Source organism: Anabrus simplex, chromosome 1 (assembly GCF_040414725.1).
Source record: "Anabrus simplex isolate iqAnaSimp1 chromosome 1, ASM4041472v1, whole genome shotgun sequence".
In the NCBI taxonomy this organism is placed as follows: domain Eukaryota; kingdom Metazoa; phylum Arthropoda; class Insecta; order Orthoptera; family Tettigoniidae; genus Anabrus; species Anabrus simplex.
Genome location: NC_090265.1, coordinates 729,715,579 through 729,787,667, shown reverse-complemented (window position 1 = coordinate 729,787,667; position 72,089 = coordinate 729,715,579). Strand labels below are relative to the sequence as shown.

Below are 72,089 nucleotides of genomic sequence, written 5' to 3'. Positions count from 1 at the left end.
CCGCCTGGCTTCAAGAGGGTAAAGTGGGTCACTACTGGGACTTCAAGAAAGCAAATAATTTCCTTAATGAAATTCAATTCTATGATGAAAAGTTTGATTCTTGTCTGTTGTTAATGCTAGGAGGATTATCGGCCCAATATTTTTCATGGCGACTGTGAATTCAGAGAGGCATGTCACACAAATTTTGAGAGTGTGATAAGGAGCAAAGTTAAGCTTGGTTTCTGCAATATTCTGCAAGACCTCGCACAGCAGTTAATTCTATAACTGCAGTAAGTAAAATGTTTGAAGACAGCTGAAGTTGGTGCCCCAAAGCCCTATCTTACACCGAACATGTTAAAAGAACTAAAAATTAGTGGTCGACTTGAGATTCAAAGGAATTCTCCAACAGAGCTCCAGTGTGTTTTTCAGAACAATTTTAAGCTGACAAAAGAGTAGAATTATGAAAATGTTGCCAACTTGGGGTGGGGAGACTTGGGACGAAGGTGACAAGCTGCTCGACTGAGTGGTATGTTGATAAACTTAACCATATTAGGTATTTGTATATGTTGTGAGCTGTCAGTGAGGAGATGGCATGGAATGACATTAGTAGACGAATAAGTTTGAGCAGTGTTTTTAAAAGTAGGAAAGACCGGGCGAGTTGGCCGTGCGGTTAGAGGCGCGCGGCTGTGAGCTTGCATCTGGGAAATAGTGGGTTTGAATCCCACTGTCGGCATCCCTGAAGATGGTTTTCCGTGTTTTCCCATTTTCACACCAGGGAAATGCTGGGTCTGTACCTTAATTAAGGTCACAGCCGCTTCCTTCGAAATCCTAGGAATTTTCTATCCCATCGTCGCCATAAGACCTATCTATGTTGGTGCGACGTAAAACCAATAGCAAAAAAAAAAATGTAGAGATCAGAATATGAAGGTAAAGTTGGAATTCAAGAGGGTAAATTGAGACAAATATTTGTTTATTGGAAGAGGAGTTTGGGATTAGGATAATTTATCAAGGGAGATGTTCAATAAATTTCCAAATTCTTGAAATTATTTAAGAAAAGACTAGGTAAACAACAAATAGGGAAGCTGCCACCTGGGCGGCTACTGTAAATACAGATCAGTGGTGATTGATTGATGAACCATACTGTAATTAGGGTCTTACCAGTGACTTACATGAGTAGTGAGAATTTAAGGGAATGAAAACAAATCTGGGGTCATTCCAATGTTCATTTTCAGCAGGAAAACTGTTAACGGTGTTTCTGGTGCATTACTGGCTCCCCTGTGCCCCTCCCTGCTATGGTGAGTTTGGCATTGGGGTTGCCTACCCCAGGAGGCCGTGGTCTGTACCCTTTGATGGGCAAACAGTGGTCTCCACTGTATGTACAAGACATACATCTTGGTAGATGTGTTAGTTACCAACTGATGAGCCCAAATCGGCACACTGGGGCAAAATGCTGGCAACCAAGAATAAGGTAGCTGGGAAATTTATAATTTCCAATAATGGACCATTTATATTGGAATTATGTCGAAGCTCTGTTAAACTGACAGCTGTTCGTTTTGACGCACAATGCAGGAAGCACACTGGATTTTGTGCTACGATCCTGAAGACTGTGCACATGCACAAGCAGATGACGTCATGGTTTATGCACAGATATCCAGGTAAGTGAGGAGCACGGTAAGGTATGTGCCTTTCTGTGTACCACCCTCTAACCACAGAGAATATTACAGATGGTCAGAAGGGTCCGCCACCTCCCCTATTACTGTTAGCCGTCACCTCCCAGAAGTTACTATTGCATTACCATGCCAGAAGATTTCGCTTGTAATTCTGAACAGGTTGGACAGGTGTTTGTAGTCGTGGGAAGAAATTTGTTTTCCATTGTGGGTGGAGAATCTTTTCAAATTTAAATTAATTTGAGTATCAGTAAACGTGGTCACATAACTTTTATGCTTGTTGTCATACCTAGATGAACTTTGTGCTATGTAGAAACCAAGAATAGTCCTTTAATATTCATTACAAACAGCATTGTAGCAAAGTTGCTGTGAATTTAACTTTCACGAAGCAGCGTAGCTTCAGTTAACAGTGACCACGGCTTTACCGCGTCTTTTCAGCTCTGTATTCGGGAGGCGATGTACTGGTCCTCACCGCCGACTGTCCTGAGAATGGTTTTCCGTGGTTTCCATTTTCCTCACTAAGACGAATACTGGGACACTTACTTTTATAGGTCACTGCTACTCACCTTCACCACAACATATCTCCTGGCTTGACAGAAGACATCACCCTCCAGGAGACTTGCCTTACCCCACCAGGGTAGTAGTAATTTTAGTTTTGATGTACACTCACAGATTAGTCTCAGATAAAATAGATCCTCAATTACAGGGGTTCTACCATATTATGAGTGGAGAAGAAACTGTACAAAGTAAGTGAAATGATTTAATATGTTATTTTTTACTGATTTGTGTTATACTTTGGTACATTTGAGATGTGAACAGAAATATTGTGAACCTCCTGAAAATTTCGTCACAAACCTCCACTGCTGTTCTGCAACCAATCATAGCTGGGGCACCATCCAACCCAATGCTGGACATTTTTTCCCCAGTTCAAATCCATACTTTCAATTGAATCATTGAGCCAAAAAAAATATCATCAGCAGTTGTAGAATCGTACATTGGAAGTAAATCTAGAAGTTTTTCAATGATATTTAACTCTGAATCGACGTCACAATTTTAAAAAAACATCGAGGCAACAGCTAATACAAGGTGTGTTTTTTAAGTAAGGGCCGTTTGAAAATAACAACACAACGAAAGACGATTTTCAAACACCACATTTATTTGCAGATTCTGCATACTTTACTCTATTTTTCAACATAACCGCCAAGTTTGTTTGAATACTTATCATACCTTACAACTAAGTTTTGAATACCTTCTTCATAGAAACTTGCCGCCTGCTCCGATAACCAACAATTTTGTAAAAAATTGATCTGGACACGTCAGGAAAAGTATTTGAGAGAGCTATTATTCTGAAGCGTCTGTCTTCGCGAATCTTCGCTTCAACTGAAGCCATCAAATCATCTGTGATCAGGGGTAGGTGACCGGAGCGCACCTCATCATGGATGTTGTCACGGCCATATTTGAAGTCTCGTACCCACTTATGCACTTTGCCTTCACTCATAGTATTAGCACCGTACATTTTGCAAATCTGTTGGTGAATGTCTGCAGCAGACAGATTCCTTGCCGACAAGAACCGTATCACTGACCAAACCTCGCACGGGATGGGCGAGTCGATAATCTTGAACATTTGAGCAAGCACAGAACAGAACTGTTAGCAACAGAGCTGCAACTGAGCGCCGTTGTTTCTGAGGCATGTCGGCACACATCACACGCGCTCGTTAGGATGCGTGCACGAACTAGTAGCGTCTACAACAAAACAGCCCTTACTTAAAAAACACACGTCATATGCCTGTGCTTTCATCCAGTGCTACCAAAAAATAAACAAATGTTTTCCCTAGTTGACACGATTCGTCTTCTTTATTGCTGGCCTGTTCTCTTATATGCCACACTATCATTATTTGAGATAAAAGGACAGTTTCAAATTTGTATGCTTCACTTGGACACATAATGGTTTAGAACAGCCAGAGGAGTTTGACAAGGAAGTGCACTTTCACCAGTGCTCTTTAATATAGTGATGGACAACATTATGAGGAAAGTTCGCCAAGGGTCAACAGCAAATGATATGAAAGTCATAGCATATGCAGATGATGTGATGATATGGGAAGAAAATGAACAAAAATTGGAAGAGCAACTAATAACTGGCAGAAGGCAATTGAAGAAGCATGCATGGAAATAAGTTTAACAAAAAGTGAGGTAGTGAAAATCAGTATAGAAAACAGAAATATGAAGGTGTCATGGAAAAATTCTTAAATAACTAGATGCTTTTAAATACTTAACTGGTAAAGGAAACATCAAGGTAGAAATTTCGGAGAGGATAGAAAATGGCTCAACATTTTAGTACTGTGTATTGACTTATTGTAATTAGAAATTGGAAAGTACCTACCAACACAAAATTAATGATATATAAATCACATTATTTGCCAATATTGACGTATTGATCAGAATATTGGAGTAGATTACAAGCAACAGAGATGCGCTTTCTGCAAGGGATCTTGGGTAAAACGAGGAGGAACAACATAAGAAATGAAACGATAGGAAAGATGCTACAGATCAACCCCGTAAAAGAAACTATGGAGAGAAATAGGCTGAAATGGTTCGGCCACGTCAAAAGAATGGGACAAGAAAGATTACCAAGAAGAGCTCTGGAATGGACAGAATCTGGAAGAAGACCAATTGGAAGACCACGAACAAGATTGAGGGATCAGATGGAAGATGACATAAATCAGAGAGGACTACAATGGGAGACAGTGATGAGCGATAGGCTGTGGGTAAAAAGAGAAGATTGGAAAAGTTTATGTGAACAACCTGCATAAGCAGAAATGTATCAGGAAGCTGAACAAGAAGAAATTGGACAGAAAATGGTAGCATTAGTGATAGCTGATAGGCAATGCTATCGCTCGGGTCTCTTGAGAGTAATGTCACAGATCTCGAGACTCTTGCGAGAATCTCAAGACCGATTCTCCTGTGCTGCAATCTGTCCAACATCCCAGTAACTATGTGAATAAGCTTGATAGTACACCATCAGCAGTTATTGCATGAAATGACTTTCTCTTATGGAAACGTGTGTGCCGATAAATTTTGACAAACACCTGGAAAAGTACTGCATGTTTAACTATGAACCCCTTAATGCCATTAACAAAAGTGAAAACAGAATATCAGTATCTTAAACTGTTCACAACTTATTTGAGGTGGACTTCTTAGCTGAATAACTCTTAAGTTATAATTTGTTAATAACTGTAGATAGAATGTACACCTACCTGGATAACTCTCTATTGTTGTCGACAAGATAGCTTCTTGTGATGCAGACCGGGCCAGATGTGTTCTGTTATGATTCCCCTTCAGTGATATTGTGTGTTTTTTAAGTGCCGGATCATTCCAGAAGTATTTCTGCTGACGTATTTTATTTCTTTTGAACAAACACCCCAGAAGACTGTGCTGTGTGGCATCTCTTCAATAAAATCCCCACGTCCATGACTTAAGATGCATTTTGGAGATCATCTTAAAGTTGTCACGTACAATTAGACACAATTACACATTGCACCGTCATATACTGAAGTACCTAATTATGATGCGAATACTCTGTAACAGTGTAAAGAATTATTTCCTTTGTCACCATAATGTTGGTAGACACAAGCAGTGGTCATATGATGAATGTGGGGTCTGATAACGCTTTACACCTACACTAGCTATCAGTTTCTGTACTTAGCCTACTCATTAGTGTACTTACCGCTGTGCACAGAATGCGTATCTTTTATAATTATGTTATACTGTGCCAATAACAGACCTCAGTAGAAATGAACAGCCTAGTTGCTTGTTGACACATATTTACAGAATGGAGAAGGCCTGGCACGAACAACATTCAGCTCCGTCTTCCTGTAGCCTACAACACGCTGCTTATCGCACAATGCGGGGACAACACTCTCGATATCTCTTGACATTTTTAGTGAGAAACAGGTGGTTGCGCTAGTCTCGAGAAATCTCAGACTGCCCATCACTAAGTAGTGCATGGTTTTTATGACATCCCCATTGGTCAATGGCCATAGTAACTGACTTTCTGGTGCTGTCACTTGCTTTGCCTTCTTCCTCTTCCTACCAGTAGTCATTTAAAGACAGATATTTTACACATAGATTTTATATTCTTTGTCCAGATCTTCTCCTCTTTCTCTACAGGGTCGGGTATGTGGTGACATGAATCTGTCGTGGTGGGTTTTTATGACTGGATGCCCTTCCTGACATCAACCTCACTAGAGGAGTTAAGGAGGTGAAAGGAATGATGTGATATATGATAATAGGAAGGGAGAGGGTGAAACCCTGGACTGCATCATATGACCTCACTCCATATGAGCACTTCAGAGAAGTTTGAAATTGAATCCAGGCTTTTGGCACGCAATCTAGTAATTATAAATTGTATACCACCACCTCCCTTACCCTGCCGGCCAACATTCTGATGGTGAATTTTTTTTCAACCAACAGGACTCAAACTGGCTAACCACAGTGTCAGACCATTTAGATTTCAACATCTTAACAATCATGGCCACCAGGCAGGCTATGCATAGATTTTATATAAGGTGCAAAATATAATAAAATCTTGAAAATATAAACCTATATATTAAAAAAATTGATGAAAACTAAAGTCAGTCATTCCAGTCAATCTATTCGGTTGATTTACTTCATTTTTGTTTTAACTGAAAGGTATTCATGCACAGATTTGTCATCAGGTACTATAAATCACTTAACTTCCGCCTTCTTCAAATTAGTTTTTTCAATTTTTTGTCTCTTTGAAGCAATCATATCTTTGGTTCTAATTGAGTTATGGAGTTTTTTTTTGGCGTAAGAACACTCAGTGGATTAAGCTCTTTCATTTCAGCTCTTAACTATTCACAATGGTTGATTTTAAGGAAAGTTATGAGTGCACATTCAATTTGACATCTCATTTCTTCAACATTTTTGTCTCATTGAAGCAAGCATATCTTTCGTTCTAACTGAGGTACGCAGTTTATTTTGGTCTAAAAACACTCAGTGGATCAAGCGCTTTCTTTTGAGATAATAACTACTTCAATTGGTAGATTCTGAGAAAAGGTATGAGTACATTTGTCTCCATGATGAAGATCTTTGAAGGACTTTTTAACAATTCAGCACGTAGTGTTGTTCCAAGGAACATTTAATTAAATTTCTTTGTGTGATGTACTTTCAAGTGTTTTTTTGACATAATATTACATCCTATTACCACAGCAGATCATGTGCTTTATTTCATTAACTCGAAACTTTGCAAATACATCGGTGAGGATAGAAACGAACAGCACCATACTTTGTACATTGCAGGCGGCGCCAGCGGGGAAACTGCTAGTTTTCTTTAACTTTCTTTTCCCTTCAGGACCAATGTAATGTTTATAATCAGCCTTGGGTCATGAGTTTTGGTGCCTCTTGAATTTAAATTGTTTGTGTGAGGAAAACACCAGGTAACAACATAGACACTTCAGTCCAGTCAGGGTATCCATGAATAGGAAATCAATTCCCATTGAGGATTAAACAATATTTTTTATTTTTAAATTTTCTTTAGATGCTATTGTATTTTGAAATCATTGGCATAGTAATGAATGTACAGTGTGAGAAACCAATAGACCCGACATCTGAATGAACCTGGAGAGGTTCAGTGAAGTAGTGGCGGGACAGGTGACTGCAAAGCACAGTTTCATCCATGGAGTAGGATGGGAGTGGACTGCTCTACGTATGCAGAGGGGCAGAAGCGCTGTGGTGGTGACTGTCTGCTACAGGTCAGAACCAGAAACAGTTAACATGTATTTTGTGCTTGAACAGACTGAAAACTGAGTTGACACTGGGAAGAATGGACTCCTTCTTCACAAATTATTTTCACATGAAAACAATGTCTCAACTAATTATTTTTCATAATTGCATTCTCAGTTTTTTCAAAACTTCAAGTATTTACAATAATTGCATATGTTTTTATTTTCAAAATTATATACACATATATTATAAAAGTTTGTAACATAATTTAAAACGGCAATAATTTAATAATGTTTAATCATCTGTACTTTCCAAACAATTATTAATCTTCTGAAGTTACATGAGATATCTTAGAACAGCTTTTTGTAAGAATGTGACTGGAGTGGATGAGGAATACTGTATTTGCAAAATATTAGTTCATCATTGTGGATCTTTTTTTGTTAATTATTATCTATAAATGTGACTTTATGAAAACTACACATTTTCCAATCGTGACCCATTGCGCACAAAGGGACTCAAAGTTGGTAATATAAATTTTACAGCAGAGCTGAACAAAAGTGTCTGGGGTGTAAAAACTGCATGTGTATGTTTTGACTTCTTGTACTACTTATGGGTCTTCTTAACAAACTAAGTTACACAGCAGTTCGAGTCTTCACCACTCGATGTCTGAACACTTTATATAACTGGTAAGAAAATTAGTAAAAGCTGTAATTGTGTTTTTCTGGCAGTACAGTTTTCTTAATTGCAACCAATATTTAATATCTTTTGAAGTATTGCAACTAGAAGCAAGAACTGTTTTAATGTTGAAAACATTTCTTAGCAGACAAAGTAGGGAGCCCCATAGTACGAAAAAAGTAAAATTAAGCAATTTCCTCAATTGTGCCAAAAGTTGAAGGGCTAAAGGGCCCGGAAAGATTTCAAATTGTGAGTTTTTGGTAGTTCTATCAAACTAAAAAAAAAAAAAAAGAAATTAAAAATTACTACCGGCCTAAGTGCAGTTCTGGAAAAACAGCCAAAAATCGCTTGTTTCTTTACTAGTTTTATTTCTGATTCAAATCCTAGCCAAATGAACTTATTTAGATAATTATTTCTGTAATGTGTTTTTTGGTTCAATACCCTCAGGTGTTTTCTGATTTTTTTTTAATGATGTCCACACCGAATGTAGTTATTAGGGCTTAAGTGAAACCCTGCATTGACTCACATAAGTGCTCATAGTGGTAGAAAAAGGCAAAATGCTAATCTAATCGACTGAATAATGATGATTAAGAAAAGGATTGTAATTCTTAGAAATAATTAAAGAATATATTCTCATACTTTATTTATATTTTATTTACCTAAAATGTGTAGCTGAAATCCCTAGCCTGTTTTCAACATTGAGTTGCTTGCCTGAAGAGTGGTGTGGATTTTAAAAAATGCTTAGTATCTCTCCCAATTTTAGAACCACGAAAATGTCAAAAATGAAAAATCCACGCCACAATTATATTTTTGCTATAACGTAGAAGTACACTGCTTAGTTAAAAGAGAAGTTAAAATTAGAACCATGGCTGAGTTATTACTAATCCAGGTCTTTTTTTTTTCCCCCATTGATTTTTTTTTTTTTTTTTTTTGAAAGTCATTAACAGTCATAAGTAATTTCACGTTTTAGAGGAGAAGCACCCTCCCTCAAAAAATCTTGTTTTTGATATTGTTATTCTTCTGTACAGAATTTCTTGAACAACTTTTATTTTTAATAACATCAGCAATCAAAATTTGTGATAGGTTATTATTGATCTCATTAATTATTTTACACTTCATGCTTGACTCCTGCTGGTTGTAAGAAATAGGGGGTGTTCCACAATAAGCCAGTTCTGTATCAGGCAAATAAATAAATGGTTCCTAACGTGCACTTGCACATAAATTAACTGAACTGATACAGAAATACAGTTGAAGCAGGCTTATTGTGTTTGATGAAGACCAATTATTTGAAAAGTACCAAACAATTCAGTAACAATATTCCAAAGCATCCTGGGTGCAGCTGCGTGCAGTAGAGATGGACGGATTTTACCTTAAAGTGTTCTGTTATTAATAATAAAATAGTTATTGCATCTAAAAATATTACAAATATATTCTATAGCCTATTTACATTGTCTTTTTCTCTTACAGTTTCCATAAAATCTGATGAAAGGAAGTTTTCTTAAATATAAAGTTATCACAAACTCTGGCAACATCAGGAGCATCACAGTTCCTCTTCTTTTGTACTTCTCTTTCAACGTAAACACTAGTTCCCTTTATTTGTGTATAGAAAGTCACATTTTCTGCACTGTTTACCTGCTATTTAAATAATGCAAAGGAGACGGTAACATGGAGCATAATATCGGGTGTAAGATGATTAGGCACTCGAGAAGAAAAAATCAATTTGCTTCACAACAGGATGAGGCTTTGCTATTTTCTTGCAGATGCCTCCCTCAAAATAGACAATCAAGTAAATGAAAAGTTGTTGAAGTTCCACTACATCAAATGATCCCTACACAGAGATGCCAACTACTGTGGATTGATTACAAGTAAATAAATCTTTTGTAGACCATATTGGACATCAGATTATGAACATTAAAATAATAATAATAATAATAATAATTTACTCCACCTTTCCAATACTTATCTTTCCTTATATTTAGGATATAAACATTACAACTAGTGTTGTAAGTTGGGACATGTTTCGCTTAACTGTTGTAAGCATCATCAGCCGAAATAAACCTTAGCCTAAAGTTAGGTCAGGGCCCCAAACTTACAGGTAGTGTCCTTAAAATATATGGCACCCTAAGATTCGACATTTACATTATAGAAAATCAAATAGCCTTAAAACTAGTGTGAAAACATATAACAATATTCGTCATGGCTAAGAGAAAAAACACACAATCGTGTTGACAGAGATTATAAACATAGAGTACAACATAGAGCTGGTAGTGAAGTAATTAAAATCATATAGGATATCATTGCTATCAGTCAGTCAATAAGAATGATCATATATTCAATATGTATGTATTATTTATATTTATATAGATATTTATGTGTATGTTTATTTATATTTATGTATGAACATTCTTTTTGACTGACTGATAGCAATGATATCCTATATGATTTTAATTATTTCACTACCAGCTCTATGTTGTACTCTATGTTTATAACCTCTGTCAACATGATTGTGTGTTTTTTTCTCTTAGCCATGACAAATATTGTTATGTTTTCACACTAGTTTTAAGCCTATTTGATTTTCTATAATGTAAATGTGCGTCAACATGTACCAAATGTACGTAACAAGACCTAATAGGTTGAAAGTCGATTTTGATTACAATGTGGTCGTGAAAATTCAATATTCATTGACTTGGCCCTCAATGGGTGACTTAAACGCACTCTACAGCGTGATGGTAGTAGTGCCAGACCTGTAGCTTAGATCCTTTCCAACAGAACAAAGATGACCTAGGCCACCATAGCTCAATTGGTACAGCAACCGACGCAAAATCGGGAGGTTGTGGGTTTGGATTCCACTGGTGTCTGGTTGGCCATTTTTGTTCTGTACTTAACATCTCTTCAACACGTACTAAATGTACATAACACAACCTAATAGATTGAAAGTCTATTTCAATTAAAATCTTGCTTGTTCATTTGCAGTTATTTCATGGCAACATTAACATTTTGTGACTTCATATGAAATTTGCAATTTTTTGCAAATTTATTTTCAAGTTGAAATTGAAAAGTTGTTGTATAAACTTGATTTAAATATTAATCAACTGACTTGATTGCAATTCACAAAACTGGCAGCTACAAAGTATTCATTTACTCATTGATATATGGGCTTCCAAATTGAAAATTCACGTTTGCGTGGTGGAAATAAAACTGCAGATGCCATGGCTATGATTATGATATCAGTTCTCACAACAAACTACAAGGTGAAAGTCTGACATAGAAGTAAATGATAGGGTGACCTACTCAAAGGTTGAATGAAAGGAGGATAATCACAACAAATCGAAATGTAAGTGCAATCCCAATCCCTTGATTACTACCCAGTGTAGACCATGAAATATATTGGAGTGACAACCAAGCAGGGCACATGGTACGGTACTTCTTTCATGGTTACAATCTGACAGGTTTGGTGATTTGGCAGAAATTAATATAATGTTTCTTTTATTTATGAGGGCAAGTCAATAAGTATCTGCAATTTTGCTCTAATTGTCTTTAGGTTGGTTCTATAGTGTTGTGTGCTAACCAGCCACTAGATGGCACTGTTGTCTACGTCTATGGTAGGTTTCAGTGTTATCAGATCAGTACAGCTTGCGCTGTTGCGACGTAAAGATGGCCGCACCACTCTCTGTTTGCACCAAGGAAAAACAGTGTTTAGTAATCCGTTTTTTGTGGTCTGAGGGTGTACCAGGAGTGGAAATTCATAGAACAGTCACTCATCTGTTATTCAGGATCATATCACACACTTGATCAATATTGGCATCAGTTACAGCTGCAGTAGGACGCCCGGATCTTTCCTCATCCTTCACGCTCATGCGACTCCTTTTGAACTGTTCAATCGATTGGTAAACACTTTGCTGTGGCAAAACATTGTCCCTGTATTGTGCTGAAAGTCTTCTATGAATTTCCACTCTTGGTACATCCTCAGACCACAAAAACAGATTACAGAACACTGTTCTTCCCTGGTGCAAACAGAGAGTGGCACAGCCATCTTTATGTTGCAACAGTGCAAGCTGTACTGATCTGATAACGCTGAAACCTACCACAGACATACATAACGATGCTATCTAACGGCTGGTGAGCACACAACGCCATAGAGCCAACCTAAAGACAATCAGAGCAAAACTGCAGATACTTATTGACTTGCTTATGGATATTCCAAATAACTGGCCAAATCCTGTCAAGACTTCCCATCAGCTCCATGTTACTCCTACTCCACCATGCCACTTGCTCTTCTAGGCCATCTGACCTGAGAACAACAACAAGAAGTGAATGGCACCTCAGGCATTCGAGCTGTCTTTTTCTGCCTCCTTTTGTTCATCCTCTTTGTCTTCCTCCTTAACTTCCTCTGCTGCTTCAGCAGGCTCCTCTCCTCCCCCTTCTTCAGCTGGCGCGTCAGCTGGAGATTCCTCCTCGTTCGGAGTTTCAGCTTCTGCTTCAGCTTCCTCAGGTTTTGCCTGCAACATCAACATCATGAACTGAAAATAGTAATTGACCGTGTTATGCTCAGTCTCCCATCAGTTCTTTACGGTGTGTTCTTAATCCGCGAGTAGTTGGTTGTTTTGTATTGTGAGTTTACTTCTTATTGACTGAGTTGATAACTGTCATGAGTAAGGCGATTCACATTTGAAGGGTAAGCATCTCCTCCTCTAGTTGAAAGAAAGATTCGTATGAGTTTTTGCGCCCTGTGTGAGAGGTTCTCTCATCATGCGACCAAAGGCATTGGTGTTATGTTGAAATCGAGAGGGGAAACTTTATCATGTTGTAGGCATTAGTATTTCACTAAAGTCGAACGCAAATCGTTTTCCATTTGCGGTTACTGATAAATGAGTCTTCAAAAATTATGAGTCGAGGAAGAATGCTGGGTAATAAGTGTTGTTTCAAACTCCATCTAACGCAAATGTTAGAGAGAAGACCTTGTGCTTTATTCTTGCATTTGTATTGCGACTATCCGAAAGTTCTATATTAATAACAATGTTGTTAGTTTTACATCTTAATAACTACTTTTTATGATTTTCGTAGATGCCGAGTTGCTGAAAATTTGTCCCACAGGAGTTTTTTTTTACATGACAGTAAATCTACAGCCGACGTATCTGAGCACCTTCAAATAGCACCGGACTGAGCCAGGATCACACCTGCCAACTTGGGCTCAGAGAGCCAGTGCCTTAACCGTCTGAGCCCTTCCGCCCGGCACTCCTGTGATCGCTCCCATATCCTATTTGCGCATGCTTGATCCCCTGCGAGTGCCTTGACTACAACTACTTTATTTACATCCCTCGTATTTTCTGAACTGGCCTTGTAGTGGTGTAAATAGACAGTGGTAATTCATAAGAAATAAACTGAAGTATACCTTGTATATTTGTGGGAATGGGATGATGATGGTATGGGTGCCTAAGGTAGCGTAGTGACTGCCACATGTACCATTATGCTAATGTTCTATTTGCAAACTCACCTCTTCAGCCTCTGCTTCAGCAGGTGCTTCATCCTCTGCTATCTCCTCTTTTGCCTCCTCACCTTCTTCAGCTGCGGCAGTGCCTTCATCTGGTGCAGCATCTGCAAAGAACAATTCCTCCCAGGTTACAATGTTTAAAATGTTAAGAAAAACTGTTATTATATTTACCATTGGAAAAAATCAAATTATGTCTTTTAATAAAATGTGTGTGATGCAATATTGCCTAGCAACCGTGCAGGCTGTGGTGTGAAGTAATGATGGATGGGCATGACATACAGCTCTCAAGGTACTGTTGCTAGGTAACATCGTGTCACACATTTTGTTACATGACACTGTTTTGTTACACAAATTTTCACATGGCCCCCAGCTGTAAGACATACATAGGCCTATTTATGTCAATATGAATTTTGTCAAAGCATTAATACTTGCAGATCAACAAGTGTATGTCTACAGCCGTTAGCCAGTGACTCTTGTCTGTCTTGTTTGCACCAAGCTCGATACCTGCAGTCGCTTAAGTGCGGCCAGTATCGAGTATTCAGGAGATAGTGGGTTCGAACCCTGCTGTTGGCAGCCCTGAAGAGGGTTTTCCGTGGTTTCCCATTTCCACACCAGTCAAATGCTGGGGCTGTACCTTAATTAAGGCCATGGCCGCTTCGTTCCACCTCCTAGGTCTTTCCTATCCCATTATTGCCATAAGACCTATCTGGGTCGGTGCGATATAAAGCCACTAGCAAAATAAATAAAAAAGTGTTGTATATTCTTTTCATAGATCTTTTCCTTCTCACTGTCCACTTCTTTGGCCTGAGTTGCTGATTGCTCAAAGTGAATGTTTGGATGAATGATTTCTGCTGTATTTGTTTCTTTATTGATGGAAATAATGTTGATACATCTATTGCTACCCACACAATGAACCTCTTTGTGATCTTTTTTTTAACGCTTTCTTGTTCAAGGAGGCAGCAGTTATTGAGTGAACTATATTATGTCGCTTTATACACAGCATCTCACCATTGGTGCAGTTTCTCTGCAGGTGAGCCAATTTTCCATACTCACTGCAGTGGTTTGTGCTCAAAAACCGACTAGGCTGGTACAACCATAGCTGTCATTTTAATAAAATTCTGTTATTCAGATGTTAAATTTCTCAATGATTGCTGGACAGATCATTAGATCCCTTTTTGCCGGTTGAGAACTTCAATCTGCTGCAAACCAAAAAGATCCATCCACAACCTGCCCAAAAAGAAATTTGATACTTCTAAATTTCAAATTGAATCCATTGCTACATATTACAGAAATGCAATCTCAGACAAACTGGCTAGTCATCCAGTCAGCAGTAGCAGCACAAATCAGGAGTGGGCCACACTTCGAAGGGTCATCACTGAGTCAGCTGAGGAAACAATTAGTTTTGTGAGGAAAAAACAACAAGACTGGTTTGATGAAAATAATGAAGAAATTAAGTGTCCGATCAATGCCAAATGGGAAGGTCATCTATCCTTCCTTCAAGATCCATCTTCCAATGTGAAGAAATCACATTTCTTGAAACTTAAAAAGGAAAATGTCAAGCACAAAATAGGGAAATCAGGAATAACTGGTGCCAACAAAAAGCTGAAGAACTGCAAAGACTATCTGATGCCCATGACCTGTAAAACTTCTATGCTGGCATATGGTCCAATTCGATCTTCATCAGGGACATTGAAGACTGCTGACAACTCCATCATTTTAACTGATAATAGAAAAATTTTAGAGCATTGGAAGGAGCATTTCTCTGTGCCTCTAAATTGTGCCTCCAATGTCACTGAGGACTTCCTTCGTAATGTCCCTCAGCAGCCCAATAACCATGGATGGCAGTTTCACCCACATACAGAGACTTCACTAAAATGCTCAATCAACTAAAACCAAGAAAGGACCCTGGTTCTGATAACATCCCTCTGGAACTGATACAAAATGGAGGTATACCCTTGAAGACTAGACTTTTCATACACATCCTCTTGATTTGGGAAACTTGAGAAATACCTGACAACTTGAAGAATGCTACCATCATCACTATCTTCAAGAAAGGCAATCATAGTGTATGTAGCTGCCTCTGTGGATCAGCGGTAGAGTGTCGGCCTCCAGATCCCAAGATAGCAGGTTCAAACCCGGCAGAGGTAGTCAGATTTTTGAAGGGTGGAAAAAAGTCCATTCAACACTCCATGTCGTACGAAGTCGGCATGTAAAAGATCTCTGGTGACATGTTTGGTGTTTACCCGACAAAATTCATTCAAATCTCAGCCACAGGCGCCCAAGAGAGATCCGGTTTACTCTGTCTACCATCTAGTGGGCCTAGAGTAAAACGGAACGTCGAAATTGACAAGCATACAGCCAGATGGTGTCAAATTGAAATGTCTGCACACTGTAGCTGAGGCCATATTATTATTATTATTATTATTATTATTATTATTATTATTATTATTATTATTATTCTGGACTCCCTACTCACGGTTCGATGTCGGGAGCTGGAATCCAGTGCGACTCTGTGGATTTGAATCCAGCATCTATGGAACATGGTCACAATATCATGGACGTGGAGCGCACGCATGATACATGCAATAGAAGTATTGAGCAGAATGCGAAAACGAATCTGAGGCTTGATATCACTCAACAAATTATGGAGGATATGCTAAAAGAGGAAGAACAACTGGAAATCGCCAGAGGCCTGTTGAAAAGTATTCTAGCAATTCAGCAGAAAAATATGAAGATTGAAATTCAGCAAGGTTTAAAGAAATTGGAGGAAGCCCTAGATGCGGGATCTACGCACAGAAAAGCTTGGAAAGCAACTAGAGCATTAATGCAAAAGGATTTGCCCGATCAAGAGAAAGTAGAACAGAGCACCACAAACAGAAACGTAGAACAGGATAACTGGGAAATAGCGTTATCCAAGAAGAAGAAGAAGAAGAGGGAACAGAGGCAGAAGAAGGCAGATGAAGATGAAGGTACTCAACCTGAACCAGTACCGGTATCTGAAACTGTTAAAAAGAATGAGCAACGGAAACGTTCAACTATAAGAAGTTGCCCAGAAGCCGTACTTATTAAACCGATGAATGGCAAGACTTTTGCAGATGTTGTGAAGGATATCCGCAGCAAGGTAAACCCAGAAGACAGTGGCGCCAGTGTTAGATCGATCAGGAAAACTATGTCTGGAGCAGTTCTTCTTGAATTTAATAAGGCCACGGAAAAGGAGAATAGAGACAATTTTAATAAATCACTTAAAGGCGCTCTTGGACATGATGGCGAAATAAAGGTTTTGACGCCTAGAACTACATTGGAAATTCGGGATATGGACAGTGCCACCACTATTTCCGACGTAGAGGAGGCTGTAAGATGAGAATTAGAAAATCTTAATCCAGAATTGAAGGTCTCAATCACAAATCCGAACAGCAGGGGACAAAAACTCGCCATCGTGGAGATAGAAGATAGCGAGGCACGAAAGCTGTTAGACATAGGCAAAATTAAACTAGGCTGGCTATATTGCAGAGTAAGACGGTGGGCCGTAGTTCCTCGGTGCTTTAGATGTCTGTCATATGGGCATCAAGCACGAAACTGTCAAGGATTGGACAGAAGTAAACTCTGCTTTAAGTGCGGAGAAGCTGGTCACAAGGCAGCAGGATGCAAAACGAATCCACGATGCATAATTTGCACAGATATGGGCGTTGAAGAGTCAAAACGACATCATTCTCTTGGCTCAGGCAAGTGTATTGTGTTTCGTGAAGCACTAGAAAAGGCCAAAAAGCAGTGGTGAATGGTACAGATCCTTCACGCCAATATACACAGGAGTCTAACTGCCAATGATCTATTGATGCAGATGATCTATGAGATAGGAGCATATATCTTGATTCTCAGCGAACAATATCAAGACAGAGATCAACCAGGCTGGTTTTCAGACAATCTAGGGACAGCTGCGATATGGGTACCAGACCTTGGAAAATACTCAGTTACAAATCAAGGACGCGGAGATGGATTCGTCTGGGTCCAAGTTGAGAAGGTAATTTTTGTCAGCTGTTATTTTACCCCGAACGAGGCTATTTCTGACTTCCAGACAAAACTAGATGGGCTTGAAGATACTCTGCAAGGGGTGAACACTAACCTAGTTGTTGCTAGTGATTTTAATGCTCAAGCAGTTGAATGGAGCATGCCTCAAACAGATTCTAGAGGGCAGCGTACAATGGAGATGGTCGCGAGACTGGGATTAATGGTTATCAACGTTGGTAATGTGACAACCTTTCGGCGACCAGGGTGTCAGGGAAGTATACCAGATGTAACCTTTGCTTCTGAAGACATTGCGTCTAGGATAACTGAATGGCGAGTAATTGAAGAATATACTGGAAGCGATCATCAGTATATCACTTTTCGTGTACTTCAAGAGACTCCGAATCTAAGGATTACCACGCCCAAGCCAGAAAGATGGAACATAGCCACTATGGGTAGAAAAAAATTTCATGAAGTAATACAGAACGGAATGGATTGTACGACGGATACATGTCACGGAGGCAAAAGAAGCATTATTGCTAATAAATGCGTGGAACACACCATGAGATTCCTTCAGCAAGCATGCGACGCATCAATGACCAGAATCAAACAACGGAGAGGCAAGCGTCCAGCATATTGGTGGAATGAAGAAATTGCTGAGTTGAGGAAACAATGCCTGCGACTCAGATGAAGGACACAAAGAGCACGACATAACGATGAAGCTCTCTCAGTAGAGTATAAGACTATGAAGAAAAGACTGCGAAATACAATTAAAAAGAGTAGAGCCAACAAGTGGTGGGAAATGTCTAAGGAAGTGGATGAAAATCCATGGGGATTAGGGTATAAAATTGTCATGAAGAAATTCGGGATGCTACCAAGCCCTATCATGGATTCACGCACCATGGAAGAAATAGTACACATACTATTCCCTGATCATGCAGAGAGGATTGATGATGAGGCCGAGAAAGAACTAGACAATGTACCACCTTTTACAACTGAAGAATTGATAACAGCAATTAATTTCCTTAGAAATAAGAAAGCCCCTGGACCAGATGGTATTCCAGCAGAAGTACTAAAGGTGGCAGTCAAATTATGTCCTCAACTGCTGTTGAGAATGTATAATCATTGTTTGAAAGCGGGAATTTTTAGCTTTCGTTGGAAGATCTGGTTCTGATCAGTAAAGGGAAAACTGGGGGTTACAGACCTCTATGTATGCTGGACACTGCCGGGAAAGGTTTAGAGAAGCTCCTACAACCGAGAATACTAGCAGCAGTCCGATTAGCTGGCGACTTATCCGACCAACAACATGGATTTCGCAGAGCTCACTCAACGCTAGATGCTGTGAAGGAAGTGGTGAAGACAGCAGAACGAGCTCAAACGGGTAATCATTATTCTAGGAAACTGATGCTTCTTGTGACTCTAGATGTTAAAAATGCCTTCAACTTGGCAAGATGGAGTGATATTTTGGAAGCTCTAGAAGAAACTTTCAAGCTACCAGAATATCTCATGTATATACTGCGAGACTATTTGAAAGACCGTACATTGTTATACGACACGGAAGACGGTCAGAGAAGAAAACGGCTCACAGCTGGTGCAGCGCAAGGCTCAATTCTCGGACCACACCTTTGGAACATCATGTATGATGATTTGTTACGGCTGGAGATGCCAGAAGATGTAAAACTTGTGGGTTATGCTGATGATGTGGCTGCTGTGATAGTAACCCGTAACCTAGAGCTGGCTCAATTTAAATTGAATCAGGCGATGCGACGTGTCAAAGAATGGATGATAAATCACAAGTTAGAACTCGCAGATCACAAAACGGAAATTGTCCTCCTGACGAGGAAAAGGATTAATACTGTTGTACCGATGCAGATCGGACAGATAGCCATCGAAACAACTAGGAGCACAAAATATCTTGGTGTAACGCTTGATACTAAGCTTACATATTGGGACCACATCCAACGGGTAACAGATAAGGCAGCGAAAACCATGACTGCACTTAGTAGACTCATGGGAAATATCAAGGGACCGATATCTAGTAAAAGGCGGCTTCTCATGTCGATTGTTCAATCGATACTGCTATACGGTTCGGAAATTTGGTTTGAATCGTTAAAAATTGTGAAATATTGGACAAGAATTGCGGCTGTACAACGGAGAGCAGCTTTACGAATTGCTTGCGCACATCGCACAGTATCAGAACCTGCGATTCTAGTAGTAGCAGCAGTAGCTCCCATTGACTTGTTGGCCTTCGAAAGACAAGAAATTTGGCTCACACAAGAAGAGCTAGGAAGGAAAAGGGCAAAGGCTTTGGCTCATAGTCGCAGAATGCAATGATGGCAAACAAGATGGGAAGATGATTCTAGAGGGAAATGGACGAAAAGACTGATACCTTCTCTGGGCGTATGGGTTGCCCAAAATCATGGTAAAGTGAACTACTATCTCACACAGTTCTTGACAGGTCATGGATACTTCCGAAAATTTCTTCATAGGCTAGGACTAGCAACTAGTCCGGTGTGCATATACTGCGGTGATATCGATGACGTATCACATACTTTCTTTGTGTGTGTCCATTGGCTGCCACAAAAAAGATGCTTAGAAGTTATGCACGGAGAACTGACGCCAGAAGGGATCGTGTCAGTAATGCTACGAAGTCGAGAATCTTGGGACCAGGTGGCAGTCTACGTAGAAAATATTCTGTGTCAGAAGAAGAAGGACCTGGACGATTACGACAGACAGTAAAGCAGAAGAAGGAAGATGAAGCACAAGATGCATTAAGCACGACATCCGCCCTGAAATAATGCGAGAGCGGTTTCCGGGGCGGAGATAAACGTCGTGGGAAAAGGGAGTGTGGTTTTTAGTGGGTAAGAATCTCCACACACTTGTTGAGTGCAGACCCTCACAAGCGTCTTATGAAAGATTTTCCACACTCCCTCGCAAAAAAAAAAAAAAAATTATTATAGTGTATGTGTACCGTGGTATATTGCAAGAATTCTATTAAACTGGCTCCAAGTTATCTCTGAGAGGATTTTGCCTGAGTCTCAATGTGGTTTCCAAACCTCCAGAGGCACAACAGATATGGTCTTCTGTGCTAGACAACTCTAGGAAAAATGCAGAGAACAACAGCAGCCTCGGTATTTAGTTTTCTATGATCTGGAAAAAGCCTTTGATTCAGTACCAAGATCTGCTGTGTGGAAAGTATTGAGACATTTTGGATGTCCTGAATGTTATGTGGAACTGCTTCAAGCTCTTCATGATGGCAGGTGTGGGCAGGTTCTTCATGGTAACTCAGTATCAGATTCGTTCCCAATCACTCATGGATTGAAACAAGGCTGTGTGCTCTTTGCACTGTACATGCTGCATGAATCATCTGCAAACAACTTAGGCGGAGATTAAGTTTCGTTTTGATGGAGGCCTATTCAATCTGGCAAGACTTCGCTCACAAAGACTTACTCTGCTTACCCGGGTGACAGAACTGCAGTATGCTGATAACACCGCATCTCCTGTTCTAACACCTGCAGAACTAAAACAGTCAGTCAACTGCCTTAAAACTGCATGTGATTGCTTTGGTCTTGCCATAAAAAAAAAAAACCAAGGTACTTGCACAACCTGCCCCAGGATTGTCTCTTCCTGAGTTCAGTATCTCCATCTTAAAGGCTGGTCTCCACTGATTAATATATAATAACAACATGTTAAATGTTAACTGGAGACACCATCAACATTCTGAATGTTAAATGTTGAATACTGTTTCATTTAACATTGTGTCCACACTTAATAAACATGTTAAACTTGACTTCCTTTGTTTATATACTGTACAGGTAGTTCATCATATCAATTTGTGGTAATACATTTGGTGTAGGGGTAACGTGCCTGCCTCTTACCCGAAGGCCCTGGGTTCGATTCCTGGCCAGGTCAGGGAATTTTACCTAGACCTGAGGGCTGGTTCGGGGTCCACTCAGCCTACGTGATTAGAATTGAGGAGCTATCTGACGGTGAGATAGTGGCCCCGGTCTAGAAATACAAGAATAACAGCTAAGAATATTCGTCGTGCTGACCACACAACACCTCGTAATCTGCAGGCCTTCAGGCTGAGCAGCGGTCGCTTGGTAGGCCAAGGCCCTTCAAGGGCTGTAGTGCCATGGGATTTGGTTTGGTTTGGTTTGGTAATACATTTAGGTGGTGTCTAGTATTTTCAAGCAAGGACAGTGTACTCAGATGAAGAGGATTTGGCCTTTGTTATTGCCACTGTTGTAGTGTTGGCTACTGAGTGCATGATTCGAAGCAGTGTATCAATTCATTCAAGTGTCCGAGTGAATCGATTCACAGGAACGGCACACGATTCAGCTGACTCGCAGCGGGCAGTGCTGAGTGGCGCACTCACGGCTCACTAGCGGGACACTAGACATGTGCGGGGAGCCGAGCTTCTGCTGCAGCAAGACTGTGAATCATGGCACATTGAAAGAATTGTGCACAATCGCGGTTCAGTGAGACACAAGACACACATGGCTCCTTACCGGCACACTGGACACTGACAGAGAGCCGAGCTTCTGCTGCAATGAGACATACAGTAAGCCATGGCACACCGAAAGAATCGTGTGCTATAATGGACTCTCGAGCACAGCTCATTTGAAAATAATACCCACTTGCATTCACTGTCCTTTTCTTACAGGGAGTTTTAAATAATAGATGGATTCATTTGCAGTGTTAAAAAGGTAGTCAAAACATAATTCCAAAGTACCTACCTTGTAAGTAGGCTATTAGGTTATTCTATTTACCATATTAGTTTAATTAATCAGTATTTTTATAACTAGTTGACGTTTGACAATTAATTAAACTCAGCTCTCTAGTCTCTCCACCTGGCTGAGTGGCTCAGACGATTGAGGCGCTGGCCGTCTGAACCCAACTTGGCAGGTTCGATCCTGGCTCAGTGTGATGGTATTTGAAGGTGCTCAGCTTCGTATCGGTAGATTCACCGGCATGTAAAAGAGCTCCTGCGGGACTAAATTCCGGCACCTCCAAAAACCATAAAAGTTGTTAGTGGGACGTAAAGCCAATAACATTATTATCTAGTCTACCCTATGACTATGAGTAATGCTAAAGACCACTCAAAATTGTCTATTTTATATTCGGAAGAACCGCTCGGTATTCTCTCAGTTCGTATGTCGCATCATTGCACAGTACTTAAATTAATCGAATCACGAGATCACTAGTGTACATGGACAATGAGTAAGTGAGCAGACTGAAGCAATAGCTTAAATAAAAAGATGTTTAATCACATCTCGTGTAGCCTATACAAAATATGACAATTTAAAAAGTCTTCTGCTAATAGAAAAAGCCATTCTCTAAGATGACCAAGCTAGTTGGCCATGCATTTAGGGTCACGTAGCTATGAGCTTGCATTCGCGGGATGGCAGGTTTGAATCCTACCATTGGCAGCCGTTAAGATGGTTTTCCATGGTTTCCCATTTTTGCACCAGGCACATGCTGGTGCTGTACCTTAATTAAGGCCACGGTCGCTTCCTCCCCACTTCTAGCCTTTTCCTATCTCATCGTCGCCATAAGACCTAACTGTATCGGTGCGACGGCAAGCAACTTATTTGATTTATATTTAATACTAGCTGTTGTACCCGTGCTTTGCTACGGGATTCTCAGAGAGACTTGTCTTCGTGGTTTTCCTAACTGAAGTCAACTTAGGCCATTACAAAAACTTCAGTAGGAATGTAATTAAAGTTAATGTTATCATACAAAATACTCGATCAAGTGACAAAACACACATTTTCTCACTTTAACGAACAGTACTACAGTGCCAATCTAACAGTCCAAAGTTCCAATGCTTGCATGACCAGGGCGCAGACAGCCGTGAACACTCCTCTGCCATTATTCCGTTAAATATGCAGACTGCTCATTCCAATCAGTGCCTCAGAGTAGGGATTGATTAGCTCGAATGCTATGATGAACCAGCGTGTTATGTACCAGTAATATCAGAAAATTTATGAACCAGGGGAATGGCATGCTAAGGAAGAAAGTTGTCCAACTCCTCATCTACTTCCCGGCAATATTCAGGCAGGCTGTTATACTCGGCACGACCAGGCCAGTTGGCCGTGCGGTTAGGGGCGCGCTGCTGTGAGCTTGCATCCGGGAGGTAGTGGGTTCAAAACCCACTGTCGACAGCCCTGAAGATGGTTTTATGTGGTCTCCCATTTTCACACCAGGCAAATACTGGAGCTGTACCATAATTAAGGCCAGGGCCACTTCCTTTCCACTCCTAGCCCTTTTCCTATCCCATCATCGCCATAAGACCTACCTGTGTTGGTGCGATGTAAAGCAAATATAAAATCCTTGGTATACAGCAGTAATCCCATCTATCGGAGATGAGTTGCAACAGGAACAAAAAGCACATCCCAACAAACAATGGTCAGTGTAATGTTGTTGTTGATCAATGTTATGAGCTTTCTGTATTGTAGGGCTTCACATTCAGTTTTCTTTCGACTCTGTGATATTAGGGCGCCTTACAAAATTATGTATAGCATAGACTGTAGTTCCTTATTCCCCGACTTTGCATACCGATTTTCATTAAATTCTGTTTACCCATTTTCTCGTGACTGGGCACTGATATGGATTTAGCAACAAAAATCCAAATTCATGAATATCTCTGTTATCAAAGCCAGTACAGTAAAAATGTATAAGATATAAATAATCAGACATTTAATACTATATAACTTTAATTATGTAGTATTTGTCGATAGGACCACTAATAACACAAACATTTGAGAATTAAATTTCAGGCTGTCCCTTAAACTACCATTTCACTAAGCGTGAATAAAACTATTTATGGTCTAGATTATAGCAACTTACTCCCCGACTTTTCATACCGATTTTCATTAAGATATGACCACTAATAACATCAATATTATGGAATTAAATTTTAGGCCTTCCCCTGAACTACCATTTCTCTCAGCATAAATAAGATTATTTATAGCCTGTATTGTAGAGACTTATTCCCGGACTTAACATACCGATTTTCGATAAGATAGGACCACTAATGACATAAATGACATGAATTCAATTTTAGGCCTTCCCCTAAACTACCATTTCTTTTGGCGTGAATAAGATTATTTATAGCCTAAATTGTAGCAACTTACTACCGGACTTTACATACCGAATTTTATTAAATTCTCTTCAGCCGTTTTCTCGTGATGTGTGTACAGACAGACAGACAGACAGACAGACAGACAGACAGACAGACAGACAGACAGACAGACAATTAAAAAGTGCTTTTCCTTGTTACTATGGACACGACCGGCACATAAATACCACCCTTTTCAAATTCTGAGCAATGTACAGACAAAACTCTTATTTTATATATATAGATGTGGGCTACTTATTGTGGACACAGGTATTTTTTACATCTAATTCTATATATATAAGAGTTGTGACTTTAAGAAAACTGTAGAAAACCATTAGGTGGTGTATAAAATTTGAGTGTTATTATTATTATTATTATTATTATTATTATTATTATTATTATTATTATTATTATTATTATTATTAACTGCGCCAGGTTTGTGCTGTAATATAATAAGCAAGTATAGTACTAATTCTGAAAGTTAGTTTACCTAATCTTTTCTTAAATATTTGCAAAGAATTTGGAAATTTATTGAACATCTCCCTTAGTAAATTATTCCAGTCCCTAACTCTTCTGTTTATAAACAAAACATTTAACCCAATTTGTCCTCTTGAATTCCAGCTTTATCTTCATATTCTGATCTTTGCACAAGTACATACCAAAGATGATCAACACAGTTATACTGTTCATAATGTTCGACCATCTAGTGGAAACTCATCCACGATTTCTCTTGCCAGGAACATTTCCAAAAAAATAATCATAGTACTAATAGAATCTCCAGAGTAAGGAGTTTAAATATCTTGGTGAATAGATTGTAGAGAATGGTAATGAAAAGAAATCCATAATATCAAGAAGTCAGAAAATGAAAATTTTCCAACTAACAAAAATTGTTTACAACAAACAGTGCTCCTGGAACAGTAAGATGCAACATTACATAACTGATTAAACCAGAAGCGCTTATATGCTTCAGAAACCCTCAATCTGCAACAAGAAGGATTAAAGGAATCAGACCTAATTGTGAAATACATCAAAGTAGTTTCCAAAATAGCACATACAATGTGACTTCAACAGATCCCATTTACAAAGCATTTAGAAAGAATGGACTACCAGACTTCCCCATTCAATTGACAAATCTGTGCAAAGCAGGGCCACTAGACCAAAGTCGTATAAAGAACAGGAACCTACACATGGTAAATGGCCAGAGGAACAAAAACTACTTGCTCAGTCCTTAAGAACTATGTGATCCTAGGTGGCCCATTTGTGAAGAAAAAGAAGAATAAAAACTGTTTCCAAAGGTGGAAATTAAACTACAAATGCAAAGCGTATAAAAACACAAACCCACAACTGCCATTTCCATTGTGGCTTCCTGCCAAGTATCATAGCATACATAATGTGTAATTTGAATTTTTTGCTTCTGTGTGTATGTATGTATGTGTGTGATCTTTCAAGCCAACATTTTCTCTAAGAAAGTGTGTAAAGTTACCTTCAGGTGCTGCTTCCTCTGCACTTTCTGCCGGAAGCTCCTCAGCCGCTACATCATCTGTCTCCTTCTCTGCTGCTCCCATCATGGAACTAAGTCTGCCTTTTACTTCTTCTGCTGCCGAGTCCAACTTCTCGCCTGCTTGCTCTGTAACTTCACCCACTTTGTTCTGAACACCTTCTGCCAGTTCACTCATCTTTTCCCCAGCACCGTCAACCACCCCGCCCAACTGCCCCGAGACGTCTCCCGCCAAGGATCCCAACTTTCCTTGTGCATGCTCTGTTGCGTCTCCAATCTTATCCCTGACAGTTTCTGACACCTCCGCCATCTTCTCTCCTGCAGTCTCTTTCAGGGAGTCCACTTGATCTCCAACTCCTTCCATGACCTCTCCTGCTTTAGCTTTCGCTGCAGCACCCACACCTGAAAAAGAGAACAAAAGCAATTTAAATGTAGCCATTGATGCTTTCACGTCCCATTCTTGAAGACATGATCTAGGCTTTTGGGCTTATGCCATATCAAGAAAATAAGGTGAAATTCTTTAGGTTTCACAGAGAACATTGCTCTGTGTCTTCAGAAGTAAATCTCGACTGTTCCTCTGCACTTCCTGCCGGAAGCTCCTCGGGTGCTACATCATCTGTCTCCTTCTCTGCTGTTCCCATCATGGAACTAAGTCTGCCTTTTACTTCTTCTGCTGCCGAGTCCAAATTCTTCCCCGCTTCTCATTGAGAAGCCTTTCTCGTGAACAGTCAAGATTTTCTTCTTTGAAAAGCAGCTAATAAAACAATAGTATAGGTATAAGAGTAAAGAAAATGGAAGTCCGACCCCGCAGTGTAGGGGGCAACGCATCCGTCTGTCACCTGGCGGCCCCGGGTTCGATTCCGGCCGGGTCAGGGGTTTTTATTGTAAATGATAAATATCCATATCTGGGTGTTTGTGTCGTCCTTAATGTTCCTTTCCTCACATTCAACACTTTGCACTTCCGCAATTTCCAAATACACACAGGTTCATAACATATGGTGCAAGTAGGGGCAAAAGATCTTTCTAGGTCGACGTCCCGAACAAATAACATTTATAAAATCATCATCATCATCATCATCTGTTTACCCTCCAGGTTCGGTTTTTCCCTCGGACACAGCGAGGGATCCCACCTCTACCGCCTCAAGGGCAGTGTCCTGGAGCTTCAGACTCTTGGTCGGGGGATACAACTGGGGAGTATGACCAGTACCTCGCCCAGGCGGCCTCACCTGCTATGCGGAACAGGGGCCTTGTGGAGGGATGGGAAGATGGGAAGGGATAGGCAAGGAAGAGGGAAGGAAGCGGCCGTGGCCTTAAGTTAGGTACCATCCCGGCATTCGCCTGGAGGAGAAGTGGGAAACCACGGAAAACCACTTCCAGGATGGCTGAGGTGGGAATCGAACCCACCTCTACTCAGATGACCTCCCGAGGCTGAGTGGACCCCGTTCCAGCCCTCGTACCACTTTTCAAATTTCGTGGCAGAGCCGGGAATCGAACCCGGGCCTCCGGGGGTGGCAGCTAATCACGCTAACCACTACACCACAGAGGCGGACACATTTATAAAATAATAAAGCAAAATTGAAAGAAAAAATTGAAACAAAAAATATATTCAATAAGAAATCTCTTTCCTGGAACTTGAAATGAAGACATTATCAAACAGTGGCCTGGCCAAAAATTTTATTTGCAACAGAAACTCTTAAATTTACAAGAATTGGGAATCTTGAAAAATTAGAAAAAAATTGAAAGAAGAATTTTGAGAATTTTGAGAAAAATACTGGGACCTATAAGAAACAACAATGCCAAATTTAGACTACAACCAACCAGAGAGCTATATTTAAAAGTTGAAAAATGACAACTGTAATGCAGAAAAGAAAACTCCAGTTTTTGAACACATTTATAGAATTAATTTCATTTCTCACTTATAGAGAGCGTTTCTATGAAAAGTCGATCATTTGATGAAAATATTCACTACAGTTTCGAGGTTCAATTTATCTTTTGTTTCTTGATTATGGATGTGCATGATTGTTCAATTTTGTTTGCATCAAGACACTGCGCAGTTAAGTTTTAAATCTTCCCAAGGTGGAAAAAGAACGTTTTGATATACTGGTACATATAAAAACAGATAGTGGTATAGTTAAACTACCTCTGGAATCAATTACCCTTTATATTTTGGATGAATCAGATCTAATTAATAATATAACATATCCATATAACTCACTTGTAATTGAGAATTTAAAAAAAAAAGGTTTCTAAGCAGGCTCCTCAGCCTCCCCCCGCCTCGTAACCCCTCTTGGTATTGCTGAGGTTAAGAACTACAATGAAAAATCCCCCCTTTTTTCTTTCTTTTCTTTTGTTACCTCTCCTATGATTAACACTCTTCTAGAGAAACTTTTGAAACTTTCCTTATGATCTAGTACATTTATACTTTTATACTAAGGTCCACGAGAGTTCAAGCTTGATGTTTAACGCTAGCAGAAAAAATACTTTACTAACGCTGCTTGAAAATGGTTCATTTCCATGGCAATTGATCCCAGCGATGCCACATCGCTTCTGTCATATCACTCGGAGTGGTACTGTGGTAGTTTTATTGCTTTACGTGTTTGTTTTCCGAATATAGGTATTATGTTTGTTGTTGTTAGTTTATTTTTATTAGTTTATCAGTGGCAGTTTCCTAGTACAGTATTACTCTTGAAGTATGCCTTTGACAATTGGCATTACCGGTAAATAAGAAAATTATTAATGTGGGAAGTGTTCTATTCTGTGTTATATAACATAGGTTCCTTATGACTGGCTCATCGATATAAGTTATATACTGCAAGGTTTATATGTTAGGTACCTACCAGTATGCATTTGTTGATGTTAATTAACAGCAATAATTGATGAATTTTTAATTGATTATGAGATCTCATATTTATTGGAATGATGAGTTCTAATACCAATATAGTTGGTCCGTTATTGGACATTATAAATTTTCCAGTTAACTCATTCCTGGTTGACAGCATTTTGCCCCAGTGTGCTAAGTTGGGCTCATCAGTTGGTAAATAGCACACCTACCAAGATGCGTGGTTAGTGCATACCATGGAGGCTACTACTCTACTACTAAACGTTTACGGTTACGCCGTCTCTCAGGCCAGGAGATTTGTTACGGTGAAGGAGATGTTGGGAGACGGTGAGGGGTTGGGCCGCCGTGGCCTACACTATGAACTTTCCTGGCATTTGCCTTAGTGCAGGAGAATGGAAAACCGTGGAAAACCATTCTCAGAACAGCCGACAGGTGGGGCCAGGCGTGAAGTCCAGCCCTGTGCCACTGTCCCGTCTCCCGAATGCAGAGGCGTAGAGCCACGGTAGAGCCGTGGCCACCTTTCCTCTGCTCGGTTGGCCGGTCAGAGTACAGAGCTGTTGGACCACGGACAAACCGTGGCCTCTTAAGGGATGAAACCCAATGGCCGAAACCCACTCTGCATCTACCGACCGTCCCCATGGAGGCGACTGTGTAGGCTACTTGCTGCCACCAGCAGTGCCAATGCATTATGAGAGACTTTGTCTCATTTCCAAAAATTGATGTTTGCCTGGCCATCAGATGATTTATACTGTAGATGTTGATTCCCCTAGGGAACCTGAGATATTTTGTCCCGAATTTGTAAATTTACTATTTCGGGATAAATATTTCAGGTTCCCTATGGGAATCAATATCTTTATCATGATGAGTTCTGTCTTAAATGCTGAAATTATTAGCACTAGCTTTGAAATGGGTCAAAGTTTATTGAAGTGCATTAAGACTAAATGTTTTTATTAAACTCTCGGTCTGAATGAAAGGATATATTGCAGGAGGAAATAACTGTGGCAACGCAGCACACCTCGTAGCAACTGCTTTCGCCACTCAAATGTCAGACTCCAACTCTCTAGTGATAAAAGTAATAATATTATTTTGAATGGCAGACTAACTTCTGTATTAAAAGATTTTTAAAGTAAATCACATGTAGGTTTCAAAATACATTTTAATGTATTGTGGTATATAGAGTCACCGTGGCTGTGCATAGATTTCGGTCACATCTTCCAAAATGACAAATACACACATGCATTATTACTATTCCTAAAATTCTATTACTCTTTTGTATAATTCTGTACATTGGATATTGTATTTGAAACGTTTAAGGAAGGTTAGTAGAAAGCCCGAGAAAAAATCATCATCTCCTGGACTGTACCACTTTCTAAACAACAATATGCAGCAGGGCTGCAGGGTTTTGAAAATTAATGGGGGTGCTCTAACTCACAGTCCAAAATTAGAGGGGTGGGTGGGGGGTGATATCCCCAGAAAATGTAAAAATTTTACCTTCATTAAAATGCAGTTTCAGGTGTTTTTGAATTAGCAATAGGGCCTACTTGTTGTTTTATTAGACAATTTTTCAACAGTGATGAATGAGTACAAAGAAAAGTTTACATAAAAGGTAAAGGTGTGATATAGTCATGAAAAATTGAGAGATTTTAACTATATGTGAATTAATAGGATGGAAGATAAAGAAATACAAATTATGTCTCTAAAATCTTCATGTAAAAATCTAACAGTCTATTTTTCTTTAGAATGGAACCAAACTGAGTTTAGAATAAAGCAGTTTGCCTTAAATTTGGCACTTGTTGTTAGTAAAGAGAAACTGAAAATATAAGCCTTTAGAACAACATTAAAAATCTTTGCAGAATTTGTAATTCTCACTCATAAAGAGAGGTGTTCCTACGAATAGTCGGTCGTTTGATGAAAATGTTTGCTACAGTTTCGAGGTTCGAATTATTTTTTATTTCTTGATTATGGACGTGACATGCATCACAGAGTTGTCATTCAATTTCCCTTCGTTGTTCAACCTAAGAGACTAAGTTTTTTAATTTCTCAGAACGGAAGAAGAACGGTCTGATGTACATGTAAAAATTAGGATAGTTAAAGTGATATTGAGCAACATAACTATCTCTGGAATCAATTAACCTTGATGAAGTTTTGGGTGAATCAGACCTAAGTAATAAAATAAAATATCCATATACGGCACCTCATTTGTGATTGAGAACAAAGTAAAAAAAAAATACCTCAGTGGGCTCCTTAGCCCCGCCGTCGTTACTACACAGGACAACAATACCTTGGTTAAGAACTACTACAAAAAATTAAGATTCCCCCTTTTTTTTCTTTCTATTTTCTCCTTTCTAAAAAAAAAACCTTCTTCTGCCTGTTTGAGAGGGGTGCTCAACCACCCTAGCACCTCTGGAGTTGGTGCCTGTGATACCCAGGAAATTCTTATGCCACTGACGCTTTAGTAAGATGTAGATGGTTGTTAATCCATTTCAGCTGACTTCCAATCACAATCTTACACATTTCTACTGAATCTATGCTGAAACATGGTATCCCCTCTGGGTATCGCCTGTCTTCCCCCTGTGTCTGGGGGCAGTTTAATAACAACCATGGTATCACCTGTCTTCCCCGTGTGTGTTGGGGAAGTTTAATAACAACCATGGTATCACCTGTCTTCCCCGTGTGTGTGGGGGCTTTTAATAACAACCACGGTATCGCCTCTCTTCCCCGTGTGTATGGGGGCAGTTTAATAACAACCATGGTATCACCTGTCTCCCCCGTGTGTGAGGGGGCGGTTAACAACAACCATGGTATCGCCTGTCTTCCCCGTGTGTGTGGGGGCAGTTTAATAACAACCATGGTATCACCTGTCTTCCCGTGTGTGGGGGGGCAGTTTAATAACAACCATGATATCGCCTGTCTTCCCCCCTGTGGATGGGGGCAGTTTAATAATAACCACGGTATTGCCTGTCTTCGCCGCGTGTGGGGGCAGTTTAATAATAACCCTGGTATCGCCTGTCTTCTCCCTGTGGGTAAGGGCGGTTTAATAAAAACCATGGTATCGCCTGACTTCCCCGTGTATGAGGGGGCAGTTTAAAAATAACCATGGTATCGGCTGTCTTCTCCGTGTGTGGGGGCATTTAATAATAACCATGTATCGGCTGTCTTCTCCGTGTGTGGGGGCGGTTTAATAATAACCATGGTATCGCCTGTCTTCTCTGTGTGTGGGGGCGGTTTAATAATAACCGCGGTATCGGCTGTCTTCTGCGTGTGTGGGGGCGGTTTAATAATAACCATGGTATCGGCTGTCTTCTCCGTGTGTGGGGGCGGTTTAATAATAAACATCGTATCGCCTGTCTTCTCCGTGTGTGGGGGCGGTTAAATAATAACCATGGTATCGGCTGTCTTCGTGTGTGGGGGCAGTTTAATAATAACCATGGTATCACCTGTCTTCTCTGTGTGTGGGGGCAGTTTAATAATAACCATGGTATCGGCTGTCTTCTCCCTGTGGGTAGGGGAGGTTTAATAACAACCATGGTATCGCCTGTCTTCCCCGCGTGTGTGTGGGCAGTTTAATAACAACCATGGTATCGCCTGTCTTCCTCGTGTGTGTGGGGGCAGTTTAATAATAACCATGGTATCGCCTGTCTTCTCCCGGTGGGTAGGGGCGGTTTAATAACAACCATGGTATCGCCTGACTTCCCCGTGTATGTGGGGGCAGTTTAAAAATAACCATGGTATCGGCTGTCTTCTCCGTGTGTGGGGGCATTTAATAATAACCATGTATCGGCTGTCTTCTCCGTGTGTGGGGGCGGTTTAATAATAACCATGGTATCGCCTGTCTTCTCCGTGTGTGGGGGCGGTTAATAATAACCATGGTATCGGCTGTCTTCTCCCTGTGGGTAGGGGCGGTTTAATAACAACCATGGTATCGCCTGTCTTCCCCGTGTGTGTGTGGGCAGTTTAATAACAACCATGGTATCGCCTGTCTTCCTCGTGTGTGTGGGGGCAGTTTAATAATAACCATGGTATCGCCTGTCTTCTCCCGGTGGGTAGGGGCGGTTTAATAACAACCATGGTATCGCCTGTCTTCCGCGTGTGTGTAGGGGCAGTTTATTAATAACCATGGTATCGCCTGTCTTCCCCGTGTGTGGGGGTGGTAGAATAATAACCATGGTATCGTCTGTCTTCCCGTGTGTGGGGGCGGTAGAATAATAACCATGGTATCCCCTGTCTTCTCTCTGTGGGTTAGGGCAGTGTAATAATAACCATGGTATTGCCTGTCTTCCCCCTGTGGGTGAGGGCAGTTTAATAATTACCATGGTATCGCCTGTCTTCTCCCTGTGGGTAGGGGCGGTTTAATAACAACCATGGTATCGCCTGTCTTCTCCGTGTGTGTTGGAACAGTTTAATAGTAACCATGGTATCGGCTGTCTTCTCCGTGTGTGGCGGCGGTTTAATAATAACCATGGTATCGCCTGTCTTTTCCGTGTGTGGGGGCGGTTTAATATTAACCATGGTATCGGCTGTCTTCTCCGTGTGTGGGGGCAGTTTAAAAATAACCATGGTATCGGTTGTCTTCTCCGTGTGTGGGGGCAGTTTAATAATAACCATGGTATCGCCTGTCTTCTCCGTGAGTGGGGGCAGTTTAATAGTAACCATGGTATCGGCTGTCTTCTCCGTGTGTGGGGGCGGTTTAATAATAACCATGGTATCGTCTGTCTTCCCCTGTGTGGGGGTGGTAGAATAATAACCATGGTATCGCCTGTCTTCTCTCTGTGGGTGAGGGCAGTTTAATAAAAACCATGGTATCGCCTGTCATCCCCGTGTGTGTGGGGGTAGTTTAATAACAACCGTGGTATTGCCTGTCTTCCCCGTGTGTGTGGGGGCAGTTTTATAATAACCGTGGTATCGCCTGTCTTCTCCCTGTGGGTAGGGGCGGTTTAATAACAACCATGGTTTCGCCTGTCTTCCCCGTGTGTGTGGGGGCAGTTTAATAATAACCATGGTATCGCCTGTCTTCTCCCTGTGGGTAGGGGCGGTTTAAGAACAACCATGGTTTCGCCTGTCTTCCCCGTGTGTGTGGGGGCAGTTTAATAATAACTATGGTATCGCCTGTCTTCTCTCTGTGTGTGGGGCAGTTTAATAATAACCATGGTATCGCCTGTCTTCTCCGTGTGTGTGTGTGTGTGTGTGTGTGTAGGGGGGGGGGACAGTTTAATAATAACCATAGTATCGCATGTCTTCTCCCTTTGGGTGGGAGCGGTTTAATAACATCCATGGTATAGGCTGTCTTCCCCGTGTGTGGGGGCGGTAGAATAATAATCATGGTATCGTCTGTCTTCCCCGTGTGTGGGGGCGGTAGAATAATAACCATGGTATCGCCTGTCTTCTCTCTGTGGGTGAGGGCAGTTTAATAATAACCATGGTATCGCCTGTCTTCTCCCGGTGGATAGGAGCGGTTTAATAACAACCATGGTATCGCTTGACTTCCCCGTGTATGTGGGGGCAGTTTAAAAATAACCATGGTATCGGCTGTCTTCTCCGTGTGTGGGGGCATTTAATAATAACCATGTATCGGCTGTCTTCTCCGTGTGTGGGGGCGGTTTAATAATAACCATGGTATCGCCTGTCTTCTCCGTGTGTGGGGGCGGTTAATAATAACCATGGTATCGGCTGTCTTCTCCCTGTGGGTAGGGGCGGTTTAATAACAACCATGGTATCGCCTGTCTTCCCCGTGTGTGTGTGGGCAGTTTAATAACAACCATGGTATCGCCTGTCTTCCGCGTGTGTGTGGGGGCAGTTTAATAATAACCATGGTATCGCCTGTCTTCTCCCGGTGGGTAGGGGCGGTTTAATAACAACCATGGTATCGCCTGTCTTCCCCGTGTGTGTGGGGGCAGTTTATTAATAACCATGGTATCGCCTGTCTTCCCCGTGTGTGGGGGCGGTATAATAATAACCATGGTATCGTCTGTCTTCCCGTGTGTGGGGGCGGTAGAATAATAACCATGGTATCCCCTGTCTTCTCTCTGTGGGTTAGGGCAGTGTAATAATAACCATGGTATCGCCTGTCTTCCCCCTGTGGGTGAGGGCAGTTTAATAATTACCATGGTATCGCCTGTCTTCTCCCTGTGGGTAGGGGCGGTTTAATAACAACCATGGTATCGCCTGTCTTCTCCGTGTGTGTTGGAACAGTTTAATAGTAACCATGGTATCGGCTGTCTTCTCCGTGTGTGGCGGCGGTTTAATAATAACCATGGTATCGCCTGTCTTTTCCGTGTGTGGGGGCGGTTTAATATTAACCATGGTATCGGCTGTCTTCTCCGTGTGTGGGGGCAGTTTAAAAATAACCATGGTATCGGTTGTCTTCTCCGTGTGTGGGGGCAGTTTAATAATAACCATGGTATCGCCTGTCTTCTCCGTGAGTGGGGGCAGTTTAATAGTAACCATGGTATCGGCTGTCTTCTCCGTGTGTGGGGGCGGTTTAATAATAACCATGGTATCGTCTGTCTTCCCCTGTGTGGGGGTGGTAGAATAATAACCATGGTATAGCCTGTCTTCTCTCTGTGGGTGAGGGCAGTTTAATAAAAACCATGGTATCGCCTGTCATCCCCGTGTGTGTGGGGGTAGTTTAATAACAACCATGGTATTGCCTGTCTTCCCCGTGTGTGTGGGGGCAGTTTTATAATAACCGTGGTATCGCCTGTCTTCTCCCTGTGGGTAGGGGCGGTTTAATAACAACCATGGTTTCGCCTGTCTTCCCCGTGTGTGTGGGGGCAGTTTAATAATAACCATGGTATCGCCTGTCTTCTCCCTGTGGGTAGGGGCGGTTTAATAACAACCATGGTTTCGCCTGTCTTCCCCGTGTGTGTGGGGGCAGTTTAATAATAACTATGGTATCGCCTGTCTTCTCTCTGTGTGTGGGGCAGTTTAATAATAACCATGGTATCGCCTGTCTTCTCCGTGTGTGTGTGTGTGGGGGGGGGACAGTTTAATAATAACCATAGTATCGCATGTCTTCTCCCTTTGGTTGGGAGCGGTTTAATAACATCCATGGTATAGGCTGTCTTCCCCGTGTGTGGGGGCGGTAGAATAATAATCATGGTATCGTCTGTCTTCCCCGTGTGTGGGGGCGGTAGAATAATAACCATGGTATCGCCTGTCTTCTCTCTGTGGGTGAGGGCAGTTTAATAATAACCATGGTATCGCCTGTCTTCCCCCTGTGGGTGAGGGCAGTTTAATAACAACCACGGTATCGCCTGTCTTCCCCCTGTGGGTGTGGGCAGTTTAATAAAAACCATGGTATCGCCTGTCTTCCCCATGTGTGGGGACGGTAGAATAATAACCATGGTATCGCCTGTCTTCTCTCTGTGGCTGAGGGCAGTTTAATAATAACCAAGGTATCGCCTGTCTTTCCTCTGTGGGTGAGGGCAGTTCATTAAAAAACATGGTATCGCCTGTCTTCCCCCTGTGGGTGAGGGCAGTTTAATAAAAACCATGGTATCGCCTGTCTTCCCCCTGTGGGTGAGTGCAGTTTAATAATAACAATGGTATCCCCTGTCTTCTCTCTATGGGTGAGGGTAGTAGAATAACAACCATGGTATCCCCTGTCTTCTCCCTGTGGGTGAGGGCAGTTTAATAATAACAATGTTATCCCCTGTCTTCTGTCTGTGAGTGAGGGTAGTAGAATAACAACCATGGTATCCCTTGTCTTCTCCCTGTGGGTGAGGGCAGTTTAATAATAACCATGGTATCCCGTCTTTCCCCTGTGAGAGAGGGCGGTTTAATTATAACCATGGATTCGCCTGTCTTCCCCCTGTGTGTGAGGGCAGTTTAACAATAACCATGGTATCCCCTGTCTTCCCCCTGTGGGTGGGGGCGGTTTAACAATAACCATGGTATGGCCTGTCTTCTCTCTGTGGGTGAGGGTAGTTTAATAATAACCATGGTATCGCCTGTCTTTTCCCGTGTGGGTGAGGGCAGTTTAATAACAACCATGGTATTGCCTGTCGTCCCCCTGTGGGTGAGGACAGTTTGATAATAACCATGGTATCCCCTGTCTTCTCCCTGTGGGTGGGAGCGGTTTCATAACAACCATGGTATCGGCTGTCTTCCCTGTGTGTGGGGGCGGTAGAATAACAACCATGGTATCGCCTGTCTTCCTCGTGTGTGGGGGCGGTAAAATAGTAACCATGGTATCGTCTGTCTTCGCCATGTGTGGGGGCGGTAGAATAATAACCATGGTATCATCTGCCTTCCCCGTGTATTGGGTGGTAAAATAATAACAATGGTATCGTCTGTCTTCCCCCCAGTTTAATAAAAACCATGGTATCACCTGTCTTCCCCCCAGTTTAATAAAAACCATGGTATCGCCTGTCTTCCCCCTGTGGGTGAGGGCAGTTTAATAACAACCATGGTATCGCTTGTCTTTCCCCTGTGTGGGGGCGGTAGAATAATAACCATGGTATCACCTGTTTTCTCTCTGTGGGTGAGGGCAGTTTAATAATAACCATGGTATCGCCTGTCTTCTCCCTGTGGGTGAGGGCAGTTTAATAAAAACCATAGTATCGCCTGTCTTCCCCCTGTGGGTGAGGGCAGTTTAATAACAACCATGGTTTCGCCTGTCTTCCCCGTGTGTGGGGGGGGTAGAATAATAACCATGGTATCACCTGTCTTCTCTCTGTTGGTGAGGTCAGTTTAATAATAACTGTTACCGAGTTTTGGTGGTAGTTATGCATGAAAGAAGGTGCTGGGTGGTGAAGGGGTCTCAAGCTACTAAAGTGAAATTAATTTTAAAATTTAACAAGGTTATATTTTCTTTTCAAAATTAGGTAACAACAAATTGAACAGGTACTTAGTAGCCGAAACACGATTGACAATTACATTTACATAGGTACCCCATTTGGGGCTTCAAAAGTCAGAAACATAATTCTTGAGCCATGAGCCCAACCTTACAATGAACACCATACAACAAAGGGGCCGAAAACCCCCAAACATGCCAGAAACACCGGCTTCCAATTACATCCAAAAGCCTCCTTGAGGCAGAAACACAATTTTCCAAAAAGGGCAACTTCCCCTTAAAATACAAGCCTATCATAGGCCACTCCGAACTCCACCTTTAAGCCGTCCTCAAAGGACATATACACAGGAGCAAAATACCCAATCTATTGAGGTCTGTTAAATGACAAGAAAGTTAATACATGACCTCTAAAATCACAATTTGAGAGGAGGCGAACTTGCACTCCTAATACACTTTGTCTTTAAGACCTATTTTGGCTCTAAGGCCACTGATGCAAGGGCTAATCCCATACTACAGAGGTGACTTAAGAAACTACTAACTTACATTACTGAAGAATAGGTTGCGAAAAATAAGTTCACCTCAAACAATGTGAGTGGGAGCTCGAGAGGGTTAACACTCTCTATCCCAGTATGTCACTTTACAAGAGAATAGAAGAAAAGAGGAGTTACATTTTAGGAAAAGGTTACATAGGGGAACGCTTAGAACCTGCCCCGAAAGTTAAACTGCTGAGCTGGCAAAGAAAAAAAATTTATTAATCGGCCATTACCTTATTGTTGACCGCTGCCGAGGAAAGAGGCGCTTCCCGCCTCCTGCTATGTACTTAATACACTGAAAGATGGAACAGAAGTGGCCCGGAGACCCTAAAATCAGCAGTTTAAATACTCTCGCAGAAAGTTCTAGGCGTTAGGGGAAAGAAAACACCCTCCCACAAAGATTTTATTGGGTAGGACCCCGCAACAGATACAAGTTGGGGAAAGATACACCAGATTGGTCAGAAATTAATTGAAAAAATTCGTGATTGGATACATTCAAAACAAGGGGAAGAAAGGGGTAAATATTGCCAACTTAAACTCTGACAGAAAGAAATTTAACAAAGAACAAACTCCAGAAATTAAATTTTCTCCAACAAAATAGTTCTTTGACTCCGCACTAGGGTGCACTATTGTTGATCTTCAGTAGTGTCCTCTAGAAGAGAAAGTTCACACTTCTTAATACAAGCAAGACAAAAGTACGTCGAAAATGACACAGTTCACAAACTCAAAAAATTCCAGGTAGTGACATCTTCTGAGAAATTTGGAAATTAAGACCGTAGATAAAGTTCAGACTTCCTCCAGAAGAGGAGTTTCAACTGGCGCAACTTTTAAATAAACGGTGTGGAGGTGTACCGCCCGGTACAGACCTCCCCCCCCAAAAGTTCCTCCACGGGGTAACACAGAAGAACATAAACTTTAGTTTGAAAATAAGTTCCAAGTTTTGATGTTGATATTAAGATAACTTGCAGAAGTATTTGAGAAATTTCTTAATTCGGTTCCAAAATTTTGTTGTTGGAGGTGAAGTGAAGTCTTTAGGTTTATAGAAGTTGAATTTCTGAAGATAAGCTTTTACTACTTAAAAGTGAAGGAAAAATTTGCAATGTCCATCAGATATTGCGGTTGAATTCCCAAATGTAGTTATCTCTTATAGTAACTGTCCATGTAGTTGATGTTGATGAAGTTGGATGGCCGGACCGGCCGTTGCAGCTTGCGTCCAAAAGGAGGCCGCTCGGACCCCTTAAGTACCCTGAGATACCGCTCGCCCGCACTATGAGGGGAGCAGAGTGTTGAAACACGCCGCGCCCGCGGTGAACATATACAGGCTGCGGGCCAGTAGCAGGTCGTGCGCCGCACATCAGCCTTGGCCGGGAGGAGAGCTCCGGCTCGCCGTGCACATGTCGTCCTCGCTGGAGAGGAGGGGGCCCATCCCCCTCCCCAGTTGCCGCACGGCGCTGCGCGGCTGCGGGGGCACTGAAACATTAAGGCTAGGCGGCAGAATTGTGTTGGACCATCGTCTTTTTGAAGGCACAGGCATTATGGAGAGGTTGAGGGGCCAGCGGCGTGTAGATATCCGTGGCATTTAATCTTATTAAGCCACAGTGTAAGGTGGAGCAGGAGACGGGAGCGTGGTAATGGCCGTGGCAAGAACAGGATGGCAGTTTAACGGATCGGGGTGGGTTTTACAAAAGGCTTACATCTAAAACCAAAATATTATAGAAGGGGCAGAATGCCATAAAAGTGAAACTCAAAAAAAAATATAACCTTCATATCCTTTCAAAATAATATGAAGCAAGTTAACACAAAATTACACCGGTTTCACCTGGGACAGGTGAACCCTAAATATCCTCTCGGTGGCTGGATTACTTAACAATAAGGTAACCGGCGTAAGAAAATCGAGAATGATACAAGGCCCATGAAATCTGGGGGCAAGCTTGCCCGCGGGAACAAAATTTTTGACCATAACCTGGTCACCTACCTTCAAAGGGGTGGGTCTCCGTCCACGATCATACCTTTCCCTAACCTTTTCATGAGACACTTTAAGATTGGCTTTAGCCTTCTTCCAAAGATCTTTAATGTTGTCCGGATCTATTATCTCGGGTAGAATGTCATTCAGAGACCAGAGGTTAGAGAGCGGCGAGTTGGGAACAAACTTGAACATTAAAGAAGCTGGAGTGAACTTGTGAGATTCATGAACCGCTGAATTCAAAGCAAAAGCTATCCAATGCAGGGACGTGTCCCACCTGGAAGGATCTTCATGATGATAGGCAATGAGTGCGGACCTGAGATTACGGTTAACCCGTTCAGCCAGAGATGGTTGAGGGTAATAAGCAGAAGTAGTTACATGAGAGATGGATAAGTCAAAACAGAATTTACGAAATAAATTAGATGTAAAAGCCTTAGCATTATCGGAAACTATGTATTGACAAGGACCAAAAGAAGCAAAGATAGTATTAAGACAAGAAATGGTGGACTGAGCGGTAGCCAGCTTAGTCGGAAATAACCAGGAAAATCTAGTAAAACCATCTACACATACAAAGATGAACTTGTTGGCATTCCCCTTTGACTGGGGGAAGGGTCCCACATAATCAATATACAGGCGCTCCATGGGGCGCGACGCTTGATGAGAAGACAAAAGACCTACCTTAGTGGACATGGTCGGTTTACTAAGCAAACAGGATTTACATGCCTTTACTAATTCACGGATTTCACCGTCCATACCCTTCCAGATGAACATATCACGAATCTTTTCACGAGTTTTAAAGATACCAAGATGCCCTCCTAATGGGGTCTCATGATAATACTTGAAGATCATAGGTACAAGAACCGCTGGAACAACAACTTTCATCATCTTATCATGCCTCGAAGGGCAACATAGAACTCCATTCCTCAGAACATAAGGGACAACATGTTCCCCAGAAGAAAGGGTTTCCATTATCGGAGCCAGCGTCGGATCTTCACGTTGGTATTTCTCGATATCCCTAAACAGCATGGGAACATCTGTTAGGATGGCATTAACCTCAGATAGCATGGACTCGGGAGGTGATGGGCTGTCGACCTGTTCATGGTTCTCAACGTCGCCTGAAAACATACGGCTGAGTCCATCAGCGACAACATTTTCGGTACCTCGGATATGCCTGACATTGAATTGGAAGGCAGAAATACGGATGGCCCAACGGGCTATACGACCAGTACGACGCGGCCTACCTAAGACCCAGCTTAATGCTTGATTATCTGTCTCCAGGTCGAATTTGACATGTTCCAGATAGAGACGGAACTTTTCTAAGGCAAATAAGACTGCCAACCCTTCGAGCTCATAGATGGAATACTTGGCTTCTTGAGCCGATAGAGTCCTAGATGCATAGGCGATGGGTCGCCTCCCTAGTTCAGTCTCTTGAAGAAGGACTGCCGCTACCGCCGACGACGACGCGTCCGTTTGGACGATGAATTTCTTTGAGAAATCAGGCATAGCAAGGATAGGGGCATTACAGAGAGCTAATTTCAGATCTTCAAAAGCGGCTTGTTGAGAAGGTCCCCACTCGAATTTGATGCCTTTCCTACGAAGAAGGTTCAATGGCGCCGCTCTATTAGCAAAGTTAGGAATGAACTTTCTGAAGAAATTCACCATACCAATGAACCTGGCGATACCTTTAATGTCCTTGGGAGGTTTAAAATCACGGATGGCCTGTGTTCTAGAATGATCGACTGCTACACCATCAGGTGACACAATATGCCCTAGGAATGACATAGAGGGCTTAGCAAAAGCGACCTTGGACAACTTGACAGTTAACCCAGCCTTACGAAGGCGATTCAGAACTTCTCGCAGATGATCTAGATGTTCTTCGAAGGTCTCCGAAAACACGACGACATCATCCAAGTAGTGATATAAGTACTCGAATTTGATGTCGGAGAAGACCCTATCTAGTAGCCCAGTGAGCACAGCTGCCCCCGTGGGGAGCCCGAAAGGCACGCGGTTGTATTCGTATAAATTCCAGTCCGTGGCAAACGCTGTAAGGTGTTTAGACTCTTCAGCAAGGGGAATTTGATTATAGGCCTGATTCAAGTCCAAGATAGTAAAGAACTTGGCCTTACGAAACCATGAAAAGCAAGAATGAAGGTCGGGAAGGGGCACAGATTGTAACACCACCTTCCGATTGAGAGCCCTGTAGTCAATTACAGGCCTGAAGCCCCCTTGGGGTTTCGGGACTAGAAAAATAGGCGAAGAATACGCTGACTTAGAGGGCCTAATAATACCATCCTTCAACATCTGATCGATGATTTCTTTCAGAGCCTTCATTTTAGGAGGAGATAGCCTATACGGTGGAAAACGGACAGGAATCGAATCCGTGACCTCAATTTTGTATTCGATCAGGTCAGTAACGCCAAGAGTATCAGAGAATACCTCGGGAAACGACTGACACAGTTTGCGAATACTATCAGCCTGCTCCTCAGGTAGATGTCTAAGGTCTAACAACATCTCATCCTGGGTAGGCGAAATAGAAGAACATGACACAGAATTACACTTTAATAGTGGAATTTTACAACTAGAAGCAAATTTGAATGTGCACGACCTAGACTGGAGATCGAGCACAAGACCAGTGTGAGAAATAAAGTCAGCTCCCAATATAATGGGGCAAGACAATTGCTTGGCCACAAACAATTTAATTTTCCATGTAAATTTAAAAATACGAATTTTGACCGGTAAGGAACCTAGAATTTCTAATGGAGATGTATTAGCAGAAACACATTTCACAGGAGAAGAGTCATAGACAGGTAGGTTACAAACAGACTTCAATTTCGAGTACCATTCAGCCGAAATAATGGAACAAACACTGCCTGAATCTAATAGAGCTGTTATAGGTTCGTTATTTACCTCAATCTTAAGGAAAGGAACAGGTGCGGGGGTATCCGCCGCAATCTTAAGACACTCTTTGGGGCATTCAAAGGACAGATTAGCAGATTGAACGTTCCCAGAATTTTCGATCTGCTTACCAGGGGCTGAGCCTCGGGAAGATGAATTAGTTGACTCAGCCGAAGCCACTAGTCACTTTTGATTGTTGTTGGAAGTTACCCCAGAAGTTGAGCAGGAGGGGGTGCTATTCGAATTGGGACAATTCTTGGCGATATGTGAGAAAGCCCCACATTTAAAACAGCCTTGTGATGAACCAGCTTCATTATTTGCCCTACTAGACTTGATCAGAGGACACTTATTGCGCAGATGGTCAGGCGCCCCGCACGCATAACATTTACGGGGATTGACTGGTCGGCGAGGTGGAGGCCGAGTGTTACTAAAGGAAGGCGGGGGTTCTTTCGCGACACGCAAAGAATCGGCGTATCTAACTCCTTCCGCCGAGACGGCCAACGCTTCAAGTTCCGAGAAGGTTTGCGGGCACGCCGCGAAACACAAATATGACCTATAGGGAGGTGAAATTCCCTCTACAATAGCCTGCACAATCTGATCTTCAGGAAAATGAAGGGCAAACACCCTAGTATAAAACTTAATGTCTTGTATGAAATCAGCCAAGTTTTCATCCAAGCGCTGTACCCGATAATAGTATTTCTGAATCAGAGATGACCTCGCGCGGGCAGGAATGAAATTTGCAAGCAAGTGTGCGTGAAAATCTTCAATAGATGACTGTTCAGCAATAGCTCTTACTATCTTATCTGAGAGAACACCAATAGCATAAGGATAGATTATTTGTAAAATTTGACAAGGGGAAAGAGAAAACACAAGGGCGTGATCCTGAAATTCAACTAAAAATCTTAAAAATGAAATAACTTCACTGGTGGTGTTGACAGAAAACTTAGAGATACCTCTTAGCAACATTGCCAATGGATGAGGCAAGCTGCTAAACCCGGGTGACATAGTAGGTAGAGGTTTCAGGGGCAAAGAAGTTAATTCAGAACGGATATTACTCAACGATGCACGGCGTTCAGGCTCGTTGTCCAATGGGGCAGAGATAGTTTGAGCAGTGGGGGTTTTCCTATTTACTTCTCCCTTAGGAGACTCTTCCTCGCTACCTACATTCACTATGGTGGGTTGATCAGATTTGGGAGGAATTTCCCCAGTTAACAATTGAGTGACTTTACTAGACAATTCAGAAATAGTTTCAAGGAGCGTATTAGCTTCCTTCCTCTGAACGTCATTCACCTTTAGAGACAACAGATCATTAACTCTATTTGAAAAATGATATAGCCTGCCTTGCACACGCTTAATTTGATTAGGAGACGGATCATTTTCATCAAAAAAACTAACGACCGATGCTAGCCCAGTAATGTTCTCGACGATCGTGGAAAGAGAGTCATCAATTTCTTTCTCTCCCAAATTGGGGATGGAAATGGGCAAATCAAGGGAGTCTCTAAGCTTGTTAGTATCGATAGCAACCGTGCCTCCAGATTGCACGTTTCTAATAGTTAATTCGTAGATCAACTCCTCTTTGCGCAAGTAGTTAAGGAGGAGAACATCGCGAGGGCCGGGCATGATAACAGAAAATTTTTGAAAAATCTCAATAAAAAATTTCCAGCAACTGAGAAAATGGTTAGAGTTCGGATCAAAACAGAGTTTAGCCGTCAAAAGGGGCTAAATCGAGACCCATTCAACCACGCTCTGCTACCACTTGTTACCGAGTTTTGGTGGTAGTTATGCATGAAAGAAGGTGCTGGGTGGTGAAGGGGTCTCAAGCTACTAAAGTGAAATTAATTTTAAAATTTAACAAGGTTATATTTTCTTTTCAAAATTAGGTAACAACAAATTGAACAGGTACTTAGTAGCCGAAACACGATTGACAATTACATTTACATAGGTACCCCATTTGGGGCTTCAAAAGTCAGAAACATAATTCTTGAGCCATGAGCCCAACCTTACAATGAACACCATACAACAAAGGGGCCGAAAACCCCCAAACATGCCAGAAACACCGGCTTCCAATTACATCCAAAAGCCTCCTTGAGGCAGAAACACAATTTTCCAAAAAGGGCAACTTCCCCTTAAAATACAAGCCTATCATAGGCCACTCCGAACTCCACCTTTAAGCCGTCCTCAAAGGACATATACACAGGAGCAAAATACCCAATCTATTGAGGTCTGTTAAATGACAAGAAAGTTAATACATGACCTCTAAAATCACAATTTGAGAGGAGGCGAACTTGCACTCCTAATACACTTTGTCTTTAAGACCTATTTTGGCTCTAAGGCCACTGATGCAAGGGCTAATCCCATACTACAGAGGTGACTTAAGAAACTACTAACTTACATTACTGAAGAATAGGTTGCGAAAAATAAGTTCACCTCAAACAATGTGAGTGGGAGCTCGAGAGGGTTAACACTCTCTATCCCAGTATGTCGCTTTACAAGAGAATAGAAGAAAAGAGAAGTTACATTTTAGGAAAAGGTTACATAGGGGAACGCTTAGAACCTGCCCCGAAAGTTAAACTGCTGAGCTGGCAAAGAAAAAAAATTTATTAATCGGCCATTACCTTATTGTTGACCGCTGCCGAGGAAAGAGGCGCTTCCCGCCTCCTGCTATGTACTTAATACACTGAAAGATGGAACAGAAGTGGCCCGGAGACCCTAAAATCAGCAGTTTAAATACTCTCGCAGAAAGTTCTAGGCGTTAGGGGAAAGAAAACACCCTCCCACAAAGATTTTATTGGGTAGGACCCCGCAACAGATACAAGTTGGGGAAAGATACACCAGATTGGTCAGAAATTAATTGAAAAAATTCGTGATTGGATACATTCAAAACAAGGGGAAGAAAGGGGTAAATATTGCCAACTTAAACTCTGACAGAAAGAAATTTAACAAAGAACAAACTCCAGAAATTAAATTTTCTCCAACAAAATAGTTCTTTGACTCCGCACTAGGGTGCACTATTGTTGATCTTCAGTAGTGTCCTCTAGAAGAGAAAGTTCACACTTCTTAATACAAGCAAGACAAAAGTACGTCGAAAATGACACAGTTCACAAACTCAAAAAATTCCAGGTAGTGACATCTTCTGAGAAATTTGGAAATTAAGACCGTAGATAAAGTTCAGACTTCCTCCAGAAGAGGAGTTTCAACTGGCGCAACTTTTAAATAAACGGTGTGGAGGTGTACCGCCCGGTACAATAACCATGGTACCGGTATCGCCTGTCTTCCCCCTGTGGGTGAGGGCAGTTTAATAACAACCATGATATCACCTGTCTTCCCCCTGTGGCCCGGGGTGTTTTAATAACAACCATGGTACCCCAGCCTTCCCTCTGTGGGTGAGGGTAGGGTTACGAGACGTCCGTATTTGCCAGGACATGTTGTTAATTTTAGCGTCTGTCCTGGCGTCCGTATTTTCGTCTTATAGTGTTAAAATGAAATTTTTCCAACTGGAAACTAATTTTCGTAAACGTAGACTCGCTTATTCCATAACCTTTGACATCAGCTGCAGCTTAAACTTTTTAAATTCCTGTAGTCTTTGACTAGTAGCGGTATATTATCGCTGGTAGAAGTCGATAGTCGATGTTGGCGATAGCACACGGAAACGGAAGCTAAAGATAAATAATTTTCGTCCATATTGCTGCTTAGTTGTGCCACAATCCTTGTGATCTACTCTACAATATCTGTTGTGATCTGTTGGTACGTTAAATATATTATGGCGAAAAGAAAGTGTAAGTTCACTGGTGAATTGGAGAAAAGATATAAATGCTTCAAAAAGGGCCGCACCGACGAGGAAGTCATGTGTCTAGTATATAAACCAGGAACATACATTTCTGTGGCTAATCGTGGAGCTATGGGTTTAGAAAGTCACATTACAACGGGCAAACATAAAGCTGTGCATTAACTTCAAATAATGTGTTGACATTTTTCAAAGAGGACACATCGCTAGACGAAAATGCGATCGCTGTAGAGGGTGTTCTTGTGTATCACAATGCTGTTCATCATGGGAGCTACAAAACTATGGATTGTATGTCTAATCATCCATCTAAATTATTTCCTGATTCTGAAACAGGGAAAAATATTCACTGTGCTCGGGGTACAAAGTTTGAGGCCATTGTCAATAACGTACTTGGACCTCACTGTGTAGAAAGTGCCATTAAACAAGCCAAAGACGTATCATACATTGGTGTTTGTACGGATGGCAACAATAATGGGAATATAAAGGTGTTTCCTGTGCTCACGCAGTACTGTATTTCGTCTACAGGAATGGAGGGGTGCAAGCTAAGTTAATTGACCTGCACAGTGTTGGTACCGGTAATGAAAAAGCTGCAACAATCTCTTCGGTGGTGTTAGACGTCTTGCAACAAAATGGAATTTCGGAGAAGTGGATTGCTTTTTGGAGGAGATAAGTGTAATACGAATTTTGGTGGCATGAAAAGAAGAGATAATAATGTATTTTCTAACCTTAAATCTCAGCTTAATGAAACCTTGATTGGATTAGGCTGCCCAGCACACGTGTTGCATAATTGTGTTCAACATGGAGTTCATTTATTGTCGATTGACGTTGAAACCATTGTGTTAAAAGTATTCAAGTACCGGTACTTTTCTACATTCACCATGAGGAGTGAAGAGCTAAAAACTTTTTGTGAATTTGTTGATGTGAATTACGAATCCCTATTGAAGCATACAAAGACTCGTTGGTTGTCACGTTTTCCAGCTGTTGAAAGGATGCTTGAACTGTATGCAGCACTTCGGTCTTATTTTCTATCTGTGAATAACCCGCCAACAATTTTGAACAAGTATTTCACCAATAAGTTAAGTGAAATGTATGGTATTTAATATTTTGCCAGTCTTTAATGTCAGTCTTTCAAGAGAACATTCTTCATGTTGAAAAGGAGATTAATTCCATTATTGAAGTGAAACAGACACTTGAAGAAACTGTTGGCATTTTACAAGCTCGTTTTTCAAATACTTTTGTTCCTACGAAAGTGAAAGAAATGATGAAAACTTTGAAGGAGAAAGGGTTGCAGTAAGACAGTGTTTCCTTCATGAAAGAAGTTCATGATATAGGCCTATATAATGCATGCCTGGAGTACCTTGGAAAATTGTTACAACCACTTGAAAAATTCAGTACTTTTAAATGGATGACCTTAACTTCAGATTTCAACTGGACTGACCTTGAAGATACTGTTAAATATCTTAGTGCTAAAGGTGTACACATTGATGATGTTAGATTATTTGACCAATTTGTAAATCTTCAAAAGTATGTTGAAGTGCAAAAGCAGAATGAAAATTTCTTGAAGGAACCAGTCCATAAAAATGGGCTGGTTTTCTAAATAGTGTCAGTATTACATTTTCTTCCGAGCTACTGAAATTGGCAGAAGTGTATTTTACAATTCCCGCACATAATACCAACGTAGAAATAACTTTTTCTTTAATAAATGCTCAGTGGACCAAAGAAAGAAATAGGTTGTGTTGACTCTGTGAAATGGTTGGTGTCAATGAAATTTAACATGAAAGACTTCACTTGTAACCAGTTTTATGACTATTTAAAAGACAATAAGGAGTTGCTCAATAAAATAAGTAGCTCTGATAAGTACAATCAACATTAATAAGGTGTCAGTGACATTCCTGCTTTCGAGACTTCAGTTGTGGCCAAGCAATATGAATAAGGCACGCTAAATAAATGGTTTTGACAAAACTTTTTAGCAATTTTAATGCTGTACTGCTTTTTTAACTCAAAAGTCCTACTTTGGAACCTTTGTCATCTGGTAACCCTAGGCGAGGGAGGTTTAATAACAACCATGGTATCGCCTGTCTTCCCCCTGTGGGTGGGGGCGGTAGAATAACACCCACGGTAACCACTGCCTTCCCTCTGTGGGCGGGGGTGGTAGAATAGTACCCACTGTCTTCCCCCTGTGGATGGGGGTGGTCGAATAACACCCATGGTAGCCTCTGCCTTCCCTCTGTGAGTGGGGGCGATAGAATATCACCCATGGTAACCCCTGCCTGTCGTAATAGGCGATCGTCAAATGTCTTGTCGGGAGCACCGTGAGGAAAATTCCACAGCTGAGTAGCGCATAATCTCGAAGATTTGTATTATAACTAGCAGTTACCCGCGGCTTCGCTCGCATGGATTTCGTAATTTGATAAAAGTAATCGTTCCTCGGTACTGTACTAAGATATTGTTTGGGCATTCCTAAAGTATAAAAACTCGCCACAAAACTGAGTTTCATTTTACACCAGAAACTCTTTGTAAACCACATTTGTGGTATTGACTTTTGGGGCTAAGATAACCATGCGACATAGAACTGTACATGCGAGAAACAGTCTTCTCTCAAGTCGAAAAAATATGTTTCCTTGTTTTGTAAAGGAAATTCCATATACCTATATCCACGTCTGAAACATCTTCAGTTTATGACGTATAAGTATCCCCATAAAAAGAATTCAACTAAGTTTTAATTCATTCACCCCACCCCCAAATGCCAATTTTCGTGTCTGTAACCTTAAGTTTTTGAGATATAAGTATCCCCATAAAAATTCATTTTTTCTCCCTCTCACATTAGTGAATTTTCCGAAAAAATACGTGTTTCATTATTTATAAAGGAGCTTCCAAATACCAATTATCACGTCTTCTGTTTTTGAGATAGATGTATTGTACCGGGAAATAGTCGTTGGGCATGAGCATGGGAAGGATCTCAGGTTGTGTACGGTTGCTATTGGAGCAGGTATAGAGAAGGATGATTTATCAGGGCGAATAAGAGGTTGTAATAACATTTTGACAAGATTTTATTTATAATTTCAAAAAAAATAACCCTGCTTCTCATTAATCAAAAATTAAATCTTCCACTGATGTCTCCAAAATGAAATTAAATGACTGAATTGTAAACGCTGTTACGATTGAACAAAATAGAGTCTTTGTCCTACACATCCACTTGATGTTTATATGAGGTTCAGAATGAATACCAGCTTTCAATAATTTCAGCACACCCTTCAGTTGATCTAAGATTTCACACATAGATTCAAATTCAAAAATAAAAACTTTGGTCATAAAACTTCATTCAATCACTTTGTCAATTGACCAAGATTCAAAGAAAATTAAATCAATCACTTTTGGTGCAAGCCTAAAGTCTGTTTAAAACCATTAAACATAATATCAAATTGCACTTGCTTTAGCAGTCCTTCAGTCCTATTAATGCTTTTCGGCCACTTGTTTCAAACATCCTACAGTCCAGATAAATAAATTAAACATAAATTTTAAATTATGCACTTGTCGTAGAACAAGCCCTACAGTTCAATTAGGTTGTTATGAAATGACTTAAGATTACATTGACTTCAGAAAGAACATCCTAAAATGTATTTAAAAATTGATCTCCATTTATACTTGCTTTGGAGAGAAACCCAAAGTTCATTTAAATATGACCTAACGTCTTGTTGAATGACCTCCTACAATTTAAGTAGTAGCATTGGAATTCACACGATCAAAAATTATTTTGTTAGACCAAGCACTTTTCACTTGGTAAACGTAGCACTGTTGAATATTGAGAATGATTTAGTGCCTTATTAATAAGTCAGTTAATGTTTAGGTGTAATTACGCACTCAAGAAATTTAAAATACACTTATATCACCTGAGTTCTGCTTATAAGAGTAGTTGAAGTACGGCTCTGCAGCTTGATGACTGGAACATCTGCAGCGTACAGCCTGGAGTCGAACTCAGCACCAGCAGTGTACCACGTTCTATCCCACGAAGTTACCACGAATAATTCCACGAAGTTACTACGTCTTAATCCCATGAAGATACCACGAATAATCCCTCGAGGTCGCTTGTCCTACGCTGGATACACGTTCAAAGTGGTGTGATTACGATTCTTCGCCAAGATTTCCGGTGGTTTAAAACGAAATATAGAAACACGGGAAAGTCCAATTGGGACTATACTGCACGACGTAGCACTGTGAATTCTTAATAGTGCGTTTCATTCCACACTGAGATAAGTTTAAATGCACAGTTTGTACTTGCACTTTTATAATATGGCAATGAATATGTGACTTGAAATAGCACAGTCTATGTCACAGTTCGAAATACACCTCAAGATAAAAAGAGAACACTTCTGAAGTCAAAAGCACAGTCTTTCACTACACAGTTTGTATGACATAAAATTAGACATTAGCACAGTTCATAACATCCACGAATTACGTCGTAAATTCAGCATTAGAGCGAGTGTCACAGTCCATTAAATTTACTAGTAAATGCAATTAACACGACTTCTCCAACAGTCTGTAGAATTCTGGCATTCACTGCTGAAGTGGATTTTATTTGTGAGTTTTCATGATAAGGGTTCGTATTACCTAATATCACCATAAAATGTCCTTAATATTCAGTCCTTGTCTCACGACACTGGTCGAATGTACAAGAAAATACGCGCAAATTTACTACACTCAATCCTATCAATCACTGAATATTCGATTGGAATAATACTTAAAATAGTTCATAATCGTAATTATAGACGAGAAACATGTCTCAGAACTCATGAAACTGTCACTAGTTGAAAGTTTATTTTATCACGCACATTTTCTTAAGATGCTTATTACCGTACGTGATCGCAACGGAGTTCAAATATACGTCGAACTAACAAATTCCATAAGGCTTACTTGTATTCTAAGTTCTATTTAAATAAGAACGAGATCACTTTTTCAAGAAATTCGTAAGTCCATACGACCATCCATTTTATAGTACTTTATAATATCCCACACATTCACGACGCGGTTGAAGTTTTCCACTTATTACGATCTCGCATAATGAAATACAAAGTCTTACAATATGACTTACTCGTATCTCGCGCAACGTGACGAAGCAGCATGACCTTCAGTCATGATTTAGTTGCACATTTCCACTGACTATCCGTCTCAAGTCGTTGACTTACATATAACCCGCTGGAGGCGGGTTCACAGTGTCAAGCGACAGTTGAGTGGTTACGTAGGATAAACTTTTACTTGTCATATCTTCTAAACGAATGGATGGGATATTATGCATTTAATATATGGGCTTCACGTTGGTGTATGTCTCATTTTTATGTGTTAAGCCGTTTAGAAGTTACAAAGTAATTTCTGGACTTTTCCATAGAGGAGGTGAAAAACATGTGGCGCTGACGTCACTTGACCTTGTCCCCTCTCTCGCTGACTCCCTCACACTTGCACGGACCAGTAGAGACTAGAACATTCCTTCGCGTAGCTTTTTCCGGTGTTACAACTCAGCCGTTCTTTAATGATTAAAGATTTATAACAATAATGCGCCAGGGCTTATGCATTTCTGGTACAGCATCCTCATAAAAATAATTCAACTCATTTTTCACCTCCACCCTCCCAGTTGATTTTTCCCCCAAAATGTGTGTTTATTTGCTTTAAAGGAGATTCCAAATACAGTTTTCAACTCTGTAATAACATATTTAGTTTTTTAAATTTAAGTATCCTAAAACAAAAAAATTCAAAATTTCTCAATTCCTGCACCCCCTTAAGTGGATTTTCCGGAAACAAGAGAATTTGTGTTTCAATCAATCAATACTGATCTGCATTTAGGGCAGTCGCCCAGGTGGCAGATTCCCTATCTGTTGCTTTCCTAGCCTTTTCCGAAATGATTTCAAAGAAATTGGAAATCTATTGAACATCACCCTTGGTAAGTTATTCCAATCCCTAACTCCCCTTCCTATAAATGAAAATTTGCCCCAGTTTGTCCTCTTGAATTCCAGCTTTATCTTCATATTGTGATATTTCCTACTTTTATAGACGCCATTCAAACCTATTCGTCTACTAATGCCATTCCACGCCATCTCTCCGCTGACAGCTCGGAACATACCACTTAGTCGAGCAGCACTTCTTCTTTCTCTCAATTCTTCCCAACCCAAACATTGCAACATTTTTGTAACGCTACTCTTTTGTCGGAAATCACCCAGAACAAATCGAGCTGCTTTTCTTTGGATTTTTTCCAGTTCTTGAATCAGGTAATCCTGGTGAGGGTCCCATACACTGGAACCATACTCTAGTTGGGGTCTTACCAGAGACTTATATCCACTCTCCTTTACATCCTTACTACAACCCCTAAACACCCTCATAACCATGTGCAGAGATCGGTACCCTTTATTTACAATCCCATTTATGTGATTACCCCAGTGAAGATCTTTCCTTATATTAACACCTAGATACTTACAATGATCCCCAAAAGGAACTTTCACCCCATCAACGCAGTAATTAAAACTGAGAGGACTTTTCCTATTTGTGAAACTCACAACCTGACTTTTAGCCCCGTTTATCAACATACCATTGCCTGCTGTCCATCTCACAATATTTTCGAGGTCACGTTGCAGTTGCTCACAATCTTGTAACTTATTTATCTCTCTATAGAGAATAACATCATCCGCAAAAAGCCTTACCTCCGATTCCACTCCTTTACTCATATCATTTATATATATAAGAAAAACATAAAGGTCCGATAACACTGCCCTGAGGAACTCCCCTCTCAACTATTACAGGGTCAGACAAAGCTTCACCTACTCTAACTCTCTGAGATCTATTTTCTAGAAATATAGCAACCCATTCAGTCACTCTTTTGTCTAGTCCAATTGCACTCATTTTTGCCAGTAGTCTCCCATGATCCACCCTATCAAATGCTTTAGACATGTCAATCGCGATACAGTCCATTTGACCTCCAGAATCCAAGATATCTGCTATATCTTGCTGGAATCCTACAAGTTGAGCTTCAGTGGAATAACCTTTCCTGAAACCGAATTGCCTTCTATCGAACCAGTTATTAATTTCACAAACATGTCTAATATAACCAGAAAGAATGCCTTCCCAAAGCTTACATACAATGCATATCAAACTTACTGGCCTGTAATTTTCAGCTTTATGTCTATCACCCTTTCCTTTATACACAGGGGCTACTACAGCAACTCTCCATTCATCTGGTATAGCTCTTTCGGCCAAACAATAATCAAATAAGTACTTCAGATATGGTATTATATCCCAACCCATTGTCTTTAGTATATCCCCAGAAATCTGATCAATTCCAGCCGCTTTTCTAGTTTTCAACTTTTGTATCTTATTGTAAATGTCATTGTTATCATATGTAAGTTTTATTACTTCTTTGGCCTTAGTCTCTTCCTCTATCTCGACATTATCCTTGTAACCAACAATCTTTACATACTGCTGACTGAATACTTCTGCCTTTTGAAGATCCTCACATACACACTCCCCTTGTTCATTAATTATTCCTGGAATGTCCTTCTTGGAACCTGTTTCTGCCTTAAAATACCTATACATACCCTTCCATTTTTCACTAAAATTTGTATGACTGCCAATTATGCTTGCCATCATGTTATCCTTAGCTGCCTTCTTTGCTAGATTCAATTTTCTAGTAAGTTCCTTCAATTTCTCCTTACTTCCACAGCCATTTCTAACTCTATTTCTTTCCAGTCTGCACCTCCTTCTTAGTCTCTTTATTTCTCTATTATAATAAGGTGGGTCTTTACCATTCCTTACCAGTGGCGGCCGGTCAGTACGTGCTACCGGGCTCCAGCACGTAGCTTGAAACTGTAAGGAATATTATTTATGTACAGTAAAATTATCCTGGTGCCTTTTCGTTTTTTGAGTACGATATGAATTTGTGTTTTGTGAAAATCAGGACGAGATCTGTCGAACACCTAGCGCCGTTCTCCCGGGGAACAAGGCTCGTGCTCATGTGAAGTGAGCCCTTGCCTGTAGCCTGGAGGAAGCAATAAGCAGGCGCAGCCAAGCTTGCAACACTCCCCCTAGCCGGCGGAGTATACCATAAACCGGGATCAACTTTCACTGATCCCGTCTATAGTTACTTCCTCTCCCGCAAGGGGGTAGAAGTACTCGATGTCTCCCGCTACCTTGATGTTCACGGCCGACTGGATCCCTCGCTGCGCTCGTTAGCTAGCTAGAGCGACGCATAAAGTCGGCCGTGTGATGTTGAACGTGGTAAGCGAGTCTGCCACTAGAGAGTAGCATCGTCTCGGCTCGAAAGTAAAGCGTAAGCGGAGGCAATCTATCTCACACATGCTTATTAAAATATCCATCTTCCTTTTGTGTCAAAAATAAGGAATTCGTAGGTGAGTCAAAGAATCTTTGAGTGACCCTAAATGTGATCCCGCATTACAATGTAATTTACTCTGGTGAAATGAAATAGCGTATGGCTTTTAGTGCCGGAAGTATCCGAGGACATGTTCGACTCGCCAGATGCAGGTCTTTTGATTTGACGCCCGTAGGCGACTGCGAGTCGTGATGAGGATGAAATGATGATGAAGACAACACAACACAACACAACACATACACCCAATGATGGTTAAAATTCCAGACCCAGCCGGGAATTGAACCCGGGATCCCTGTGACCAAAGGCCAGCGCGCTAACCATTTAGCCATGGAGCCGGACATTTACTCTGGTAATAGGGGAGGTCTCAATGAATCAGTTGGCAGCTCTTTCAGTTGCTTTGTGCGGTTTTTAATCTCGCGGTTATATTACTGGTGCGTGTTTTTTCTGTCATTGTGTTAGTGCTCAAGTTTATACGGAGATTTATCAAATTATTTATCCACTGCAGTGTATATAAAGTGAAATTAAATTAGTGTTCTTAGTGGGGATCTATATTCCCACGATTTTATTTGCACTGATGTAAGTTGCGCCATTAGGTTAGTAAAAACAATATTTCTCGAATGAATTATTTATCTCGTAGACAGTTGTCGAAGAATTCATCTGCTTCCAAATTAATGTTGTTTTTGTTTGTTCTGAGTTATAAATTGTGAGAAAAGTTGTATTGTTATTATTATTATTATTATTATTATTATTATTATTATTATTACCAAGTTTGAAGTATGCGTTGTTCATCATGGCAATATGCAGATTTAAAACAGCGTATTTAGCTTGTTTTTTGTAGCACGTAGGACGATTTTTTCACGAGCCGCCACTGTTCCTTACCACCCTTAAAGGTAAAAACCTGTTTTCGCATTCCTCAACAATTTCTTTAAACCCACCCCAGAGTCTGTTTGCATTTTTATTTACCGTTTTCCACCGATCATAGTTACTTTTTAGAAACTGCCTCATACCTGCTTTATCAGCCATATGGTACTGCCTAACAGTCCTACTTTTAAGACCTTCCTTTCTATCACATTTATTTTTAACTACCACAAAAACAGCTTCATGATCACTAATACCATCTATTACTTCAGTTTCTCTATAGAGCTCATCTGGATTTATCAGCACCACATCCAAAATATTTTTCCCTCTGGTTGGTTCCATCACTTTCTGAATCAGCTGTCCTTTCCATATTAACTTATTTGCCATTTGTTGGTCATGCTTCCTGTCGCTCGCATTTCCTTCCCAATTGACATCTGGGAAATTCAGATCTCCCGCTACAATCACATTTCTTTCCATGTCGTTTCCCACATAGCTGACTATCCTATCAAATAATTCCGAATCCGCATCAGTGCTACCCTTTCCCGATCTGTACACTCCAAATATATCAAGTTGCCTATTATCTTTAGAAATGAGCCTTACTCCTAGTATTTCATGTGTCTCATCTTTAACTTTTTCGTAGCTTACAAATTCTTCTTTCACCAGAATGAAAACTCCCCCTCCCACCTTTAATATCCTATCTCTACGATACACACTCCAGTGCCGTGAGAAAATTTCTGCATCCAATATATCATTTCTCAGCCATGATTCAACTCCTATTACAATATCTGGTAAATATATATCTATTAAATTACTTAATTCTATTCCTTTCTTTACAATACTTCCTTCTTTCCTTTTGAAGGAGATACCAATTTACACATCTGCAGTAACATCTTTAGGATTTCATATATAAGTATCCTCAAACAAAGATTTCAACTAATTTTTCAAATCGTTCACGCCCTTTAAGTGAATTTTCCAAAACAAAAATACGTACGGTATTTTTTTAATTTTTAAAGGAGACTTCAAATACCAATTTTAACGTCTGTAACGTCTTAAGGTTTTGAGATACCAATATTCTTTCAGTCCTATGCAGTGTTTTTTGAAACAAAAAATACGCGTTTCATTATTTTTAAAAGGTTAAAAATACCAATTCTTATGTCTGTAATAACATATGAATCTTTTGAGTTATACTGTAGATATGCTCATTTTAAAAATTCACTCCATTTTCAGTTCCCCTCAATTGGATTTTCCGAAAACAAATTATCTGTGTTTCTTTACTTTTACAGGAGATTCCAATTACCAATGTTTACGTCTCTAACGTGTTACATTTGTGAGATATACTCTAGATGTAGTCTTTTTAAAATTCACCCCCTTTGTCACTACTGTTCACCCCCATTAGTTGGATTTTCCAAATAAAAAAAATATGTATTTCTTTATTTTTGAAAGAAATTCTAAATACCAATTTTCATAATCTGTAACATCTTCGGTTTTGAGATATAAGTATCCTCATAAAAGATATTCAACCCCTTTTTCACATTTTCACGCACTTAATGGAATTTTCCGAAAACATAGAATACCGTACATGTTTCCTTATTTTTAAAGGAGATTCCAAATACCAATTTTTACGTCTGTGAACTTAAAAGTTTTTTTGACACAGTACTCATTTAAACAATTCATTACCCTTTTCACCCCTTTAGCAACGGAATATCCAAAAATTATCTCTTAATGAGCAGCTCTAATATAAATGTATCGCCAAAATTTATTTTTTTATGTCCAGAAATTTTGGCTCGGCTATCAGTCAGGCAGGACATATTATTTTAGAAATTGAAGTGAGAAAGAATGGCGTGAAAGGAGAATTAGGAAAAATCACCGATATTTGCAGATATTTGACCCCAAAAGAGTAGGTCACTACAGTAGTCATCTTTAGTCCTTTCATATCATGTCCGATATCTCAAATGAATATTAGTATTGACTGTCACAGAACATGCAGACGATATGTTATAACTATAATCTCCGTACCTAACTGCTCTGTATTTCAACAAAGTTATATTGTTTAGGTTAACGTACGCACAATAGGGAACAAGCGTAATTTTACAAAAGTACAGCAATGAAATAGTGAACCCATAATTCTACGATGAAAAGATTCCAAATATTTATTTCAGCTACAAACAACTTTTTGAGAGTAGCCATGTTTTTTTCAAGAGCCTCGCTGTCTCGTGGGAACGAACTCCCCGTGACGAGCGAGCCACGAGCTCGTGAAATGCCGGGATACTTCGGTGGACCTCGAGTGTTGGATAATTTGTCAATTTCGAGAAATCCTTTCTTAACGAGAGATTTTGGCGACATGGTAAATCCAGGAATAAAGGATCTAAATTAGTTATAAACCGTATGTGAAGATGGGATCCCCAGGGTAAATATAAATGCAGTTAAGCCTGGAGAAATGTTAGCGTCCTGCTCCCGAATTAGCGACACGTGCCAAGGCCAATGGATGACGGAAAACCCGCAAATCGGCAGGGCAGAAATAATTCATTTCGCACGTTGCAAGTATGGGAAAAATATGAAATTAACCCCGTCATGAATCGTAAGTCTGTCCGAAGTTATGGAATAAATTTCAATAAATTTTTTCCAGTGGATGTGGAATTAGCAGATTACATAACCAAGCCTCGTGGACAGGGCGGCGTCCCTACCAGAGGGTATAAAAGAAACCTCCCTCCGCATATTTGACACACTCCGTCTGATTGTCTGAATGGCGAATCCCACGTCATTCGTATGCAAGAAAGTTCGGGTTTTTTGTCCCAAAATAACTTATTACATATTCGTGTCAATGGTTCAAGTAGAATATTAAAGTAGAAGGTGATAGAAATTTTCCTGAACTGCCGCCGATGAAAACTTTGAAGGTTTAGGTATTTGGTTAAAATACGTAGCTGAGTTTCTCTCTGTGTTACAATTATGTGCGTTTAATATTTGTCAAAAGCGAAGTCTGGAGGCCGGCCGCGACGTCTGATTTTCTTATATGTTTGTAACACCTGGCTAGCAGTATTGTAAACGACAGCAGGGTCCTGGGAAAACTGTGGCAGTCGCTATTTGAGAGGCGTGCTCGTCGCATGTTAAACGCCAAGAAAGTGCGGTATTTGCGATGTTAATCGACACCTAGTGTAAAATCAGTAAGCTTAAGTTGTATATATAAGAAGATGATGTCAAATGTAGCCATGGAAGTCTAAGCACGAGGTAATCCGGCTAAATGCAGCCAGAATACAGGATGATGACTACGATTACAGGTCTGTAGATATATTTGTATCCATATTGTAGTTAGAATTTGTTTGTCCCAATAAATTTCAGTACGTGTGTCGAATTGATATTTAGTAATGATCAGGCGAATGTGTTTTATTTCTGGTCGTCGTATGAAACTCTTCAGGGCTGTAAAATTCATGTCGAGAAAGTATAAAATGAAAAGTTTAAATAATGTGTTAATATTCTTTGAGATATTGTTCAAGTTTAGTAGAATTAGGAGGGTGACAACGATAATGTAGTCGTGGTGAATGTCTTAATTTCGAATGTCGTATGAGTTCATAAAATTTTTGTCGAAATAATAATAATAATAATAATAATAATAATAATAATAATAATAATAATAATAATAATAATAATAATAATAATAATTACCGCGGGATAAATTTTACTATGTTGAAAGTGTATTTAACAGTTATGTTCAATAAGGTTTGCTTGCGTCTCGAAATCCAGTGAAGTCTGATAAAGTTATGTTTTATTCGTGGGAAGTTAAAATTTTGTGACATCGTGTATGTCAGTGATATAGGAAATCAAGGTGTGTTGTTGTATTCCTGAGGTCCGAAAGTTGTAGTAAAAATAAATGAAAAAGGATTTTTATAAAAGTTGTTTGGCACGAGAGGATTGAGGTTTGAAAAGTCTTGGAACAGAAGAAAAGGGATTGTGTCAGAATGATATGTTGAGATAAGAGTTGTATAGATGTTGAAGGCAGGGGAAGCCTGCATTTTATGTGTAATACCGCCGTGAGAGGCGATGAGAATGCATTTTTGAGACAGGCTATATTTGTTGATGAGGGTGAATTTTTGAGACAGGCTATATTTTCTGATGGCGAAGAATTTTTGAGACAGGCTGTATATTAAATGTGATATTTCTGAGGCAGGCTGTAGTATATTCCGCTAACAATCCGGAACAGCTGACCGGGCGAAGGTTGGTTCGAAGTGAGTGCTCTCTGACGCACATTATGATTTCAAGTTAAGATCCCCAGTGAAAAACAATTTCTGTTGAAGAGTGTAACTCTTAGCAGTTAAATCCAAGTGGCTAGTTTACGTAAAGTCAGCATAATGAATATTATAGTATACGACCTCAAGGGTGGAAGAGCATTCTGAATACACGGTTGGTGTTATCTATCTGTAATGACAAATTTCCACTCAGAAAATTTCATAAATTACGAGACGATAATTTGTCATTAAATCGGAAACATTGTGGGATGAGATATTGGACGTTATTAAAGCGATAGTTTGGCTGTGTAGATTCATTGAATTTCGCTTCACTGGATAGTTTATGGATATGGATATTTGGAATAAGGAGATGGTAGGCGATTTGAGGGTCTTACCATAGAATTATAGTGTGGATTTTTGCGGTGGTGATGTTGAAGATTGTAACTCTTGGCAGTTAAATCCAAGTGGCTAGTTTACGTAAAGTTAGCATAATGAATATTATAGTATACTTGTAGTATAGTATACTAGTATTCTTGTTTTGGCGATATTCACGTAATGTTAGACGTATGTTGAAAATCATTATTATTTCTCCAAACTTCATTGTGCATGTCGAGATCGTGTTTGAAATGTGGATTGCTTGCCTTGCGTTGTTTATTTTCAATTTTACGTTTTATTAACAAGATAGGGGCTTCGTTGCATTTCCCGACTTGCGTTCATTCTGTGGCAAGATTTGTTCATTGTGTGCTATTAGTTTCGATAAGGTTTACAGGTAAAATATCTAAGAGTGTGTTTAAAGTTACGATTTCCCCTGACATTTTAGAGGAAGCGTAGACAACCGGATTTCCGCTCGACAATAGATTTAGGACGTCACATGTGAACCTAGGAGTATACTGATAATGAGACGTCCTAGTTCACGCTCAACGATAGGTTTAGGAAGGTGTGTGTATGTACATAGAGGTTAGTGTTAGGGTGTGCAGACATTAGGTAGGCCCGACGATAGGTTTAGGGTGTCGGCTGTATATACTCAAGTCTTAGATTAGGGGTTTTTGCGAAGTGACTTGAGTGATGGTAGTGTCTGCAGTAGTGTATGCAATGCGAAGAGTGTTAGCTAAGTAATATTGAGGCCATGTTTGCGCACAGCCCTTACTAACTGGAAAATGTTTACCTAAGATTATGGAACCACTAGTGGGATGAACGTGAGGGTTGTCCAATATTGGGTACTGAGCTAACGGTGATTGGAACATCACTGCAGTTCGCCACGCTTGTTTTGGGTTCATTGAACTTCAGTATTTTATTTTATTTACGGATGTAATTGTTTTGTCGGTCTGACGTCCGTTTGCTTTGCTAGTGTGCGTGTTGACACTCAGCTTATTTGTATGAGACTTGAGTTACGAATGCGGGATCGATTCGTCAGCCGGTAATATATTTTATATTTCAATTTATTTCGTTCTTTCATTTTTATACGTAGTTGATTGTGGTCGATCAATAACTTTGTAGGTAGTTTGTTGGGACAAACAATAAGTAGATGGATCTGTAATGGTAGTCGTTGTTGTGAAGGAAAGAACTCTTGTATTTTTATTTTATTTTACCACTTGGACTTGTAATTTTATTAAGCGTAACGTGACCATTTATAACCTGAGAGTTGGTTTTATAATAATATTTTTCAAGTGATATACCACTTTTTATTTAACTTCAGTGTTTGGCATTTCTTCTAAATGCGTGATGAATAAGTGTTTCCTGCATTTCGCAGTATTGTTCCTTCAGAACGACGTAACGTAAGATCCTCTCGGATCGTGTTGTTGTTGGTTCCTTCTGAACAGCTGTTTGGAGGGATGCACGTTTCAGCATCGGGATTATTATATAACTTAAGGGTGTCACGAGATGACAATAGATGGTGGAATTTTATTTTCAATTGTGAATGCTGCTGTTATCTTGTAGTGAACACCATGCTTTGCAGTAATATCTCGCAACGTATCCAAAGCAACTGATAGTGAATTTGGTTCGATTAAGGATCCATTCGGCGGGTATTTGACTGGTGGATAATTTTAATTAAGAGTAAAGAGTAAATCTGGAACTCTATTTGTTGAAGGTCAGATTTTCCACGGATCGTGTGGATTAATTCTCCAGTTATCGTTTGGATCAATAGGTGCCCGATTTTCAGGTTTTCTTTTCACTTTTCAGTTTCGCCGTCCACTAATCTGTTATATTTCTACTTTTCCCCGAAGAAAATTCTTCGACACTGTAATTAATAAAACTAACGCCATGCAATGTGACTACGTTTGAAACATTAAATAATTAAATTTTTCTTGATCAAGGATTTTATATAAATGATTGTTCTGTGCAGTTAATTGATTCAATAAAAGTTAGTAAGCACATATTTGCGCCTCATTTCAAGGCTCTCTTCTGAACCCCATCGTTTGGTTAAGATCGTGACCGAATTATTCCCGCTACGACCCCAAGTTTTAAGAGTTCGATATTGCTCTACTGCAGCAGCTGTGGCCGACCAACGATGGAATGGTAAGTCAAGGGCTCAATAGTAAGGAAACATATTAATCCCCCACCCTCTTGGGCACTACAACCCTGAAGGACCTTGGTGTACCAAGCAATCGCTGTTCAGCCCAAAGGCCTACAGATTACGAGGTGTCGGGTGGTCAGCACGACGAATCCTCACGGCCGTTATTCTTGCCTTTCTAGACCGGGGCCGCTATCTCATAGTCAATAGCTCCTCAGTTGTTATCACGTAGGCTGAGTGGACCTCGAACCAGCCATCAGATCGAGCTGAAAATCCCTGACCTGGACGGGAATCGAACCCGGGGCCTCCGGATAAGAGGCAGGCACGCTACCCCTATATCACGGGGCCGGCTAAGGAAACATATTGCATTATTTAAAAGTCTCCTTTCGCGAGGCGAGTAAAACGTCCTGTGACGTAGGCGGCGGGCTGTGACGTCATCGTCTAGTACCGCATCAAGCTCTGCCAGCCATTGTGCATGACCTGTTACTGAAAGTCGAAAGTTTATTATTTTTGATCGCGAAGAAGTGTTCAAAACAGCACAGTCAGGTTATATACCACGTGTGGATGCCATAATGGTGGCATCATTCATGAAAAATAGCGATTCTTTTTGGCTCTAAATATCGCAGAACAAAGCAAATTGGCACCTTTTATATACCTACGTGCGATGAACGGTAACTCATAGTATAAGGAAACCAAGGAACATGATTTATATTCTTCACTTAAATCACCACGCAATTTATTTATAGATTGGTACCCATATTAGAAAATACAAGACATTTTCGGGCTTTCATCATTGTTAAAAGAGTCTGAACAGGCTGCGGTCTGGGGTAGGTCGATCTAAGAAAAATATGAAGAAGTAGGGTCTATCTGAAGAGTCAGCCCTCTGTGCCTGCGAAGAAGAACAAACCATGGCGCACTCCTGCCCTCTCCTTTGCACCATGCAAGATTTGGTGAAGGCCACACCAAATGGTGGAGATCTCGCCAAATTCTGGTCTGATATGATATACTGTAATTGTTACTTGAATGTACCTCTAGTATGTTTTCACCAGTTAGGCCTATCTAATTATTTCTCATTCTTAATTTATATGATGTACTGCTTCTGATACGAATAAATAAATAAATCATTACTAAATTAACAAGTCGGACTTCAGCACTAACATAAAAACACTCATTTTCATAAAAAACAGAACATCTTGAAAGACTATAGATAGGAAGTTCATATTCACAGGACATGTGCATTATGTATGTTCTGCAGAAACGACTTGCATTTGAACCATGTCGACCCTCAGGTTCAAGGTCCACATCGATATCTCTGTGCACCACCACCGACTGCTAAAATCAAAATGTGCCTGCCCCTCTCCTTGTCGCTATAAATCGAAGGTAATGGATCAGTGTAACTTCTGCAGACATGCAGGATGCCTCGCAGACGTATGCAAGAACCGTATCGTCAAAGGAGTAGGCCTAGTGAGTTTGAAAGAGGGCGCATTATTGGCACGAGATGAAGTGATGCATCCATTCGGTAAAATGCTACTCGTGTGGGACGAAGTGTGTCAGCAGTGCTATGGGTGTGTACAGAATGGTTCATAGAAGGCCGGAGAATACGACGAGATGGGTCTGGTCGCACCATCCAGACAACCCCCCGAGAAGATTGACACCTCATCCGAATGGTATTGCAGGACAGATCTGCGTCCTCCTTGGCTGTGGCGCAACAGTGGAACAGTGTAACTCCTGTAACACATCGTACACTATCAGGAGTGATTGTCAGTCGCCGTTTATTACGGTCTGGGTTATCGCCGCCTCGTCCACTTATTCGCCTGCCTTTGACTAATATGCATAAATATGCTAGACTGCAATGCTGTATGGAACGACGTCACTGGGGACAGGAATGGCAGCAGATAGTGTTTTCGGACGATTCCAGGTTCTGTTTGTTTGAAAATTGTGGCCGCATTTTGTTTCGCCGCAGACAGGGGGAGAGGCACTACATTGACTGCATTCGCACAAGACATACAGCGCCATCTCAAGGCCTTATGGTGTGGGGTGCTATTGCGTACAACCACACATCACAGTTGGTGCGTGTCCAGGGCACTGTGACCAGTCTGAGCTACGTGAATGACATCTGCGACCCGTAGTCATACCCTTTCTGCACGACACCCCAGACGCCATATTTCAGCAGGACAATGCGCGACCACGTGTTTCTGTACGAACACGTGCCTTTTTGTTGCCCTGCCCCACCCGATCACCGGACTTGTTGCCAATGGAAAAAGTGTGGGATATGGTGAAACGACGGGTGCGGCGCTGTGACCCAGTGCCAACCACCGACGATGAACTGTGGAACCAGGTGAATGCAGCATGGGTAGCTTTAACCCAGGACGCCATTCGAGCCTTATACGCGTCGATCCCATCACGCATGGAACATGATATCAGTGCCCATGGAAGACCCAGTGCCTACTAGGCAACAGGACACCTGCTGAACCTAGGTGATTGAAATGTTAAAGGTTTCTGCAGAACATACTAATGAACATGTCCCGTGAATATGAACCTACCTCTAGTCTTTCAAGATTTTCTGTTTTTTATGAACATGAGTGTAGTAGTATAGTACTATAACCTATCATTCATAAATATATAGATTGACTAGCTGATGTACCCGTGCTTCGCTACGGGATTCTCAGAAAGACTGACTTTGTGGTTTTCCTAACTGAAATCAACATAAGTCATTACAAAAACGTAAGTATGAATGTAGCGATTAAAACCAATGCTATCATATAAAATACTCGATCAAATAGAAAGCCGCACGTTTTATCACTTTTAACGAACAGTGCTGCGGTTAGATTGCGGTGCCAGTCTAATAGTCCAAAGTTCCAGAGCTGGGATGACCAGGCCGTAGATTGCCATGAACACTGATCTGCCATTATTCCGCTAAATATGCACACTGTTCATTCCAATCGGTGCCTCAGAGTAGGGATTGAATAGCCCAAATGCTATGATGATCCAGTGTGTTACGTACCAGTAGTATCAGAAAATTTATAAACCAGGGGAATGGCATGCCAAAGAAGAAAGTTGTCTAACTCCCCAGCTACTTCCCATCAATATTCAGACAGGCTGTTACACTCTGTACGACTGGGCGAGTTGACCGTGTGGTTAGCGGTGCGCAGCTGTGACCTTGTATCCGAGAGATAGTGGATTCGAACCCCATTGTCGGCAGCGCTGAAGATGGTATTCCGTGGTTTCCCACTTTCATACCAATCAAATGCTGGGCCTGTACCTTAATTAAGGCCTAAGGCACTCCTAGCCCTTTCCTATCCCATCGTCGCCATAAAAGCTATCTATGTCGGTGCGACGTAAATCAAATTAAAAATACTCTGTACACAGCAGTAGTCCTATCTACCGGAGATGAGGGGCAACAGAAGACACAAAGCACATCACGACAAACAATGATCAATGTAATGTTATTGTTGATCAATGTTAGGAGCTTTCTATATTGTAGGCCTTCACATTTAGTTTTCTTTCGACTCTGTGATTTGTAAAATATTTTATACCGTAAACTGTAGTTTCTTATTCTACCACTTACGTAGCGATTTTCATTAAATACTGTTTACCCATTTTCTCGTTACTCGGCGCTGACGTGGACTTAGTAACAAAAATCCAAATTCATGAATATGTTTGTGATCATAGCCAGTACGGTAACAATGTATAAGGCATGAATAATAGGAAATTTATTACTATATAACCTTAGTTATGTAGTATTCATCGATTACACCTCTAATAAGAAATATTTGAGAATTACATTTTAGGCCTTCCCCTAAACTACCATTTTACTTAGCGTGAATAAAATAATTTACAGCCTAGACTATAGCGACTTATTTCCTGACTTTGCATACCGATTTTCATCAAGATAGGACTACCAATAACAACAATATTTGAGAATTAAATTTTAGGCCTTCCCCTAAACTACCATTTTTCTCAGCGTGAATACAATTATTGACAGCCTAGATTGTAGCAACTTATTCCCCAACTTTGCATACCCATTTTATTTAAAATACGACCACTAATAACATAAATAGTTGAGAATTCAATTTTAGGCCTTCCCCTAAACTACCATTTCACTCAGCGTGAGTAAAATTATTTATAGCCTAGATTGTAGAGGCTCATCCCCCGACTTCACATACCGATTTTCATTAGACCACTAATAACATAAATAGTTGAGACTTCAATTTTAGGGCTTCCCCTAAACTACCATTTCACTCAGTGTGAGTAAAATGATCTATAGCCTAGATTGTAGAGGCTCATCCTCCGACTTCACATACCGATTTTCATTAAATTCTCTTCAACCGTTTTCTCGTGATGCGTGTACAGACAGACAGACAGACAGACAGACAGACAGACAGACAGACAGACAGACAGACAGACAGACAGACAGACAGACAGACAGACAGACAGACAGACAGACAGACAGACAGACAGACAGAAATTACGGAAAAGTAAAAGGTGCATTTTCTTGTTACTATGGACATGACCGATACAGAAATACCATTATTTTCAAATTCTGAGCAATGTACAGACAAAACTCTTATTTTATATACACTGACTGACAGAGCAAATGCAACACCAAGAAGGAGTGGTCAGAACTTTATGCCAATTGCAGGGTAGACTGACGTCACTGAGGTATGCTCATGATGTGAAATGCGCCGCTGTGCTGCGCACGTAGCGAACGATAAATGGAACACGGCGTTGGCGAATGGCCCACTTCGTACCGTGATTTCTCAGCCGACAGTCATTGTAGAACGTGTTGTCGTGTGCCACAGGACACGTGTATAGCTAAGAATGCCAGGCCGCCGTCAACGGAGGCATTTCCAGCAGACAGACGACTTTACGAGGGGTATGGTGATCGGGCTGAGAAGGGCAGGTTGGTCGCTTCGTCAAATCGCAGCCGATACCCATAGGGATGTGTCCACGGTGCAGCGCCTGGGGCGAAGATGGTTGGCGCAGGGGCATGTGGCACGTGCGAGGGGTCCAGGCGCAGCCCGAGTGACGTCGGCACGCGAGGATCGGCGCATCCGCCGCCAAGCGGTGGTAGCCCCGCACGCCACGTCAACCGCCATTCTTCAGCATGTGCAACACACCCTGGCTGTTCCAATATCGACCAGAACAATTTCCCGTCGATTGGTTGAAGGAGGCCTGCACTCCCGGCGACCGCTCAGAAGACTACCATTGACTCCACAGCATAGACGTGCACGCCTGGCATAGTGCCGGGCTAGAGCGACTTGGATGAGGGAATGGCGGAACGTCGTGTTCTCCGATGAGTCACGCTTCTGTTCTGTCAGTGATAGTCACCGCAGACGAGTGTGGCGTCGGCATGGAGAAAGGTCAAATCCGGCAGTAACTGTGGAGCGCCCTACCGCTAGACAACGCGGCATCATGGTTTGGGGCGCTATTGCGTATGATTCCACGTCACCTCTAGTGCGTATTCAAGGCACGTTAAATGCCCACCGCTACGTGCAGCATGTGCTGCGGCCGGTGGCACTCCCGTACCTTCAGGGGCTGCCCAATGCTCTGTTTCAGCAGGATAATGCTCGCCCACACACTGCTCGCATCTCCCAACAGGCTCTACGAGGTGTACAGATGCTTCCGTGGCCAGCGTACTCTCCGGATCTCTCACCAATCGAACACGTGTGGGATCTCATTGGACGCCGTTTGCAAACTCTGCCCCAGCCTCGTACGGACGACCAACTGTGGCAAATGGTTGACAGAGAATGGAGAACCATCCCTCAGAACACCATCCGCACTCTTATTGACTCTGTACCTCGACGTGTTTCTGCGTGCATTGTCGCTCGCGGTGGTCCTACATCCTACTGAGTCGATGCCGTGCGCATTGTGTAACCTGCATATCGGTTTGAAATAAACATCAATTATTCGTCCGTGCCGTCTCTGTTTTTTCCCCAACTTTCATCCCTTTCGAACCACTCCTTCTTGGTGTTGCATTTGCTCTGTCAGTCAGTGTATATAGATTAAATACATTTAGTACATTTCTCTTGTTTTTCAAAAGCCGACCGTATCAAGTAAGAACAGCGTCGTGGTGACATTTTAGTCACTGAATATAGGAACGTCTTTGGGTGTTGTGATTTTTAGCCATTAGTTTATTAATTTACTATGTATAATCTAAAACTTATGCTAAGTTTGGACAATATTTTAAACACCACCATCACTATCCTTTTAGAAATGTATTTGCACTGCAGTGTGCAATTATGTTATTTACCGGTATTTAATTAATATTGTTATTAATGGGCATTGTTAACTTAAATGACTAAGAACACTCCAACCGACAAGCATTAGTTTTGTAGAGATATACAGTACATGTGTTCTTTGTCCAAATGCACGTTGTGTTTCCATGATGCGTTTACTTTCTGTTATATTTTATTTACAATTGGCTTTACGTCGCACCGTCACAGATGGGTCTTATAACGACGATGTGATAGGAAAGGGCTAGGAGTGGGAAGGAAGTAGCCATGGCCTTAGTTAAGGTGCAGCCCCAGCATTTTCCTGGTGTGAAAAAGGGAAAGCACAGAAAAACCATCTTCAGGGTTGTCGAACCCACTATCTCCCGAATGCAAGCTCACAGCTGCGCGCCCTAAATTTGTTTACGATCAATAAGTAATAAATTCATAAATAACTGTCACGTGCCAAAATAAATTGTTACAATTAGAGCAGTCAATTTGGTTAAAGAACTTTGGTTTAATAATTTGACATGGATCACCGAAAACTTGGATTAGGTTTGGAGAATAGGTACTTTAATAAGCAGAATTAACGTATGCACTGTTTATTACTTTCATACTCTAATATATAATTGTAGCATTAATTAAAGAATCATATATTCAAATTTAAAGTTTTACTATTAGAATAGCAGACATGGAAACGTGACTGAAAGGTCAAACAAATTCAACTTACAAATGATTCTCATAACAGTAAATTGTATATTTTTTTCGATATATGCCGGCATGTCTTCCTAGTTTTACTATCACTTGGCATATTGCTAAATAATTTGTTTGGAGTGGTATACCATCTATTTGTGTACATCAGAACTGTATACCATTTATAACTTTTCTCCTCCACTGTCTGCACAGGATTCATTTCCAAAATAACACTCAGGTTATTACATACTGTATAGAAATTGAACTTAACTTCACCAGACACTAACATAAAAGACAATACGCAAACTGTATACTGTTTCTCAAAGCACGCTATGTGTTATTTCGTCTGCTAATACTGAGAACTTGGACGATGACGTCAGACGAATGAGATCGCGTACTTGCGTCCCGTGATATTTTCGTACCGGTACTTTAGTTAGGATTTTTATAATGTTTGGATTTATTATTTCTACATTCTGACCACATTTTTGAATTCTGCATGAAATTTTGAATCAGATTAGCATGTTTTTTTAACGCCCCAGGATCATGCATGTTCCCTATTCTGTCATTAACTAGCATGTATTAATTCTTTCCTTCATCAATTTACTTCCCCACATTTCCTTAATGATTTTGAGTAATTCTGCAGTTCCTTTCCGGTGCATCCGCTCTCTATTCAATAATTTTGGGTTCATTATACTGTGCCGTTTGGAGAAAGTGAAACACTCAGAAGCAATAGTCTGAAACACGCCAAAATCAGAGGACGTGTAGAACAGTGGAACAATAATAAGTGATTTAAATTGCAGAGAGAAGGCGTGCACTAGGCCCAGCAGTGCCTTTCTGTGTGTGACCGGCGAGGGTAGTGTTACGCAACGCTCAGTCAGTGCGGATCCGCCATACGAAGTGGAAAAGTGTACTTAAGTGCCACTATGCCTTGCCGACATCACAGGAGGGAATATCAGCATGTGAGTGCGTTCGAACGGGGCAGAACGATTGGGCTCCTGGAGGATGGTATGTCGTTCCGTGACACTGCGGCTCGTACAGGGCACACCTCTTCAACAGTGAGACGGATGTGGAACCAGTGGAGAGAAGAGGCCCGTACACAGTGGCGACAGCGTACTCGACGATACAATGTGACCCTGGTGTTCTGTGATGTGAACACAGCGCGAGATGACCGCCATCTTGTCCGCTTGGCCTTAACGGACAGAACAGCTTCGTCCAGAGTGTTCGCTCGACATTGGAGTAGTGCAAAGGGTGTGGAGATCTCTGCATTGATGTTTCAACGCCGCCTTCTGAGGGCTGGACTGGTGGCGCATATGCCTTTGCGTCGGGTTCCATTGACCGGCAACCACCATCGCCGCAGACTGCAACAGGCACGTCAACACCGACACTGGCGTGTTGAGGCAAAAGGTGGTGTTTTCGGACGAATCCAGCTTCAGTTTGTCCTACAGTGATGGCCGCATATGCGTTAGACGCCGCCGAGGTGAACGCAATCGTGCAGACTGTATTGTTGAGCGGCAAAACGGACAAACGCCATGTGTGATTGTTTGAGGCGTCATTGCCTGCAACATGCGGCCGCATGTGGCGAGGAATGTGCAAGCTTTATTCCCTGGCCTGCCCGTTCGCCTGAAATGTCGCCCATCGAACATGTCTGGGATATGGTCGGTCGGCAACTTGTTCGTTCAGGTCCTCCTGCATCCGCTGTTTATGATTTGCGGACGCGCCTACAAACCGTGTGACAGAGTATTACCCAGCAGCATATGCAGGCGCTCTTTGAATCCATGCCACGATATATAGCGGCTCTGATTGCACCGCATGGTGGCGCTACGCCGTACTGAATTTCCACAGTCACTGTGCATGTTCAAGCCTGTAACTGCAATAATTTTTGTCTCATCATGTCCCTAATCTGTGGAATAATTTGCATTGTGATCACAGCTCTCGGTCTTGGTGTTTCAGTTTCTCCAAACAGTAGTGTCAGAGGTAATCACTAACTTTACAGGAGACCAGAACGAAGCTGCTGAGGTGCATATTTTGCTACCTTAGGCAGGTCGAATCGACAGTTCTATCGTGAGAGTCAGTACAATAAAGAGTGCGTAAATACGGTAAGGTTCTTTTTCCTACACACATCAGCATTCATTCATTTATTTCACTTAATTCCAACGAGCCTGCAGGATCATACATAGGAATTGTACAGGGCATTACATACTGGCGGGCACTTACATGTCAGAATATAGTTTGTATATATAA

General features: G+C 41.1%; 1 protein-coding gene across 1 annotated transcript; it reads right to left on the bottom strand.

The window, feature by feature from the left end:
• Nucleotides 1-12,262: 12,262 nt before the first annotated feature.
• Nucleotides 12,263-26,513, bottom strand: LOC136872696 (neurofilament light polypeptide). The gene is made up of 3 exons (XM_067146524.2): nt 26,163-26,513; nt 13,558-13,658; nt 12,263-12,562 (listed from the first exon to the last, which is right to left on the bottom strand). The coding sequence occupies exons 1-3, from the start codon at nt 26,485-26,487 to the stop codon at nt 12,386-12,388; spliced, it is 603 nt and encodes a 200-aa protein (XP_067002625.2). The 5' UTR covers nt 26,488-26,513; the 3' UTR covers nt 12,263-12,385.
• Nucleotides 26,514-72,089: the final 45,576 nt, after the last annotated feature.

What these genes read in the sequence shown, in the direction of transcription:
- LOC136872696 (XM_067146524.2), bottom strand. Translation starts at nt 26,487, where the DNA reads ATGGCGGAGGTGTCAGAAACTGTCAGGGATAAGATTGGAGACGCAACA. An exon ending in AGAGGAAGCAGCACCTGAAG is followed by an intron (nt 13,659 to 26,162) that starts GTAACTTTACAC and finishes TGTTCTTTGCAG; the next exon opens with ATGCTGCACCAGATGAAGGC. An exon ending in CTGAAGCAGAGGCTGAAGAG is followed by an intron (nt 12,563 to 13,557) that starts GTGAGTTTGCAA and finishes TTGATGTTGCAG; the next exon opens with GCAAAACCTGAGGAAGCTGA.